The 72,089-nt window shown below is 35.7% G+C and overlaps 1 protein-coding gene and 1 long non-coding RNA gene across 4 annotated transcripts; one reads left to right on the top strand and one right to left on the bottom strand.

The window, feature by feature from the left end:
* Positions 1–24,373: 24,373 nt before the first annotated feature.
* LOC18429495 (uncharacterized) lies at positions 24,374–27,203 on the top strand. Its single transcript, XM_006838781.4, has one exon. The coding sequence runs from the start codon at positions 26,380–26,382 to the stop codon at positions 26,980–26,982; it is 603 nt and encodes a 200-aa protein (XP_006838844.1). The 5' UTR covers positions 24,374–26,379; the 3' UTR covers positions 26,983–27,203.
* Positions 27,204–38,647: 11,444 nt separating this feature from the next.
* On the bottom strand, positions 38,648–68,941 carry LOC148782985 (uncharacterized). 3 transcript variants are annotated; one of them, XR_016051824.1, is made up of 3 exons: positions 68,593–68,941; positions 67,944–68,074; positions 38,648–43,032 (listed from the first exon to the last, which is right to left on the bottom strand). It is a non-coding gene; the product is annotated as an uncharacterized LOC148782985 (long non-coding RNA). The 3 variants fall into 3 exon arrangements; XR_016051825.1 differs by lacking the exon at positions 67,944–68,074; XR_016051823.1 differs by lacking the exon at positions 68,593–68,941 and having other exon boundaries at positions 67,944–68,079.
* Positions 68,942–72,089: the final 3,148 nt, after the last annotated feature.

Below are 72,089 nucleotides of genomic sequence, written 5' to 3'. Positions count from 1 at the left end.
TGACAATGTTATCTGTTAGAGCAAAATAGCGGACTGGGATTCGTGTAGCCAACCCCAATTAGTTGGGAAAAGATTCTGATGATGATGAATCTAAGAAATGGAATAGTTATATGGTGTAATGCTTTAATGCATGCAATTATCCTTCCCTCGGAAGATCTTTTGGGGTTTTTGATGTTAAAAGGGAACTGTGGAGGGTAGGAGACTGTACAGTTGGAGGCAATTTAGAGGTTGCAAGTCATATTTGTGGCTGTGCTTTTGACAGTTACTAGTGATGATGCATGTGTCTCTTTGGAACCAGGGGTGATTTTTTTTGGGTAAGTAACCAGAGGTGATTTGGTTAGTTCTTAATGCAAAAGAGCACAGTGGATAGTCAAGTGGCGGTCCTCCTTAAGCAGGTGTGCCAGTGTTTTCCCTTGATGCTGATTCTTGTGGTTTGGCTGGTCAAGTTAATGATGTTAAGTTGGAAATATAATTGGATGGATTTTATGGAAACCTTGTTTTGATATGCTCCTTAAGATTTGTTTAGGTTGAAATACAAAACACATAAAGAGTCTGTTTGGAATGTGTTCTGCTAGGTCGTTACGGCTGTATTTTTTCTTTCTTGAAGGGATTGATGGAACTCACTCTATACCTGGAATGACCATTAATGTTAGATAGAATTAGTATTTAAAAAAATGGATCAGTGGTGCGGATTGTCTACCCCAAATCCAGATCATTCGGATCTCCAATCTAGTAAATTTCTTTCAAGAAAAATAAAACCAAAACAGTAATGCAGTAACTTTACCAGCACATTGTGATGTTGTACCCATTCCAATCCCATAGGTGAAGTCTTTTGGACATCATGAGAAAGGTTTTCTTAAAATTTTACATTTTGAACCTCTCAAAACATGAGTTTTATAAAAAAAATTTGTGTTGGGCAGGCTCCGAACCACCAACGTCTTACTCCTTCTCTGTCCCCACTACCACGGAAGCCTTTCCAGTAGTTTAAAATAGAAAAGATCCATTATATTCTATATCTTATAAAAATCACGCAATTCCTACGAAGAACCGGAACAGCTGAGGATGATTCTCGATCGGGATTGGCGATTTTTTAACAATTGGATAGAAGTGATTATCAACCCTTAGATTTGCTTGTGTAGGATTTAATATTAATGTCTAAACTTTGTTGGAGAAGATACACTCATTGTTATTTGATATAATAGGATTTGGATATTAGAATTAAATAAGTTTTAATACGACAGTGTAGTTCATTTGTGAAGGTTAGATCATGTTTTGGACAATATTTTGGGAAGGTCTGTTTCAGATGCTAATGACCATGGATTTGGGAGATATGGTATGTTAGTCTTGGAGTGTGAAAGCAGAGTTTGCGAGAGAAATAGACTGTATATTTTCCCTTAATGTTAGGTCTGAACTTTAAAACACTTAATCTTCTTATTTTGTTTCTGGTAGAAAAGCAATGAAATGCTGAAATTCTCTTCACATGCAAGAATAACAATAAAGGATATATCCTCATGAGTTAGAGTGGTGAATATGATGTCCATCCTAACATATTGCTTAAACATTCAGACTACCCTCAAATTGCTGTATGTATGGATATTTGTCAAAAACATGCTTGTGAAAAAGTTCCTTGAACTTTTCCAAGGCATTTGGTGAGCATTATGTCCCAAATTGGATGTTGTGTATTGTGTAAGGTTCTTTGATCTCTCCCCTACCACCTTTCACTTTGTTAAAATGATGGCTCAAAAAGGGCAAAGGGTAGGCCTAAAGGGGCATGGCATGGTTGGAAGTAGTGAAAAAAGATATGGAGACTTATGGCCTCATTAATGGTGTGGCCCTTGATAGGGTAGAATGACGGATTATGATTCATATAGCCGACCCTAAATAGCTGAAAAAAGGCTATGATGATGATAATGATGATGACGACGATAATGATAACTTGTTGGCTCTGTACATGGTTCGCATGGCTGTTAAAAAAGAGAGATTCCCCAGGGTACAGAGTCTACAGACCATAGAGTATCTTGGGCACATTAGTTTGTAATCTGTGGTCCCCTTTGCCCTCTTATTGGCTTTTCTAGATGATCTTCTCACCGCACTCTCTTTCTCACTCTCATAGGCTATTATCCTGTGTGCTCATTTTTTATCTCTCGTGCTGACACATGAAAATCACTGCAAGGTTATAAAGGAGTCCTCCCAAGAGTGGACTAGGCCACCAGTTTCATCTGAAACTTGTCATTTGGCGGTTATGAAAGCATGAATTACATCATTTACCCGAAAGAAAGAAAGCACGCATTGCATGCATCTGCTGTGCATGCTTAAAATGCATGGGATATAAGAGCAGAATTCAAGGTAATCTGACTTCTTCACTAAGTTCCTGGAATTTTCTTGGAAGAATTTTCCCTTTTTTCTATTGTTGCAGTTGTGTGGTGCATCCTAGGCCTATAGAACATCCTAGGCCTATAGAAAGCTTTCCTACAGATGATGCTCGGTGATTTTGTTCAATATATTTCCTAGTTTATGTCACATTATCTAAGAATGGATTAGGTAATGCTTTATGATGAGATGTCCCCTTGAGGTGAGCAGGTAACCTGATGGGATCCTTGTTATATGTAGCTTTTGTTGCAACGTAATAACGGATCTGAATTAAGGATGCAATGACTTCCTAGATAAGTTGCCCATTCATTGAATACACACTTTATATTCTTGTGTTAATGTGTTTTCCTTTGTAGTGACTTTTCCATTGGTCACTTGGTGAAATTGGAAAAAGACTGCCCATGCTGTTTCTTTCGTAGATGAGTAATATATCTATGGCCTTGAAATGTCATGAACTCATGCTCCATACATCACTGTCCACATGGCTTTTAGCATATTTAGTATTAGGAAGAAAAGCTTCGATGTTTGAGATAATTGATACTGGTGACATATATCATCTTTTATTGCATTAAAGAACATGCTAGTATTGCTTTAGAAAGGATGACTAGCTTCAAGCTGGTGATAATCTATTCTTCTACTCTATAAAACCAGAAATTAAAGTGGTTCATCCAAACTCCTATGTACAAACGCTTGACAGTCTCTTGGCTCGCACAGTTTGGGGCAGTGCTTCCACTATCTATTGGAGACTTCGCGACTAAAACCTATCAATCATTTGCAAACATTGTGATAAATGCAGACTATATGTTGTTCTCATAACCAATATATTTATATAAATATTTGTTGATTTTCAAGAATACCAACCTGATGACATCTTTTTTACATACGTAATTTTTTTTCTTCCCTTTTTTTATCTCTTGTTTGTTGATATGAATTTTGTTGAATATCACCATGTTAGATTACATTTAATTTGGCCAATGCCTGTTAACATGTTGGTTATGCAATTTCTAGAAATGGCCATTATCATAGGTCTGTGTATATGATTAAGAGCCGCCTTGGCTGTGGTATTCCCTGTCATGTTTTCTGTGCGATATTTAGAAGGAAAAACACCTTGGACTCTATAGTTGTGACCCTTTGGCCCCTGCTACTGGTTCCAAAGATTATGAAAACTAGTATATCCATCGGACATATACTTATTTCTTAAGTGCCTTCTCTATTGATAGCATGTCTTCCTTTTGCTCACTGCTGAGTTTTGTTGGCTACTTGGCTATGCTTGTTGCATTACCATAAATTCCTCAAAACTGATTACAGTTAGTTCCCTATACTTATTGAACTTGGTGGTCATCTCATAATGCCCAGTGACTGAATGTGTTGATCTCTTGTGAAGGACTGGGGCCAAAATACCTCAATAGCTGATGACAATTATGAAATACTTTGTAAAATCATGTTTCTCTCTTATTGCCTCGTCAAAAAATAAACGAAAAAGGTTTTACTTTGATGTACGCCGCACCAGTCTTCAAATAGTTCAATTACTCTTTTGTTGTTGGTTGTCTTGAACAAAAACATGATGACGACCTGGTGACAAGACTGAACTTGTAAGGACCCACTTGCACAACATGATCATAGTACCAGAGACAATAGCAAGCATAATCAATGTCTACAATGGAGATACCTTCAACCAAGTTGAAACTAAGCTGAGATGATTGGCCATTACTTGGCTTTCTCTGTCTCCTACAAGTCAGTCAAGTATGGAAAGCCTGTGGTTGGTGCCACACATTCGTCAGGGTGGGTTCATTTCACTCAAGCATACCAAGTTACCAACCTTACCATAGGACAAGTTCAACTAAGCTTAATAAAAAATTTGACAGAAGAAAGCTTCTTTGCTGCCTTTTTGCTCTTTTCTGGTTGTCCATTGTTTTGCAAGGAAATTCCATTGTTATAGAAGGAAATTCCATTTTTTTCTTAGGAAAATAACCTTTTGGATTCTATATTATTAAGAGAGTTGCCAATGATTGAAAGGATTGATAGATTATTTTATGACTACTAAAAGAAGTTTTGAGCTTGTTGGGATCATGGAGGATGCTTTTCTTTTTCCGCTTTGGGGTTGGTAGGTAAGTAATTTAGAGACTGATCAAATTTTTTTCTTGAGTTTATTTATTTATTTGTCTCTGCAAAATCATGATGTTGTGCGATGGAAAAACTGCATGCATGTATGTGTAGTCTTACACATCTAAAGATTGGTCTCATTCTTCATGTCATCAAATTTCAACCATGTCGACATTGCATGATTTTTGGACTTGAATTGCTAGGGGTCAGACTACGAGTCACTGGGTCAGATTGAGGAGTAGTTAACTTACATATTAAATGAATAAAACATCAAGATATCAGCTGATTCCCAGGTTCCTTGAATGGGAACTGCACACCTCCCATTCCTCAACCGACATGGATGAGTAGTGTTGCCGATTTTTAAGTCATTGCTATAAAGATAAATACTTTTTTTTCTATATTGTCACGACTTTTAAATTGATGGAAAGTGTGTATGAGAGATTTTTTCTTAGATGAGTACAATGAATATGAGAAAATGCATAATGATCCAAATGGCCATAGAAAAGAAATTCTCATAAATGTGGGGATCATTTCCTGAGTGGATGGATACCGATGGCGAGATATTGGACCCATTCATTAATTTTGATGATGGAATTTAGGGCTAGATCCTGTGATCCTTTTCCTTGTAACAATATACTATTGTTTAGTCAGCAGAGGTTAATGATATTGTAATAGTGTAGGAGTACAACGTGCATTTGCTCTCCCTGCGGCTAACAGTATTTATAGGAACCCAAAATTTGGGGTTGTACCCTACTCAACCTAACAACCAATTAGTAAAGGGAAAAGTTTATATAGAGCCGAGGCTCTAAAATCTTAAATTGGAGCCTACCACAAAAATGTCACTAGAAGAGGTTGTTTTGATGCCCAAATATCTTCAAATTGATCATCTTGACGTCAAGATGTATAGACATGAGAAAAAAATGGATTTCAAGTCTTAGAAAAAGTGTATTTTGTAATGTATTCTTGGACCCTCAATTTTCAAGATTTTTAAGTTTTCATAGATCTGTTGATCTACATTATTTTTTAAGCTTTAAACTTTACAAATAAAGATGAAAATATATTTTAAGGCTATAAGAAAGATTTCCAGTATTCAAACCACATTTCTCGATACTATTTGAAGGTAGGCTCTAATTTGATTGATTAGAGCATAAGCTCTATACAAACTGCACCCATCAGTAAAAAGGGAGTGTCTTATTCTTGCAACCATGGTCTGGCAATTTTTTTGCTGAGTTAGCGAGGGTTGAGTTTTGAATTGGGAATCATCATCATCCTAGCTTTATCCGAACTATTTGGGGTAGGTTGGTTTGAGTTGCGATTTAATTGTGAAAAATGTATAAGAGGCAATAATTACAATGAAATGCAGGTTCTTGCTAACCCTTGTGTACATATTATCCTCATTACATAAACTCGATGTGGAGTTGGCAGGTCTCATGTCTTATAGATGATACACCTCTATTCATTCGGAGGGTATCAATGCATCTACATACTAATTTTAATCTTCCAAGTTATATATCCCTTAGAGCCATTTGAAAGGATCACTTGCAGTTTTCTTTGGCAACCCTATTTCTTTATTGCCAAGTTACCCAAATTATGATGGAGGAGAGAGATTTTTCAGATATTTTTTAGGTACTTGTAGATACTTGTTTGTACATTTCATTTTTAACCTAGGAGAAGTTTGGTATGAGGCTTTATGTACTTCAATAACCATTTTGTTACGAGGTTTGTAAAATTCTCATAGAACCTTAGTTTACGAATGTCCGAAAAGAACTTTATTATAATAGTATATAATATTGTATTAATAATATTATTACAATCCATTATTGTTAATACAATTCAAACAACAAACACCTATATTCTAAAGATGTCAATTTTTGGAGAGGCATCTCCTCAAGACCATTTCCAGAGAACTGGAAAGAGCCTAAAGGAGCTCTTCCATCTCCACATTCCTCTTGTTCATAGATCTTGGGTATATGAATTGCTTCTATTGTCATGATATGGAATTCTTTGTTTTTATATCGTAGCAACAAAACTAAAAAAACTTTTGTGGTTGGCGTCGGTTGATGATCAGATTGGAAGTATTAAAAGTTGCAATATTTATGTTTTCTTTTTTCCTCTTTTTTTTTTTTTCCCTCCCTTTTGTCCTCTGCCTTTTAAATGTGCATTGATGTCTAGGTTTTGGGATTTTTTAAGATGTATTTCCTTGGGGTCTAGCCTTTATGATTTTTCCTATCTTTTAAGGAATATGTTATGTAATGAGACTATTTACTTTTTATATAAAGAAGCTACAATCATTATTGACCATTGGATATGAAATCGGGTGGTTGAGGATGTATCATTGATTAAGCACTGTCTAAAATAAAATTTCTCTAGTGTTGTGACACACGTCATTTTATTAGATTTCACATAGTTCGGAGTGAATGACCTCCTTGTACCAAAAGTAATCGGTTTCACAGTTCAAAATTGCAATACTTTTTATCATAATTTTTTTTTTTTTTTTCTTTTTTTTCTCTCACTTTTCTATTTTATAGATGATGGGGATGGCTAAATATAATTTAGGATGAGTTAAATACGCACGGAGTGGAATGATGCTTGAATGCCCTGAACTGTTAGATGTGATCCCAATTTCTATTGGAAAACCGTTATATGTGGTGGTGTTAGGTCCGATTCAAGTACAGGGTGGGAATGGTTGAAGTCATAATATCACATTCAATATTACTCTAATTATAATTTTTTTTAGGAATCATTTTGGCATGAAATTTAAAAAATACTCACTTCTTGATATGTAGGCCACTGTAGAACTATGATGGGCCTTATTATAGATCACATGGACGATGCTTATACTCCCCCAAACATTTATATAGGACCCGTTTTGGTGAGTTAGCCAACTCACGAAAACATATGCATCCTCTTAACGCCCATCTTAGAGATGGACATAAAAAATATGTACCTCCAATACAAGTTAAATTGGATGGTAGAAAAAGAAAATATAAAAAAACTATTTATTTTTCATAAAAAAAAAAAAATTAAAATCATTATCATCATCATAGTTGAGATTAACAAACCCAAAGGTTTGGATCTAAAATCCATCTTAAAGATGGATTTTATTTGACAAGATATATTATGTTTTGATATGAGGACCATAATGTACATTTTGCTCTCTTGGGCAAAATACCTATTTAGGAGGAACCTTTTTGTTGAAATTTTGGGATCTGTTTTTAAATCAATAGATGAGTGTCTTCAAAGACATTGATCCGACTGCATAAAATTTGAATAATAATCTATTTAGTGTTAAGACTATAATCGTTAGACATCTATGCAATGCCCACGAATTTCTTTTTGAAATTAAGGGCTAAATCTCATTCTCAATGAGTTTGGTATCTCTCTAGACTGTACTTGAGCTCTTCATCTTCTCTAAATCTAATAATATATCCAAACAAAAAGTGAGCACTATTATGAGAAGGGAGCACGCTCAAAAGTACATGTCTAAAATAATTTATATAAAAAAAATAGAATTTATGAGCCGTCTGATCAAGATGAGATACTCAAATGCTGATTTCTTACATTTGAATGAAGTTATCCGGCTGTCAAGTTTGATTGGACTATTAAGTATAACAGTCACATATATTTTATATGTGGACGACACCACATGTAAAACTTTCCATGTTATAAAACTATTTGTTTTATTGTACAAGGTCACATCTATCCCTAATTGTTAGAGGAAAACTTACCATTTGCATGTAAAGAATATGCGGTCTCACTTCTCAACTCTCCGATCTGAATGGATGGTTAAGTTTGTTATTGACATGATGTCACGTCAAAATATTCATTAATTTTTACTTTTTTTATGAAACATTTTTTTAGACAAATCACCTTATTGCATCGCACGTACCAAAGAAAAAAAATATTATGATAAAAATAAATGAAACCAAAATCTTCTACAAGTTTTAAGGGTATTGTGGTAATTTTTTCTTTACAATTTTTATCAATGCTGCCCCTTCTAGATGTGTGCAAGGTCCTAAATTCAGTCAACTTGATACATAAAATAGAAGATAAAAACCATGTACTGAATCATGGTTCTTTACGCAAGAACTATTGCAACGTTGTGACTGACGTGATCTCAACCGTCATTTTAAAATAGCTCACAACATAGGTCACAATTCATATGGGCGGCTCCCGGTGTAAAATTTTCCTGATTGTTAAAGGTGAAAGTTAGCGGCCACATGCGTCTCACGAGTTCATCAGATTCTGAGTGATGTCAATAATACGCCCTCAGCCACGAATTTCGCGTCTGATAGCTAAAATAGCAACCTTCTATAATAAAAGATACGCGGCCTCATTGCATTATTTCTCCTTTTCCCATTACCGGTTGCTTTCTCACGCGCCCACACCAAACGCGTGGCCGCATTTTAAGAGCACGCCGAGTCCCATCCAAAGCGAACCTCGAGTAAACGCACAAATGACAAGAGTCTCCTAACATTACACAGGGGGTGGGGCCGCATAGAATTGGGGATTACGTTTTTATAGTTTTTTAATAAGGAAAAGCAGTAAGTGTGGCTGAAAAAGTGCGGCACCTTTATTTTCTTGGTGTTTGGACGGTTGGGGAGGAAAATTTTAGGGTTTCACCCCTTTCATCTCACGAGTAAGATTTTGATAGAAAAGGACTGGCAGCTTCAAATGTTTAACTTTTGTTCTTAAAGTCTAGGTCAATCAAATTTGCAATATTCTAAAATTTCAAATTTTATTTTTCTCATAGCGAAAACAAACACAGGTTTATAGTAATTAGATGAATTTATTAGAACATCGATAAGCGATGAAATTTTTCTTTTCTAAAAGTGGTATTTGGGCCAACTTTTTTATGAGAATGGAGTTAAAAGATCTCATCATGAGACAAGGCAATACTACCGCCAAAGCCCCGAGTCATTCTCCCCGTAAGAGATGAATTGCTCAACATCTCATGCATTTGCAACTATTCTTACTCATGATCATTAGATTTTGATAGGTATTTTAAAATTAAATAAAAAAAATGAACTAATATGAAATAATTTATCTCTCAATTTAAACAAGTTCTCCCTATAATTACTAAAATCTCAATCCATGAGAAAGGCATATTGGAAGGTTCCTGCAACCTCTATCCGAAGTCCATATCTAACTTTTAGCAATTCTAACTATTTTACGGGTTTACAAAATGAAAATTAGATTTATTTTAATATTTGCTACTTCCACCAAGATCTACTCTGGCAATTGTTTCACCCCGGTCTGCCTCCCAAGTTTTGCAGTTATTGCCACAAAAGTTGGGGGCATGGCAATAGGAGTGGGGGCATGGCAATCACTCTTATTGCCACAAAAGTTGGGGGCATGGCAATCACTCCTATTGTCAGGAGTGAAAAATAAATTCCTACACTACCAGTTTTTTACGGGGTTCCTAAGTGGTAAATGTTCATAATGAAATAGGGATTTTGCTATTTCAGCCACACCTCAAAGTCAACAATGGTGAGATTGGAGGACGGGACACAATATTGAGGCATCAGCCGCCCCAACGACCAAACCCCGACCCACATTTCATCCATATAAACTCTTTCTTTTGTTTTAAACACTTGAATGTGCCAAAAATATACATCTCAAAGAAAGTAGCCAAGATTAAGTTTTCATCCAACAACTCTTATCTTATAGGAAAAGGGTTTGGGTTTGTGGCGGTAGCATCCCTATATCTTAGTTGCACAACACACTCTCCAATCCTACTGACAACTTCAAAAACCTAATTATTTTAAAAAAAAAATGGAATACAATGAGACCATTTACCTTTAGTCTAGGGTGGTCACAATGAAATATACTTCTTAAAATAATGGGTAAGGGCCTGCATTCCTCTCTTAATTATACAAAAAAAAAACTTACTTGGTCAGCCCAAGCCAAGGCCATATCCCATTTATAGAGCCCTCGAATTGGCCTTCGCCTAAGTTCATGATTCCTTCCATCAGGTTTTTTCATTTACAAGAAAGGAAGGAGGAAAATATTTTTTATGTAGGTTATGAAAGTTGCTAAGGCCACTTTTGGTGGTGGTGGTAGGTTATTGAGGGTATACTAGTTTATACAAAATTTTGGCTGAGGGACTGAAATTGGTACTCTTTTTGGTTGTCTCAGGCCCTCAATAAGCATTCATCCAAGATAGGTTAATCACCAACAATGCGTTGATAGCACATCATTGCATTCACTCAAGGTTGTTAAGCCAAAACTCTGGTGTGATAATTAAATTAGACATGGAGAAAGCATATGACAGAGTTGAATATAGTATTCTCCTAGAAGTTATGAGAAAGATGGGTTTTGGAAAAAGTGGAGAAATTAGATTTTTTGTTGTCATTCTTCGGCTCACTTCACCATTCTTTTTAAGGGTAGTCCAACAGGCTTCTTTAGAGCATCTAGGGGTTAAGACAAGGCGACCCCTTATCATCTTTTCTATTTACTCTATATGCTAAATACTTTAGCCTGATGATTAAAAATATTGAGGGGAAGAGGTCATTTTAATGGCTTCAATACCGGGGGACACTGGGGTACAAGTTTCTCATTTGCAATATGCAGATGATACTTGTACAAGTTTCTCATTTGCAATATGCTGATGATACCTGTACAAGTTTCTCATTTGCAATATGCAGATGTTACCTTGCTTTTCTGCGATGTAGATGTTTTGTAGGTACAAAATATTACAACATTCTTTAATATTTGTGAGGTAACTATTGGGTTGAAGGTAAACTTTAATAAAACTACCCTGATTGGAATCAATTGTGAGGAGGGTGTGGTACAAGGTCTTGCGGGTGTTTTGGGTTGTAGAGTGGACCACTTCCCCATTACTTATTTGGGGCTGCCAATCTCGGATAAAATGCTATCTATCTTTGCATGTGATACAGTCTTTCACAGGATCCAAACCAAGTTGGATCTTTGGAAGTCCAAATATGACTCATTAGGAGGTGGGACTACTTTGTTGCAGTCTTGCTTGGCTAATTTGCCCATCTATCAAATGTATCTCCCTCAAATGCCTACAGCTACTTGTAAGAAAATAGAGAGGATGATGCGTGACTTCTTGTGGGGATCATATGGAGATGATAAAAAATACCATCTATTGAGGTGGGACAAAGTATGTAACCCAAAAAGTGAAGGAGGTCTAGGGATTCGTATAATTAAACTTGTTAATCAAGTTCTCTTATGCAAATGGCGGTGGCAAAGTCTTCCGTGTAAAGATCAGTTATAGTTTAAAGTATTGGCCACTAAATATGGGGTTGATAGACATGGTATATGGTTGGGATCTGACAGGGGAGGGTTTGTGTCTACTTTCTGGAGACCTATTGCCCTTTGTAAACTTTTTATTGAGAGAAGTATCAGATGGATAGTTGGTAACGGTGATCATGTATTCTTTTGACATCATAAATGGGTTGGGGACTGCTCTTTGAAACTCATATATCCTGACTTCTTTGAGAAGGTTACCAATACAAACGCTAAGGTTGCTGAAATCTATGAAGGAAGGGGAAATGTGTTTTGGAATGTGAGCTTGCCATATAACAGGTTGAGTGATGATCTAATTGACCAATTCAGTAGTTTATTAGATCTGTTAAAAGGGGCTTATATCCTACAGAACTGATGAGGTCATTTGGGAAGAGGGAAGAAATGGAATTTTTTCAGTCAAATCCTGTTATAGGTTCCTCTTTCATAACCGATGGAGGTGGGCATTATCGAAATGGCTAATACCTCACAAAGTTCAGATTTTCATTTGATTAGCGGTCCAAGATAAGATCCTAACCATTGATAACCTGATCAAAAGAGTTAAAGTTCTTCCAAACATATATTGGATGTGCAAGAAAGATGTTGAATCTGGGGACTCACCTCTTCGTTCACTACCATTTTGTTGCTAGGATCTAGCATTGGTGTTTTGCAGTGTTGGGTATTTTTATGCCTTTGCCTCAAGATGTGTTAGGTGTTGCAACAAATCTTTTCATTCCAAGCTTGCCGAAGATTGGGAGAGTCATATAGAAGATTGCCTGAGGTGTTATCATGTGGGAAATTTGGTTGGAGCTAAATAGGCGTATCTTTGAAGGGGATAGCCTCCCCTTTGAAAGGGTCCTATCCAAAATTAAGCATTCCTTGGGGTGTTGGTTGGTTGCTAAGAAGGCTGGATGGGGCATATCTGAGGTTGATGTTATGATTCACCTTCATAACTTAATCTTGTGAGGCCTTGTTTGGATCAAGCCAAGGTGTGTTTAGTGTCCACTTCCTTGTGACGTGCTTAAGTTAAATTTTGATGGGAGTTTACAGGGAATCCTGCCTTAGCTGGTATTAGGGGTGTGATTCGAGACTCCAATGGCCTCGTTCTTCTCTCATATGCAGGTCCAATTGGTGAAGCCTCTCCTAACTTTATTGAAATAACAACTCTCTTACAAGGTTTTAAACTTCTTGTAGCCTATTTTTGGGGCAGACCGTGCATTATTAAAGGAGATTCACAAAATGCTATAAAGTTGTGTAAAAAGGAGATAAGGGTTATCTGGGAACTTAAATATCTATAGCTTCAAATCCTGGGCTTGATGATAGGTTCTGCTGCTACTTTTCAGCATGTTTTTAGGGAAGTTACTCTCTAGCTGACTCCCTTGTTAAAGGGGGCACATCTCTACCCTATAATCTCGTTTGGGTAGTCCGTTCTATCAATAAAAAGTTATGATATTTGTCAAAAAGAAAATACCATGTATCTTTATTATATGGAGGTCACAATCATTTCTAGCCTTTAGATGTTAAAATTTGAATAGCTTGGGGTGTGTCACATTGTTTAAGATTTTTTTAAAAAACTTTGAGTCTAATCAATGACACACTACAACTACCTAATTTAAAATCTGACAGACAAGCGTGATTATGACTTCTTTGTACCAAAAGGTAGTGATATATTTCTATAATTTTCCGTTATCAAAATCTTGGCTGTTTCAAAATTGCAAATCCTTATAAGGGTATTTAGATATCTTTAAATAAAATCTTTTGGAGGTATTTTGGTGAAAAAATCTATATAAAGCAACCATCTGTCAATAGATCGGTTAATTTGACCATGACATTGTTGTGGTATTTTGAACATTTTAATGTTATTTTTCTTTTATAAAAGGGTTAATATCAAAGGGGGCCATGCCCATTATATATAGGTTAATTTTTATCAAGTGGCGAGAGGCATGAGTGATACACATTTCTATTAGGAAAAAAAAGTTAATAATCAAACAAAGTAAAAAGAAAAGAAAAGAAAAGAAAATCATCAAAATAATAGTTACAGGAGATTCTATTGTCAAAAGCAATATATAGTGTTGCAATTTTGATTGAATTACTAAAAAAACATTTATTTATTGTATGGAGAGAGATAATAATCTAATTTCTCTCTTTCCTTGAGATCTACGTACTAGGGTGCCACGTGTCCCTTCCCTCAATTGTTGCAAAGTATATTAAGATAGGATAGACCATTTATTTTTTATACAAGAAAATTACAATTTTTTTCAATCATTAGATGTAAAATCCAACGATTAAAATATGTCACAACATTCAAAAAAAATTATTTTAGGCTTTGTGGCTAATCAATGACACATCCACAATCACCTGATTTTATATCTAATGGTCAATAATGTTTGTGGCCTCTGTGTATTAAAAGTAAACAGTCATATTGTATACATTTTCTATTTGAATTAGATAGAATATATAAAATAATATTAAAAAATAAGTAAATATAGCAATAATGACTTGTTTTGAAAATTTCAAAAACTATTATGTTGTAAAAACTCCATTTCATTGAAAATAAAAAGGGGATTATCAAAATAAAACCTTTTCAACAATTTAACTGCTTACCTTTTTTTAACTATTCAAACTCACGATCATGTGTATTTTGATGAGTATTCCAAAATTAAATAAAGAGATATGAGTATAATGTTAAATAGTTGATCTTTTAAGTATATTTTGATAAATTCCTTAAAATAAAATAATAAATTTTTTTAAAAAAAATATACCAAGATACCACTAACATTTAGTACAAAAAAGTCACAATCACTTTTATCCATCGGATTTTAAACTAGGTAGTTGTAAGTGAGTCATTTACTGGACTCAAAGTTAAAAAAAAAAAAAATCTCAAACTTTGTGACACATTCCAAGTCATCTATTGTTATATCTGATAGCTAGTAGTGATTATGACCTCCTTGAAACAATAGTAAATCTCCTCATAACATACGATCCCTCATTATTGCAATATAGAAAAAAATTAGCCACAATATGTTTTGGTACATCCGTTATTTGAATCTCGCTTTCACACCATGAGTGTTTATCAGGTATCTTCAACTCCGTTTGAAGTGTTAGCTTACTGGTTTTTATAGCTTACCCACAAAATTCATGTGTGTTGCATGTGTATTGTAGAAGCAAATTATGTATATTTATAAATTATATTAATTAAATTATGTAATTTAAGAGGAAAAGCCCAATTTATTTTACTTTTATTCCAAAAATTTTGAAATAAAATCCTAGTTCCATGCTATGTAAAATCTAATTTTAGAGGGAAAAATAGTCTAGAATTTTTTAAAAAATCTAAATTCTAGCTATTTCATATTTAAATCTGAAATTTCGAAGTGAAATCCGAGTTGCATGCTATGTAAAACCTTATTTCAAAAGAAAAAAATAATTAAAAAAATAATAAAAAATTAGATTGAGTGAAGATGAAGATTAATTAACCTTACAGTAAATCACTTTCCCTTTCTCGCTGGAGCTTATTCTTCAACTATTTTGTACGCCTATTTTGTCACATGGAGAGCTCTATGTGAGTTTGTCTCTTATATTTGCTTTTTGTTTGCCTTTTTCTTGTTGGGTATTTATCTTGAAAGACGTAATATCTCTCTCTCTGATGCACTTAAAAAATATGTAATCTTTCTCGTAAATGCATTTAAGAGACGCATTTTTTTTCTCTCTCTCTCAGCTATTTATTATGTTTTTAGAAAATGTGATCTCTCTTTCTCTCATATTGATGCATTTAAAATACCTGAAATCTCTCTCTCACTCACGCACGTATTTGCATGTTAAGAAACCGCAATCCCCCACGTACATACATTTAAGAAACCGTAGTCTCTCTCTCTTTCTTGATTTGATGCATCGAAAATACATGTAATCTCTCTCTACCTCTCTTTCTCGTGTAAATGCATTTAAAGAGACAAAGTCTCTCTCTCTCTCTTGTGGAATCTCTTTTCTCTCACTTCTTCATATATTTAAAAGAGACAATATCTATTTTGGTGTATCATTTCCTCGTACACCTAAAGTTTTTAAAAACTTTTCTTCCGGCATAGGCTTTTTAAAAAGGGTGTGGTTTGTATAGAGCCGAGGCTATAAACAATCCAAGTAAAATGAACTTTCAAATAATGTTGAGAAATATAGTTTCAATATTGAAAATATCTAATGGATATGAAAACTTGAAAATCGTGAAAATTGACAGTCCAGAAATGCGTTACAAAATGTACTATTTTCAAAACTTGAAATCCATTTTTTTCTTATATCCATACACCTTGATGTCGAGATGATCAATTTGATGGTATTTGGACATCAAAAACAACCTTTTGTAGTGAGAAATTTTTGAGGTGAACGCTCTAATTTGATTGTTTAGAACCTCGGTTTTATCTAAACTTTTTCTTTTACAAAATGTATCTTCTAACCTAAGACCTAATTTACCCATTTTGACTACTCATTTTTTGCTCAAACAAAAGTGAAAAAAACACGTCTATCTGTCTACTAAATATCTATCTCTCTCTCTCTCCCCATAAAAAAGACAACGTAATAGACAGAGATGTTCTCTTTGACAGGGAATAGAGAGACAAATAAAGATGTTTACAGAGAGAGCCTTAGGAGACAATAGAGCTGCCTTTTTAGTTTCTGTTAGAAAAAAAAAGATCCATCAAAAGGATAAATTGTCAAACACACAAAGAGGTAGAGGAAAAACTCGTATATTTCATTATTATTAATATGTATATATAATATAACTAGGGATAACTCGCACCGCAAGTTAACTTACACAACAAGATAAACTACAATAAGTAATATTCTTATAGCATAAACAGTTTTTATATATAACAAAATATATAAGATCTCCACTTCTATGGTCTCTACACTTCCCGTCAACTGAAGTTGGTTGAATAACATTAATTTGTCAATGAGATAGTCGTGACGATCATGAATCATTGCATTGATAAAAATATCTGCAAGCTGTTGTTGTGAGGCAATATGTGGGAGTGTAACTTTTCCAACCAGGAATTTTTCACGAATAAAATGACAATCAACTTCTATATGCTTTGTGCGGTCACGGAACACTAGATTGAAGACAATGTGTATGGTGCTCATATTATCAGCATACAATGACTTAAGAGATCGAGGAAAAATATTGAAGTCATGTAAAAGACCTCTCAACCAAGTTATGTCACTACAAGCTGAGGACATTGCTTGGTATTCAGTTGCTGCATAAGATTTCGACATAGTTTGTTGTTTTTTATATTTCCATGATAAGAGAGAGTATCCAATAAAGATACACCATCCAATGGTCGAGCGTTGAGTATCAGGGAAACCTGCCTAATCCGCATCAGGCTCATAATTTGAGAAAAAAGTTAGAGGAGAAGAATAGGCTTTTATGACATATACCCTATAGATAACAAATGATACGCTGGACAGCTGAGAGGTGGATGCGACGGGGATTTGCAATAAATTGGCTGACGATCTATACTGCATGAGATATATTAGGATGAGTCATAGTGAAATATAATAAACTGCCAACGGGTTGTCTATAAAGAGCGAGATCTAAAAATCTGTCCCTATCTTCCTTTCGATATTTAACATTCACCTCCATTGTTATATCTACCCATTTATCATTGGATAAGTTAGATGGTTTGATTAAATCTTTAGTGTACTTCTTTTGATTAATTATATACTCATTAGGAAAATAATGAATATCTAGGCCAATAAAGTAAGTCAACGGACCTAAATCTTTTATTTTGAATGTGATTGAAAAGCTCTTTCAAGTATTGATATTTTTTAGAAAGCTTATGCACTAGAAAGTTCTTAAAACCCTAGGTCTATGGGGTATATATTATATTTTCAGCTTCTGAGCTAGGTTTTTACTTTGAAAGTTTTCAAAGAACTTAACTTTCCTTATTTGTTGGAAGTTTATTTTAGGAAATCCATAAGGGAAGGAAAAAATATAAAAACGCCAAAATCTGGAAATTTCAATGTAAAATAATTTATCATTCCATTTTGTGGAGAACGAAAATAAACTTGCCCAAATTATGCTATTGTCATATTAGTGTACCCAATCATATTCTGCATTATTTTTTTAAAAAAAATCATTTAAAATTGATGCAAATTATTTATTAAAATGTTTAAAAAGGAAACTTATGTAATTTGAGAATTTATCTTTATCCTATAAATAAAAATAAACTTATTTATTAACAATATATTGTATAAGTTATTTTGAATTTTATAATTGTAAATTAAAAATAAAATAATAGAAACCTTTAATTGAAAATCAAAGTAAATTAAGAAGTTTATTTCTCAATTTCTCTAATTAAAAACTATAAAAATTTTGAAAATACAAAATTATCCAATCCCATATATGTAAGGAGATAGTAGCATATATAGCAAAGTCCGAATATATATAAAAAGTATCTCATATCCCCTGGTGAAATTTCGTCCTGAAGCCCATACTTTGGGGTTAGGTTAGGGTATTCATATCTATGAGTATTTTTTAAATATACTCAATTTTTTTGGACATTTATATACCTTTTCTTTGTAATACAATTTTTTTAGTAAAAGAATTTTTCGTCATTAGATGGAGTGGAATAAATATTTTTATAAAAAATTAGTGGTTAAAAAACAATTACGATGGTGTAATCCTCCACTATAGTTAATAAATATTATTCTTTCTATCAATAGTTTCAATTTTACCCCTACCTAAAATATTCCAAATGAATGAGGACTCTAATTAACCCTTTAATTCTAGCAACTTTCCTTAATTTATTAAGATATGGAAAGATACGGAAGAAAATCTTATTCATTTACACTCTTACTTGTGAGGCACCCTCTGGCTTTTTATTGAGAAAGCAAAATATCTGCAATTCTTAATAACCACGTGCTTACGTTTAAATTTTTTTTTTATTAATATATAAGTCTTAAGAGATTTAATATTAAAATTTTCAAAGTAATTTTACCAAATAATTTATACATTAAAAGTGCAGGAAAAGATATATCTCATTAAAAAATGTTTTTTTATTATATCTACTTATATTTTGTCATTCATATTTAATATAGGGTGTGTGGTTTGTAAAAGGCGTAAACCTTGGACAAAATAAGTCGGACCTGCAAAACTTGTTAAAACGTGCAACTCAGTATTCAAAACTTTTACGACTTAAAAATTTATTTTTATCTATAATTATAAATTTAAAGAAGATCCAATATTTTATAAGTACCTAATAATTTTAAAAAATGTTATGTTAGGATACTCACATTACAAAGTGTTTTATAATTATACTCAACAAATTTTAGACACTTATATATTCTTGTTTTGTATATGGAGCATTTTTTTAGTAATGATACTTTTGATTATTAAATTAGTCCTGACATCATATACATAGGACGTGACATCACCCATTTGGAGCAAGAATAATAAATGTATAAAATTTATTGAGTACAATTATAAAATGTTCCATAATGTGAGCACCCTATCATAACCTTAAATTAAATTCCCACTATTTTTGGATTTGAAACTTTTTTAATATTCATAAGTTAAGATGATCACTTGTAAAAAGTCTCGTCATTAGATCAAATATGGTGGACTTCTTAAGTGCACCTTATTTATTCTCAGTACAAGTTTAACACCTTATATAATTTTTTCCTTTCAAGTGTAGTTTGTATAAGGGGTCAATCTTAAACAATTCAAGTAAGGTGAACTTCCAAAGCGCATCAAATTTGGTGTTAAAAATTTTAGAGATGACCTGAAAAAACTACAAATCTTATTATGAAATTTAAAACTAAAAAAGGTACAGATCAAGAAGATCTTCAAATACATGAAAATCATGAAAATAAACGATCTAATGTACTACAAGGTGTGTCATTTTTAGAGCTTTAAAATCTTTTTTTTTTTTATTTATCATAATCATAGATATTGAGAGAGATTGAGATAAATGTCACACATAGAATTAGAGTTGGGTGGGCAAGTGGAGATGTGCAACCAGAATTTTATGTGATCGCCGCATATACCAACGAAGCTGAAGGGGAAGTTCTATAGGATAGCTGCGATACTAGTTTTGCTGTATTGGGCGGAATGTTGGGCAGTCAAAAAACAATGACTATCGAAAGAGTGTAGTGGAGATGATGATGTTGAGATTGATGAGTGGCAAGAAAAGAAGAGATGGAAATCGAAATGAATACATTCGAAAAAATATTAGTGTGACACCAATAAGTGATAAGATGAGATAGAGTAGATTAGATGGGTTGGCTATGTGCGACGTTGACCCAGTACGACATTTATTAGGAGATGCAAGTTAGCTCAAGTAGAAGGCTAGAAAAGGTATAAGGTAGGCCTAAAATGACATAGTTGGAAGTAGTGAGAAATTATATAGAGACTTATAGCCTCACTAAGGTATGATCTTTAATATAGCAGAATAACAAACTAGGATTATGTAGCTGACCCTAATTAATTAGAAATTTTTTTTGACAAGGATGAGGATAATCCACATTTTCATTTAAAAGGGTTTTTCATTATCAAACAGACCCTTTTCAATAGTTTTTCCATTACAAGGCTGCAACCTTATAAGCTATAAAAAAATTGCAATATTATATGTATGTTTTCCATTGCTTAATGGAAAAAGTGTATGTAAGGTGTCCATTTTATACTATATGAGTAAGATACACCTAAAAAACACACTAGAGAAGGTTATTCTCATGCTAGAAAACCCTCAAATCGATAATCTCGACCTCGAGATTCATAACCCTGGAATAAAAGGGATTTATGATCCTAAAAATTGTTTGTTTTCTAACATATTACCTGAACCGTTCATTTTCATACAGATCTGCTTGACCATAACTATTTTTGGAACTTGAAATTTCATAATTGGGGACATCAGTAGATTTTCATATCATCGCAAGGCATTTCGGCACCAAAACTGCATCTTCAGTATAGTTTTGAGTTACACCTTACTTCATTGGTGTAAGGTTTCTCACCCTTTCTTAATTAGGTAGATTAAGTTGTTATTTTGCACTAGTGGTTTCCATAAGGTCGCAACTTTAAACAATCCAATTAAGGTGTACCTCCAAATTTTATTATAACATATAATATTGGCATAAAAAATTCATAGGAATATCCAAAATTTTATTTATTTTATCTAATGATAAAAATTTAAACTCCAAAAATAGTTTTTTTTATATATAGATACATCTCATTGGAAAGATGATAATTAGAGAGTCTTTCAACATTAAAACATTGTTTTCGGATGAATTTTTTAGGTGTATATATAATTCTACATTTTTAAAGTTGCAATCTTATATAAACTTTTTATTTATTTTGCTAGTTATCGCGGCAACCCATGTATGTAATATACTTTGCCGTAGGTTATGGGCTCACGAGGCTCCCAGTGTTTTAGCTGCAACAAAAATAATGTCTTTTTGAAAAAAAAATTATTTGGACCTTTCTTTTTGTCGTGTTTATTAGGTAAAGAGCCGCCACACGTGGGTCCCTAATAAAAATGAGGACGGCGTAGGGCTATCCAGATATGGACACGTGTCTACATGGATAACCGTGCCGCCAATTTGCAGTATCATGACGTGTGGCAGCCCGTTGCCCCACCTCACCCGCTCTCTTTTTTCTTTTGCCTTTACCTTTTTCAAATATTTTTCCAATTGGGATAGCGATGTCTGGATTTTTTTTAGTTCCTTTAATTTGAGAAGACCGACCCCTAACAAATGCCTACACCGTCCTCAATAATGAGAGTTTGGGGGGGAAGGCGGTGAAGTTACTATTGTCCTAACACCTTCAAAATTAAATTAAGTAAAAAAAAAATAGAACAAAATATATTAATGACTGGCCGCTTTTGTTGGCCACTCCGTTGGTTTTATAAAAATGTAATTCTTAAATATTTTTTATATTATTTTAATATTTTAAATTTTTAATTAAATATATAAAATTAAAATCAATTTGTTTTTTTTAATGCATTAGACCTCTCATTGATTCAATTGATCCTTCCAATCTTGAAAGCACCAGTTCTTACGGAGCATCAACCTTAAATAATTGAGATAAACTTAGAAAAGTATTATCTTTGAGTTCTTTTAAAAGATTTTTTTTTTTTTTGACAAATGTTATAATTTTTATTGATGAAGAAAAAATATATTAAACTTACGTCATTCAAAATTAAAATGGAGGGTAAGGTTACTCCTCTCTTAGCTAATGAGTCTCCTAAAGAGTTTTTTTAGTACTAAACAGCTCTTGTAGTGACTCGAGTACATATTTAAATTTATATCCCAACTTTATAAATTGAAGTTTTGAAAATGATGTAGATAGAATATCTAAAAAAATTTAAATGATATATTTTATGGTGCATTATTATTTGAAAAACTTGAATAATTCAATTGGAATAAAGATTTTTCGGTGCCGGAACAGATTTTTTCGATGATTTTTTATGTGCACCTTATCCTTACTTTTTTATATTATAAAGTTGGAGACTTGTAAACTTTTTCAGAACCAAAACGGTCTCGGTGGCGTGCTTTCGCTCTCTGTCTATTTTTCGGTGGGGAAAAGAGTGATGATTTTCACTTTTAGGCCTTTGTTTGCGTAGAAGTAATTGGGACGGTGGCTTGTCTTTGAGCTGCCCATTGTCTTTTTTATTCGTAGTAGGAAAACGAAATATCTTTTTTATGCCTATGAATTGTGTACCACGATGCATGTAGTTTACAAATAGAAAACTACTTAGACATCACAAACATCGGTTGTCCACAAGATGAACGTCCATTTCCAACAATAGACGGCTGAAATTACTGTGCTTTGCTCATTGTTTGTAACTTGCATGGTATAAAACTAAAGAATTTACCTTTTATACAAAAAGGTCGCAATCTTATTTCAGGATGTATAGTTGTAAAAACTCTATTGAATATACATAAATTTTCAATAAAGAAACGACGGGTCTAAGTGTTTCAAAACTCTATTTGTAGGGTAAATTGTTCACCTACTTATTTGTTGTCAAAAGCTAAAACCGTGATTTAGGTATGGATCGGTCTAAATCAATGTCCAAAATAATATAAAAAATTAAAATAAATAAAAAATTAAAATAAAGATTTATAGAGGAAGAGATTTTGAATAGAGTTAATAATACTAGATAAGCTTTTATATATATATGTATAATATAAAAAAAGTTTTAAAGAGGAGTCGGCCCAGACCCATACGTTCCTGGTTGAATCCCGATTGTTTCCCATCCAAGTCGACGACCCGGGCTGAAAATCACCATGTTAACAGGTCTTGTCTCTATCTCCTGCGCCGCGCCCGTCTTTCCCTCTCTCTCGTCCCTCCAAAGGTCCTACTTCATTCTCTCTCTTTCACTCTCATTCTTCTTCTCTCTCTTCCCTGCTCCTGGATTCCCTGCACAACACGTCTGTGAAGCCCGATTAGGGGCCGGTTCCCCCGCCGCCCATCCATTCAATGTGAACTTCAAATCTTTAACCGCCGTTAGTTTCTGAAACCCTAAACTTCTACCGAGAAAAACGCATATTTTTTAAAGCATAAAAACCGTCACTTACCCCACTAAAACGGTGGATTTTCGCTTCAATACTAGTGTGGTTTTTATGTGGTTGCAACCTTTAAACAATTTAAATAAGACACACTTTTAAATTTCATTTAAATATGTAATTCAGATATAAAAAATTATCAAAATTATTTTAAATTTTATTTTAATAATTAATAATTAATAATAAAAATTTAATTTTTTTAAAAAAATTAAACTCAAATAGATCTATAAATATATTAAAATATTATAAATAAACGATCTAGATAATGGGTTCCAAGATACATTATTCATAGACTCAATTTTTCTTTTTCTTTCATATTCATGTTAAAAAAAATTTAAACATTAAAACAACATTTTACATGGATTTTTGAGATGCATATGTAATTTTACATTTTAAAACAGCAACTTTATATAAATAAAATAAATAATTAATTAAAAAAAAACTGCCTCCCCGCACACGTGTGCTCTGGATATCACGTGGGATCCTTCTGCGACTATCTCCACGTGTCTCACCGTGCATCCGTGACAGGCCGTCCTCAATACTCGGGCCCACCCTCCACCCCTGACCGACACAGGAGATAGAGAGAGAAAGAAAAAACAGAATGGATAGAGAGAGAAAGAGTGAGAGCGTGGAACACAACGAAGGGAGAGAGAAGACCGCGCATCGCCGTCGCCTCGTTGCACGCGCTGCGAGCCGAGCCGAAGAATCAGCGTCCTCGATGGTCGGTACTCAACACGTGGCGGACAGTGCGCGAAGATCGCGGGACCACGGGCCCCACAGGCGGCGCTCACCCACCCGCCGCTCTTCGATACCATAGTACGGCTCTGGCCCACAAGGCCCAGCCGCCGTCCGCCACGTGTCGAGCCGGCCTCGGGCGGCTGCCGCGTAACGTCCCCCACCCTGCCCCTTCCTCCCCCAACATTTACGCACAAAGTTAGAGGGAGAAAGACCGAAGAGAAAGAGAAAGGAGCGTTAATACATAGAGTCAGTCGCCGCCGTTTCCGTTACGGCCACATTAACGGATCGTGAACCGCACGGCTAACTGCCCACAGCTGGCAGATTTAGAACCATTTTCACCCAGCATTGCCCTTGTCTTTTATTCAAACAACAGTGTAAATTGCACACGGAATATCGACCTCGAGTTTCCCGAAATTTCTCAGAAACAAAATCTCCGGGGCCAACAATTACCGGCAGTGAACGTGTTTCTAAGGTAGAAACGGTAAGAAGTAAGGAGCCTCTCAGTTTTTTTTTTTTTTTTGAACGGAGCTTTACCGTTAAAAATTCGACATTATAATAGAAAAATTTTCATCCTCCAACTTGGTGTCTAAAAAGCAGCCATCCAGATTGGGAATCTCGGATTGTTAGGGCATGGTTTTATAGGAAAAAAATAAAATAAAGCGTCACATCAAAAATTACAATTTTAGTATAGAAATGTTTTCCTTTAGGGTGATGCTTCTTTGCCTTCGCTTATCTCTAATGATATAATTTTTTTTTTTTTTTTTGTAGTTATCGATAAAAGTAAGAACATTTGTCAAAAAAAAAAACAAAAAACCTGAAATTCTATTTGATACACTTAAATCATTATGATTATGAAAAAAGTTAGCATTTCAAGCCCTAAAAATAACATATATTGTAACAGATTATCTATACTTTCTATTTTCGAGTGTTCATTGATTTATAAGATCGGTGCTTTTTTCTGTTTTGACAAAAAGATATGTATCATTTTTTTAGCTATAAATTTCATGATAAGTTGTGGAAATTGGTTTTAGAACCATCTTAGGGATTTCTCGTAACCAAAATGTTTCTTGGACAAAATTTTTGAGGTGAAGCCGTACTTTTTTTAATGTAAGATTTAGGCCTCATAGACATTGGCATCAAAACTCATTAGAAGTTACAGTTTTTGGTTCATCGATAATTACAATTTTAGCACGAGAAACCTCCATATCTCTTATACAAACCCGGATCACATATAAATATATCCCTCTAAATCCCCCGCTGTAAACCTCTACTTAATTTTATATTTTCTTGAACTATAAGCACACAAATCAATAACCTAACAATCTAATATAGTTTTGTAAGATGGATGATTATTCACACCAATTCAGGTTTTAAAACACTAATCCAACCATACATGGGAGGGCGATGGGAAGAGAGCACGACCAAACTAACACGAAAAAAACCAACCGAAAAATTCTTTTTCTGTCGGGCAAAAACCGAAACGAACAGACATCCGAGAAAACCATGTGTTTGATCTTTTGAGGGCGAACTGGACTTTACGGCATCAATAGGGGCATGCTGCTATTTTCCAGAAAAAGTGGCTCCGTCAAGGAGTCTTAACGGCGCCGTTCGAGTTGCTTTCATGCTATGGCCCACAACACCATTATGACAATGCATGGCATCATCGACCTCTCGCATGCGGATAAACCGCCGCCGCTTTATACCGATTCGTCCTCTATTCCCGATACTTGATTAAGGACAAAATTTTATACTTAAATTAATTTAAATTAAAAGGAATCGGTGCCCTTTTAAGTGTGAAATAATGCTCTCACAAAAATTAAGTGTATAAAGTGGTCAAAGATAATGGTCCACGGGAACCGGCTACGGGAACGGCACCGATCGGATTGAATGGCTATGTCATGTTGGCATGCATGCATACCGGCGGTGAAATAGAGAGAGAAAATGTAGACAGGGCATGAGAGAGAGAGAGAGAGGGATAGAGAGAGAGAAAAGGGCGAGAAAAGGTGGGGTTAAGATGGGCTGTCGGGTGAACAGAAAACCGGGGTTCTCGCTATAAATACGTCGCCTTGGCCGCCCCATTCCCCTAGCTTTGCTTTACTCCAACACTTTCTCTCTCTATTTCATCTCTCTAGCTCTGAATTCCTTCTCTGCCACCTATTTTTTCGGCGCCTTTCTCACCAAGACAGAGAGGCTCTCTGCCTTATCCTGCACGCTCTCTCAGTTTTTTGGCTTTGAAAACCCTAGCTTTCTCTCTCCATTTAACCCGAGGCTTTTCTCCTTTCTTTCTTGTGTTCTTTCTTTGTTGAATCGGAGCTTTTCCGGGCTGTTATCTCTTTAAACTGAGGATTTTCCGGCTTTTTACTCTTGTCTGCAACTTTCATGGCGGTTGAAGCTCTTCAGATGGTGAGCCGCTCCATGAACGACGGCTTAGGAAGAAATAGTGAGGAGACCTCAGCTCCTCCTAAAGAAACTCACTTCAGAGGAGTGAGGAAGAGGCCATGGGGTCGTTTCGCTGCTGAGATAAGAGATCCGTGGAAGAAGACCAGGAAATGGCTTGGAACCTTTGACACGGCCGAAGAAGCGGCTCGCGCCTATGATGCAGCGGCTCGTAACCTCAGAGGCCCAAAGGCCAAGACGAACTTCACCATAGCTGACGATCTCAGATCTGACACCATTCAGGCCACCGATCTGACACACTTCAGGCCGTGGACCTCCTCTTTCTATGCCGCTCCTTCTAATACCACCTCCTCCTCCTCTTCTGAAACCACTGATTTTGGTGGCTTCTCGAAAGGCGGTTTTCCTGCAACCGAGAAAGCAGCAGGTTTCTCCAAAGTTTTTCCGGCGGCTGAGAAAGGCGGTTTCCCGGTGACTGCTGAGAAGAAAACCGATTTTTCTGCTAACTGTGACCTGACTCTGACACAAAGCAAGAGGCAGGAGCCGCAGTTTTTGTTCGATCTTAACCAGCCGGCGCCGTTATTTTGAGGTTTATATTTCCATATAACGATATTCTCCGATGAGTTTTTGGACGGGAAATTCGACGGCGGTGACGCTTTTTTATTTCCTTCGTTTTTGCTTTATCCATTCCGGGATTAAATCGGCGATGTATTTTCTTTCTTTTCGTCTTTGTACAGTTTTCTTCTCATCTGAATCTCCGATTATCGGCGAAATTCGAAATTCTTTCCTCTTTGGAAATTTGCGTGAAACCGGCGGAAAACTTTTTAATTCTTAGAGATCAGTTTTTAGTGATTGGAGGTTTTCGCCAAAATAATAGATAATAAAAAAAATTGGATGAGAAAAATAATCGCCGTGCACATGAAGGGAAGCACATAGTTAATGGGGCTGCGCGCCACGCGCCGTAAGCGTAGGAGAGTGAGAAATGACGTGATTGTCCTTGCGTTGCTTTTCCCTGGAGACTCTTTTAAGGGTAGAATGGCCCTCTTGCTTGCATATTCCGAAATTCCGCATCTGTCCCTGTGTTCTTGTTTTTTTTACTCGATTTCGAGAAGGAGCTAGTGGTGTTCTAGACCCTTCTTTGCGGCTACGTGTCTCCACAGCATCCATGGCTAGTATTTATCAAAATTTAAGCCGAAATTTCATTTTAAGCCGAAATTTCATTTAAGCCGAAATTTTATCCCATCTAGGTTAAATGGCTTCAACGTTTGTGGCCAACTTGATTGATTTTCAACCCAAGTCTGTGTTTTGCTTTTCATGAGTGCCCATCTATAGAAAGCTTCATATAGAATCTCGGGCCATCGTTGTGAAATTTGCTTAAAAAAAAAAAATGCAAATTGAGAAAACTATACGATGATCTTTGGTCCATTAAATCTTCACTATTAGATGATCTTTGGTCAGTTAATCTTCACTATCAAATGTGAAATTGGATGGTTGTATTATAGGATGTGAAATTGGATGGTTGTATTATAGGATGTGAAATTAGATCTTTGTATTTATATAATTGATTTAGCTCAAACTTTAAAATTAACTATTTTTAAAACTTTTGCAGCATGTAAGCTATAGACTTCACATTATATTAAGTAGTGATTGTTTCTTTGTATCATACATAAACAGTCTCTCTCCTTGTATCAAAGATGAACATTCTGTATACAATCCCAATAAAAAAAGTATGTTCGCATCAAAATCTTGATAAGATCATGTCCAAAAAGATGATAAATTCCAACCAAGCTCATAAATTTTGTAACAAAACTCTATTCCACAAATTTGATGAAATAGTAGTTTGCATATATATATATATATATATATGCCATAAGAACATTCGTTTATAGGAGGAGGCCGCAATATTTTGGAATTTGGTTTGTGTGCATTATTTGTGGACCAGTCGCTTATAATTTCAGAAAGAGTTTCAGGGTTTATGGTGGTCCCGTCATTTCGATAAAAACCATGGGTAGTTTCGTACTTTGTCTGCACTATCTTTGATCCTTCGACAGCAAGCGGTCCCACGTGGCCTACACTCACGTGACGGCAACGGCCGTCAGAGCCGGCAATTGCTGACGTGTCGAGCCGCCATCTACGCTTCGCCTGCATTTTCTCTCTCCTTTCTTACTCTTTCTCTCTCTATCCTCATTTGTTCTCTCCTCGTTTGTTGCGGGGCGGTCAAACCTTCCTACTCTGACCTAGCACGGGCGAATACTCCACACGTGCTATGCCCTATGGGGTATTGTGTAGCACGACGCGCCGGCAACCACGCGCAACCATTCATGCATGGCCATGGCAATGGCAATGGCAATGGGAATGGCATAGGCATATGCTGTTTGTCATGTACACGTCATGTATGGGTGCGCATGTCGTGTAGGCATGGAACTGACCCGCAGCTACCCACGTGTGGGATGAGGTATCGAGGAATGACACGTTTGATTTGATGAGTTTTCTTTATTGACGATTTACGAAAAAAATGGTGCACCGCCGACCTCTTTTGGATATTTAATGATTCAATTTAAAGCTAAAATAATTGTGTATACGCCGACCCGTCTGTCAGCGTGCGTCCCCTCTTCAAAGAGACTTTTGGATTCGAAGTTTCTAGATTTGTTAATGGGGACTAAAATTATGCATTTCGAAAGCATTTTATGGGGTGGGATCTGATTTGATTGTTTGGAGTCTCAATTCTAAATAAATTGTTTTTTAGTTTTTTATTTTTATGAATGGGTGTGTTAGCATAAGGTTGCAATCCTAAACAATCTAATGTGCAACTACAAACTGTGTCAATTTTGGAGTCAAAATTCTTAGGAAAGTTTTAGAATCTATTTTATTTTTAATTATAAAATTTTTAATTTCAAAATTGATTAAAGTCAAGCACATTTATAAAAGCATTAAAATTTTAAAATAGGCATTCTATAGATAATGTGTTGCAAGATGTATCATTTTTAAAACTTGAAATCTCATATTTTCTCCATATCTATCGAGGTGATCAATTAGACGTTTCTTCAACATCAAAACAATATTTTTAGAAGAATTTTAGAAATGCGCCATAATTCTAGATTTTAAGATGTCAATTTTATGTAAACTTTTTTTTTTTAATATTTATTTTTCACCGTCTATTTTGGCATGTAGCGAAAGCACCTTCGAGCCTATCTCTAAGATGGACGTTTGATGCACGTAAATGTTTTGGTGAGTTAGTTAACGCACTAAATTCTAGCCAAGGGTGTGATTTGTATAAGACAACAAACAATCAAAATAAGGTGCGTTTCTAAATCTCTCTAAAAGGTGCATTTTTGGTATTGAAAACCCTTATGATCTAAAAATTTAATTTTATTTTCTTTCATGAACCTTAAATATTTAAAAATAGTGTGGATCGAGTAGATCTCCAATCAATTGAAAATTTTGAATATGGATGGTTTGAATGAGGCATTATAATATATGTTATTTTTAAGACTTCAGATAATCTTTTAATGATATCCCTACATATCGACGATGATCAAATATAAAGTTTTTCAAAATCAAAACAACCTTCTCAAAGTGCGTTTTTAATATGCACCATACTTACACAATATAAATTTGACACCTTATATAAACCTTTTTTGAGAAACCGGACAGCTACTTGGGTTCTAGAGAGTGGGTTCTAGAGAGAGACGACATTTTGTTCAAGGAAAGGGAAACCAAAGTAATACTTATGTTAATGTTAAAAAAATAAAACGAAATAAAAGAGAAAGAAAAAGAAAAAGAAAGAAAGATAGAAAGAGGGAAACCAAAGTGGTAGATGGATTTGCTTTTTCCTGTTACTTGAAATGGAAAAACACCTAGATTTGTGACAACCCAGATTTTGCTTTTTCCTTGTATTTGAAATGGAAAATGCCTTGTTTTGTGGCAACCCAGATTTGCCTTTTGCTGCTAGTTGAAGTGGAAAATGCCTAGTTTTGTGGCAACCCAACCCTGCTGAGCATGGTGATTGGTCAGTCCCTATTCAAATGCATCTGCCTTCAAAAATCTTTATTGAGTTGGTCTTGGTCTAAATTTTAACATGTGGACTTCACAATCATGAATATCTAAAAAATAATTTTAAAATTTTAAAATGGCAATTTTTTACAGAAGTTTATCCGCTACTCACTTTAGTTCTCGGCATATTTTTTTTTCTTTTTGAAAGAGGTCTTCTACTCATGGTTAGCAAGTCTCTTTTTAAAAACATAACTTTTTTGAAAAACTCTCTGATTTTTTCAAAAAATTCCAAATTTTTTAAATCCATATAGAACTTCGAGTTTTTAAAAAAATCGTGCTTTTTTAATGGAACCTATAAAAATCGATATTTTATCTTTTTTTCAAAAAAATTTATTCCCTGTAATTTTATGTCTTCATTAACTTAGTTATTTTTGTTTAAAAATAACTATATTGACAGTAAATTCAGGATCCAATGCAAAAATAGCTGTAGTGATTTAGGAAGGTTCTCAAATTTGAAATGCACGGGAAAATTAGGGTAGATCATGGAATAAAGTTTCCTTTATATTAAAGCTATGGATTTCTAGTTTGGTTGGGGAGGAGGGGGGAGCAGTGGACCGAATGGCCGAATGGCCTGGTTTGGCCCAAAAAAACTAGGGCATGTGCCACAAAATGTTGCTTGAGGGCCAAGCCAAGAAAGGCATGGCCTAGCTCGGCAGGATTGAGCTTGGGTTGGCCCTCAAGGGAATAGGGTTGAGCTAGGTGTGGAGAGTCTCAGGTTTATCTTAAAAGACTTGGTGTTTTTTAATGTACAAACTTGCTTTTTATAGATAAATTATAAATGAGAAAAAAAAAAAAAATACATATACCCAAACTTACTATAAAATACAAGATATTGTACCTACCTTTCCCATATCTATTAATTACAATATACAACTTCCATATTGGCTTGATAAACAATATATATTTTCCTTTCACACTCCCCCTCAAACTTAAATGCAATGAGAGAGAGCAACTTGTGGAAACGAGCAGTTGGATCTTTAGGTGTATGCTCCGTTTGCTTGATCAAAAAGCATGGAGAAACAGTAAAACATGGCATGCTCAAGCAATGACAGATCAATAAGCCCCAGAAACAGAAAGCTCTCAGGTGCATACTCATATTGCTTGATCAACAACCACATAGGAACAACAAAACATGACAAGCTCAAGCAATGACATATCAATAAGCCTTAGAGGGAGAATGCTCAAATAGAGCATGATTGAATAAAAAACGAAAGTTTCATATCTTCTCCGAGACAGAATGACAATCAAGATTAGCTAAAAAAACATAATGGCACTTGGAGGAGCTAAAAGAACTCGGTGCATATCTATTATCGATTCAACAGCTTGTAAACAGACAGACATGTTCAAGTAACAGATTAACAAACTCGATCATACAAAAAAGAACACCATTGAGTAAGAGATTCAATCTTACAGGAATGGACACATCTAAGATGAATCTGGCTCTGATACCATATGAAGAGTCTCAAGTTTCTATAAAGAGCCTCAGTGTCCATTAGTAGTATGAATGTACAGAGTTGCCGTTTATAGATAAATTATAGATGAGAAAAAAAATAGAAATAAGTCACATATTCGTATACTATACTCAAACTTACCATAAAATACAAGATATTAAACGTACCCTTCTCATATATACTGATTAAAATATATACTTTCCATATTAACCTGATAGACAATATATAATTTTCTTTCAGGCCAAGGTTGGCCTGGACCGATGCCAACCCTAGTCAGGGTTTTAAGTGTGTCACACCTATTATAGTGAGTCCAACTTTTCAGCCTTGCGAAATCTAATTTATGTTTGGACTTGGGTTCCAAAGTTTACAGGTCTATCACCTATTGAATAGCACGATCATTAATTTGTAAAAAAAAAAAAAAAAACTTTAAGCATTAGGAGTGTCTATCTTTTGGACCGTTTTAACATTAATTTTTGGAAAAATTACATACATATTCGTTATATTTTGTATTATTACAGATGTATCAAATAGTTTTCGTTATTACATGTCTATCCGTTTTTTACCTTTTATAACGTAATTTTTTTTAAAAAAGATGACTTTACCCTTTTTCGGGTGTTGAACAACTGAAGTGAATGGTGTTTCAAATGTTCAACATCCGAAAATAGCCTGAAAGTTTAACGTTCACATTCACATTTTTGGATGTTCAACATCCGAAAATGTGACTGCGAAATTCCATAAGGTTTCGAGTTATTTTCGGACAACCGAAAATGAGATTGTGAACGTTAAACTTTCGAGCTATTTTCAGATGTTGAACATCCGAAAAACCCTTCAATTCGGTTGTTCAACACCTGAAAAAGGGTAAAGTCATCTTTTTTTAAAAAATTTGCGTCATGAAAGGTAAAAAATGAACAGACATATAATAATAAAAACTATTCGGTACATCCGTAATAACACAAAATATAATAGATATATATGTAATTTTCCCTTAATTTTTAAAAGATCCTGTAATTTGCTCTGATTTTGGAGCTCGAAATTCACAGATACGAGGGGAAAATATATCTATAACATTATAGAACATGTTTGAAGTCTTAAATCTCAAGCGCATGAATTGACCTATCAAGGTAATAGTTTTGTTGGGACCTATACTAATCGGCAGCGCTCTTGCAATAATGCGGATTACACAACACAATATAAAGTATAAAGTGCGCATGTGTGTATGAGTGGGGGACAATACACAAACAAAAGAAAAGCACGATGAATAAAGGTTTAACGTGATTAACTTTATGGGTTACTTCCACGGGATAGAGCCAAACAATCCACCATATAAATTGAAATTATAAGGTTTTAATGTAGCAAATACCTTCTTTCAACAAGCCTCCTCTTTCTAAATCACAAGACTATCTTTAAAAGCTTATGGTTCTCTTTAAGATTTTTTCTTTCTGTGCTTTCTTTCTTTCTTTCTTTCTCCCTTGCATTTCTCTTGCTTCTCTCTATTTAGATTTAACAGGCTTCGGCCCAAAAGTTAAAAATTGGACTTGATCATCTGACTTTTTTTTTTTTTTTTTTTGTCTTCCAAAGAGATGTCAAATGATTCTTATTTATAGACTTCCCAAAGACGAGTCATTTGGTCTCCAAGTCAATTGGGTACTATACCCCCACTAACTGGGGGTTATGACCAAATATATCCCCCCGCATTTCATGAAAATACCATGGGGGTCCCTGCTCTGCATGGGATGGGATACTTCAAACAATAGTTTCATGAGGAGGGGCCATATTGACTTGGTGGGGTGCTGCATTCCGACCATATGTATATTGAGATATCTGGCATCATACACACAATAATTTACATCACACTTCCTTTAACCGATGCATAAGGAACTTATTTCATTTCTTCCTCCTTCTCACTTGAAGGGTTTTGCCCTACACTTAGCTTTGAAGTGACTATCAAGTGGGAATTACTACAGGAGAAAATATATCATTAAAGTAGATGTCGTTTTCATCTAAAAACCTTTCGTAACCTAGCACACCCACCTAGTGCTTTGCTTGTGAACCCTTCTCTTCAGTCTTCAATCTGAATATCCACTTGTTATTGAGTATCTTCTTTCTGTTTTTGGCAACTCTATCAAGTCATAAGTGTTGCCCTTATGCGTAGCTTTAACCAACTCCTCTTTATGCTCATTAGCATGAGCTTTCTGATTTATCATTTACCCCCACCGATTACCATGATAGATTCCAATGAGGAGTACCTTCTTGAGGGTTTAAGTTCCTTGGAGGACCTTCAAAGCTCAATCACAAGTGGCACTCCCAACGCATGTTGCTCCCCTACTCCATATCACCTTGCATGACATGTCACTCTCATGGGATTCTTCTTCTTGCATGTCTCCCTTGTTTTCATCGTGTACCATGGTGGGAGGAACTGTAACAAGACCAAGCATACTACAACTTCCTCGATGCTTTAATGGTTTGTGTTCTTGAAAGATCATTGCGATACTCATCATTGTTATAAGGATATCATTGGCTTGTTGCCGAAATCTTATCCAACTGCTCTAAAAGAGTGCTACTCATTTAGCAGGCTACTTATGAGTCACTTTTTTTTGAAGTATATTGAGACCCTCCTCCGAACACAAAATTTTTTACTTACAGCTCAAAATATAGAGTTACATAGAATGCATTAGCTACCTTAGAAACACTTGAAAATACTAATACATGACTCCAAATTGACCCCAGGACAATTCCACTCAAATCGACACCCTGGAGATTGAGAAAAATACTACAAAATGCCTATAGAATACAATTTCATCGAAACATGAATTAATACAAACGCTTAAAATATAAGATTCACATAAACCCAATCTCCATGTACATAAGCAAGAACCAAGTATGTGTATTTAACTTAAAAGACGTGAAGCTTATGTTGCTCAATTTAACCAAACTTCCTCCTAAGATTTAATCAGGGGAAATGTTTCTACGTGACCTCAACAACATATAAGTTATATGCGATCCTACTTCTTAGTCGTTCGATCCGAATCGAATGGTTAGGATTGTTCATACCACATTGTTATGTCAAATATTATTTTATTTTTCATATGTTTTCTACAAAATATTTTTTGATGAAATTTTAGGCCTCCCATCAGAAAATTAGGGAAAACTTGCAAGAAAAAAAAGAAAAAAAGAAAAAAAGAAAAAAAAAAAAAAAAAAAAAAAAAAAAAGGTCAGAATAGATGACCAAAATGCCACTGCAATTTTTAGGGGTATTATGGTCATTTTTCATCACTGTTAATATTTTTTAATATTTTTATCATGTGCACCCTGGTTAGATCTATGCATGTCCTAACTTTTGCTTCAAAATTATTGTAGAATAAAAATAACAAATAAAACACTATAAGCCGTCTAATCAAGATCCAATGGGATCCAATGGCTAAGTGCTAGCTTGTGACATTGTGACTCAAGCCATCTCAACCATCTACTCAAATCTGATGGCTGAGACAAAAAGTCACATAAACTACATATGTGGGTAGGGTCGCATAGAAAAAGCCCTCCCTTTAACTATACCCTTTACTATACGCACTACTGATATTGCAAGATCATGGATCAAAATCAATCACATATAGAAAGTATACATCGAGAAGCTTATAGCCACACAATAGGTTTTCTAGAACATGAATTTCTCAAGTATAGAGTGCTATGAAGATCATGTGTGGGATGGAGCGAGATATGGTGCATGTGATGATCAAATGAGAGGCCAATGGATGGAGCAATTTTGGCATAGTAAGGGCTAGTTAAAATTAGTTTCTAAAGATGATAAGGAACACTTATTATTCTATGATGATAAATCTCAGAAAATTTCAGTGAAGCAAAACTCAGAAACGATGAATATAAGCCACATGAAAGTGAGATATAGTAAACTAGGCATGTAGGCAAAGCTTTAAGGCATGAAAAAGATTGAGATAAATGAACTTAGGAGAGCATGAGGGGAATTACTTTGATGTTGGGTTGAATTTATAGCAAGAGAAGGATGACAAAATGATGAAGAAAGGATGCCTTTGACTTGATCTCAAGCTTGGGCTCCAATGGCATCCATGGTAAGGGGGGCTTGCCTCTTCTCTCTCCTTTTCTCTCTTAGAAATTTCCTTACTCTCAAGGAGAGGGGAGTATCTCTCTTGGAGTTTTGATATTCTCCTTTTGTGTTATGATAAAGCTAGGATTAAGAAGATTATGTAGGAGTTTAATTTGGGGCATTTATGAGATAGATTTTGAGCCATGGATTAAGGACATGCAAGGGATGAGAGGGAGCTCATTTTCGTAGCTATGCAACTCACACAATGACTTATCATAGGTGCAGTTGTGAATTGTTACAATTTTATTCTCTTTAACCCATATTTCATCTCCAAATTTCCTTCATTAAGTGTGCATTTGAATTTGAACTTTGAATTCTCATGATTAATATCCAAGAAGAAAAGAGGGAAAATGGAGTGACCCACCTTCTTACTCTGCCTCATTCCCTCTCTTACTTAAACTTTATGTAAATTCATAGTTGATACTCTAATTTTCTTACAGTATGTTGCGAGCCCTCGCACACTTCGTGTCATGGAACACTCTTTGTTCTTACCGCCAACCAAATATCTTGTTCCAGATGCTTGGTTCTCCTTCATCAAGAGGCTCTCAATCTCCCTTGGTTGTTTTTTTTCCAGGATGGTATGTTTCTCAAGATGATCTCTACTCTCTTAGATCACAAGTCTTTCTCTCTCTTTATATGCAGAGGCTCTTGGTTCTCTCTAGGATATTGTCTTCAGGGGATCTCTCTTCTACTTTGAGTTTCTCTCTCCCTCCCTATCTCAAGGTTTTAAAGGCTTCAAGGGAAAAGTCACAAGCTGGCTTGAACTCTTCCAAATTTATTCCAAAGAGGTGTCAAATGACTTATAGGCTTTTCTTATAAACTTCCCAATGATTTCTCCCACAAGTCATTGGTGTGATTTGCTCTTCTGGTTCTTGCTCTCCAAGTTATTTGATCCACTCTCTTTAATATGGTCCCTCCACTTAGAATTCATGCCCAAAGAGTTATCCTTTTTATTGAAATACCATCACCTTTAGGGTCCCTCGTTTGTTAAAATTACTAGGCCGTTCCCCCCTCCTAACAAGTTTCCCCTGTAGTTTCAATGTAGATTAATTTGTTTCTTTATTCAATTCTCTCCCCCATGTCTCAAAACTTCTCCATGGGGCAAGAGACACGCAGAAAGAAATTTCATTTGAAACTCTGGTATACATCTTACAAATTCACAACTTCTATAAATAAATAAATAAAAAGCAAATTTGCCTTTCTAAGCTAGATTTGACATTATAGTCTCTAATTTGTTCTAAAATGTTATTTTTTCATTAAAATTTCTAGGCTAACTGATTTTTTTCTTTATTATTATTAGATTTTTCATTATTATTAGATTAAAATAAGACTAAGATAATGATGATTACTAGATTGCTCGTTAGGTTGAGAAGGTTATAAACCCAAAATTTTAACTCTTAAAACTAATTAGGGTCTTACTTTAGCAAATACACAGATTTGTCCACGAGAGAACAAAATTTGTTCAGTTGTCCTTTTATTCTATCTGCTTTCTAAACTCTATTTTTTAATTTCTTTAAGCACATTTGGTTCGCGGTAAATTGTCCTCTCTTAGCAAATCAGGTTCCCTTGAACTAAAGTTCATGGAAATAAGTTTCTCGAGTTCGTTTTTCATATATTTGTAACATATCTGAAATTCCCTATGGAATCATTTTTTTTTGTTTGGTAAACTTGGGGAAATATCCTTTTAAAATCTTGTAAGTAACCTGTTTTGAACCGTTCATTCCTCGATTGTACATTGATACATATAGATTTAAGGAGATTTTTGAAAATAAAATAATCATCCACGGTAGGACTAAAAAATGGACAACTCAGATCATTTATTGATTTATTATTATTGGTAGGACTACCGAAATAGCCCTCCCTTATATACATCCCGTAGTACATCGCTGTTATTTTTTTCTTTTTTTAACTATAACATTAACTATGCACTAATGTTTGGCAATATACAAAATTGACCTATAACACCTGTTCGGATGGATGATTTGATTCAAGTGGAAAGCTATAAAAAGACAAGATTTAAAAAAACAAAAAAATGACTTAAAAGAACAATTGAAAATAGTGAGAAGAAATATGATAAAATATAATGACAGAAGATATTGCCCTTGATAGAGTGAAATGTCATACCAAGACTTGTAGCTAACCCCATTAGTTAGGATGAAGCTTGAAAAATGATGAAAAGCTAGTTATACACTAATATAACTAGCAATGATACCCAGACCTAGCAATTAAGAAGTGAGGGATAAAAATATTATACATATATCACACCCACACAATGAATGCTATTTTCAGCCATCAAATCCAAATGAACAGCTAGAATAACTTCAATCTTAATATCACAAGTTAAAACTATTTTATAAATCATTTTGGTGTGAAATTTAGAGCAATTGCTCACTTCCCATCTGGGCACACCCAATATGAACAAAAAAAAAGAATAATAGTAATAATAATAATGACCAAACTATCCCATACTTGCATTATTGATTTAGTCATTTTTTTAAAAAAAAATGTTTCCATTTGTTTTTTGTTAAGTGCATCCTGTGCACCCCTACAAAGAATTGACACGCCTAAATTTAATATCAAGATCCTTTATTAAAAAAAACTTAACAATACAACAGTGTAGATGTGACATTATGATAAAAGTTATCCCAGTTGTCCATTTACATCGGATGGCAAGCAATAGCAATCGCATATGTTTTATACAGGTGATCTCAAATATAAAAATTTCCCAAATCAAAGGGTTTATCATACAATTCAAAGAGGCAATTTACAATTCACAATAAACTATCATCATGAACAACAGTTTACAAGGATTTCTCGTATATAAGGATCAGCAATTTACCTTTCACTTGGTAATCTAGAAAACATTTTATTTTATTTTTGAGCACGTAAGATCTCTATTCACGCATCAAAATAAGGAACTTGACCAAGTAAAATATAAATGCATGGCTCCTCTCAATTCAAAAACACCACTCTGAATGAACTGATTATCAGTCAACTCATATTTCATCTATGATTGGCTAGCTTTGGTTTTTCGTGCTCCCTTGCTTCAATATATATATATATTTGAGGAGGATGCTATATGGGCATTGGGCTCTATGCCAGCCTTTGAGCATTTCATTGAAGTTGCCTCCACATTTCTCTATATGAGACCGCTATGCTTCGTGCATTTATGCTGGCATTCAACGTTATCTGATCCTGAAGTCTTCCATCAAGTTAGGGCTTATATTTGGACAATACACAAATCTAGAAACCTCGAAAAGGAGCAACCCCAACGTCCAATAGGATAATAGTTCAATGGGCTGGCTGTTTGATGATCCGCTGTTCTCTGGAACATACTAATCAACTGTTCTTGCTACAAACAAAAAAGTCGACATCCAAATTCTGTCCCCAAGGGCCATGTTATTGAACTTGTTAAGTTGCAAACTTGCAACTACTATCCATGAAACTAAATGCCGACATAATTGTTTGTCAAAATATTATTTTAAGACTTCTTAGCTCTTAACATCAGATACTACTCACTTTTCAAATAAAAATAAAATAAAATCAGATACTACTCTATCAAATACCAAAAGCCAACGTACTATTCAATATGGCAGATCTCACATTCTCAAAGTACAAGCATACACCCATAAGAAACCTAGGATATCACACCATATTCCCTTTTGAAAGTGGGTTTTATTCATGTCTAGTGTAAACCATCAAAAGCTTCCAAATTTTTTAAAATCTGCCAAAAAAATAAGAAAAGAAAGAAAAGCACTGATATGAATGAAATAGCACCCAACCCAATGACCACCAAACATACAAATCATAGCCATAAATGCAGTTATAGATCACAGTAAACATTTATTCCCAAACTTAAACTACACGAAACAATAGAAATCCATACACACAGAATACGAACAACATTCAAAATCAAAAAATCATTAGCAAGCATGTTCGTCAAAGTTCTGAGTTTTCTTTAGCTATAGAGTCCATAAGTTCAATAAAACAGTGGCTTACAACTATAATTTTAATAACACAGCAATCAAACATCCCAAACTCATGCAGGTTCCTCAAGAAATCCATAACAAAAGCACTATTTCAGAAAAGCTACATCTTTGGATGAATTCATCCAAACCGAGCTACGTGTAAAAGAAAATAAAATAAAGTGAACATATCTCCATATCCCCTGTTTTTAGGTTTCATTTCCCAATAAACCTAAAGTTTCAAAACATATCGTAGGACATGGTTATCACGTATATTATATCTTCTAACCACCTAGACCAAATTTACTCACTTTGACCCTATTGTTTTTAGCCCAAACAAATCTTAAAAAGACATACCCTTTGTAAACCTCTCTCTTCACATGATTCTCCTAAAACTTCTCTCTCTCCCATGATTTCCCCCCAACTCTCTCTCTCTCCTCATGTCTCTCGCTCTCTCTCCACAACAATAGTTTGCTACTGGGGATTGGGGTGAGAGAATAATTTGTATAGGGAGATACTCCTCTAGAGAGAGAAAGCCCTATACTCCTCTTGGGCATTTGTTTAAGGAAACACTCCTCTATAGAGAGAGATTTCTATGCAATTGGGAATTTGGGGTGAGAGAAAAATCTGGTCTACAAGGTCTTAAAGAGAGAGAGAGAGAGAGGGAGCTCTAACATCTTGGGCATTTACAGACATTTGTGTTTTTAGAGAGAGGGGGGGGGGAGAGCGAGAGAGATGAAGATCCTCAAGAGAGCAACTGATGCCATGAAGGACAAGCAAAGCATCTACACGGCAAGGGTGGCAAGAAGGCTAGCCTTCACCCACCTTGACCTCGAGGCCGCCATTATGAAAGCCACAAGCCACAACTCTCTCGACTACAAAAACTCACACAGTTTTTACATGGGCTCGAACTTCCCGTCTCTCCTCTCCTCTCTCTCTCTAAAAGGTTGCAAGAAGTTGGGTTGTGGCTCGGTTTATTGCTCATTCATGGCGTCTTTTGCTCAAAATCTCCCTATCTCAGCAGGATCAGATGGCTCCTCTCTCCTCTTTCCATGACACATGCATCATGTCTTCTCTCTCATGGGGCCTCAGCGCTTTTGTTGGTGCCTACTTTTCTTCCTCAATGAGAAATCCTACTTCCTCAATGAGTTTTCATTAGAGAGAGCAAGTAGGTTTTTGGTTTAGATGGAGAAAGTGGGTGCTCTAGTTTAAAGAGAGACAAAGGCTGCGAAAAGCCCCAAGAGAGAGAGAGAATCACTCCAGAATTTGAAACACATCCATGAGATCCATCCCCATCATAACGAACTTTCAAAACATCAAACAAACTAAGAATGTAAAGCATCAGAAAATTCAGTATCTCATACTATCAAACAAGAATGTAAAGCATCAGGAAAATTGTTCATGAAATGATATTAAATTGTTCAAATGTAAGAAACCACATTACGATGTTAAATTGTTCCATTAAAAAATCATTAACAAAAAGCATTCACCTATACAACCGGGATTTTTAATATTGTATTCTTGTAAATTATTCCGAGTTTTTCAAAAAACATCAAATCAAGCCACTTAACCATACAGATTACATTTCAAAAATAATGTACTGAACAAGTTCTCTTACTATGGCTACTTTGTGATGAGTAGCATGTTGATAAACAGCTGTGCATAAAACTAAAACATACCTATCCAATAGCCAATACGATCTTCGTGCAAATTTGGGATTATCCAAGCCATGTGCATAATATACATGGATACTCTCAACATTACCAACCTGAACCGAGTACCATTTAATGCAGTGGGCACCAGTATTCAAGTAGTTCTAGTGTTGAAAGATATTCACCCAACATACAGACACATGCATAGAGAGCAAGTGAGAAAAAAACAGCAAACACAAAAAGCTCTTCTTTTCTTTTGGAATGTTACCTGATGAGAATAGAACTCTAGACATCACATTGTGGCACCCCCCCACCTTGACCATCTATACCTAGAGCCCATACTCAACTGAAAACATATAAACTTAGTTAGCCAAATGCTGCCACTGAATCCGAATAGGGATTTGATATCTTGCCAAAACAGAACTTCACCTTCACAATCCTCGTAGCAGTTTAACTGCCCACATTACATATCCTAATTTCTAAAAGAAATTCCATTTAACTCTAACATCTAAACTTCCCACCTTAAATAAATCACAATGCTAAACCACAACAATCTCCAATGCCTTTGAAACTGGCAACTGTATAACTTAGAATAGAAATTAGAAGAACTTACATCCTATCCACGCTCGTAATGCATGCTCAGAAGAAAAAATTATTAAGGAACCTATCAAATGAAATGTTGGGAATCAATAAAGAAAATATACATGGTGATGGATAAAGAGTGGAACCGATGAGCAAAATATGCACGAAATGGTGGATTGCAGTCTCTCCATTGCCATCCATTTTGAAGGATGGAGGGTACTCATTGGATATGGTTTTAAAAGTTCATTGAACTATTGCAGACCATTGAATAAAGAAAGTGCAGTACTGTAGTTGCTGGAAAAAGATTTGTCCCACACAAAAATAAACCATAGGGATTTTTAATATTGGGTGCAGTTTGTATAGAGCCTAGGATCTAGACAATCAAATTAGAGCCTACCTTCAAATAGTGTTGTGAAATGTGATTTCAATACTGAAAATCTTTGTGATAGCCTTAAAATATATTTACATATTTATTTATAAATTTTAAAGCTTCAAAAATAGTGTAGATCAACAGATCTATGAAAACTTGAAAATCAATGGTCCAAAAAATGCGTTACAAAATACACACTGTCTAAAACTTGAAGTCCATTTTTTTCTCATGCCCATGCATCTTGATGTTGAGATGATCAATTTGAGGATATTTGGGCATCAAAACAACCTTTTCTAGTGAAATTTTTGAGGTAGGCTCTAATTTGATTGTTTAGAGCCTCGGCTCTATATAAACTTTTCCCTTTAATATTTCATGAGCTTCTTGAACTGTCTTCCCATCTAGCTGCTTCTTCCAAACATGGCCATCTTTGGGAAAGTTCCTCGGCAACCTACAGTCAAACAAGACACTTGTATTGCCCAAGTAACATTACATGTAAAAAGGCTAATCATAATAGACTTTTCAACGCTATTTCAGAATGATCCACACAATTTTTAGTAGGGAAAATAATATATACCCCCCAAAATCAACTTTCTACACATCCTACCCTCCAATACTTTTCATATTGTACCCTAAACTCTGACGCTATTTTCCTTGTATTTACCCCCATGTCAAATAGTCAATAAATTTAAGGACAAAATTTCCTTTTTTCTCTTTCTTCTCTTTCTTATTCTCTCGATCTTTCACTCTCTGTCTACCTGCCCTCTCTCCTCTCTCCTTTTTCTCTCTCTATCCCACAAAGGGGTTTAACGAATCAAATGGCCCTCTAATGTTTGGGACCCACCAGAAAACAAAAGGGGTGGCCTGATGGTGGCAACCGGAAGAACAAAATTTGAGAAAACCTCCATGGCCGAAGGCCATGATTGCCGCAAAAACCCATGAAGGCCGAAGAACAGCCATTGCCAAAACATTTCCAGGGCAAAGAAAAGGCCATGAGCCTAACTTCGTAAGGGAATAAAACCCAAATCCCTTTGATTTTCGTGAAGAGAGAGAGAGAGAGAAAGAGAGAGAGAGAGATCTGTAAACATCGCAAAGAGAGCTTTTGCTTGTTGTGGGTTGTTCTATTAAAACACTGTTGTAGCCCTCAATTTGCAAAGAGCGGCCTCATATTGAATTGCCTTGGGTAGTGGTGTTACTGCAATTACCATTTGGGACTAGCCATGAGGCATACATTTTCATTTGTTACATCGACTTTTTTTCTTGTCAAAAGAGAGAGAGAGAGAGAGAGTAGGAAAAAATGGGGGGAGGAAGAAAAGCAAATAGAGAGGTGGGTAGAGAGAGAAAGAGTGACAATGGGTAGAGAGAGAAAGAGAGATAGTCAAAGGGCGGGTAGAGAAAGAAAGAGAGGGTGGGTGAAGGGGGTAGAGAGAGGGAGGGTAGAGAGAGAAACGGGTAGAGAGAAAGAGAGAGGACGGGTGGAGAGAGGTAGAGAGAAAGTAAGAGAGGGCGAGTCGAGAGACCACGTGTATCACATGACTAAAATGAAAAAGAGAAAAAAGGGGAAGAGAGAAGTGTATTTTGGTCTCAATTTCATTGACTTTTTTACTAGGGGGTAAATACAACAAAAAATAGTGTTGGGGTTAAGGTATAATACAAAAAGTATTGAGGGGTAGTATGTGTAGAAAGTTGATTTTGGGGAGGTATCTATAACTTTCCCTTTTTAATATGACGTTCTTGAAATTAGCTACCATACACCATCAAAATTAGGCTTGGATGGCATCCGCAGCTTGAGGATACACAATATCGCTCTACTTGGCAAGTGGTGGTGGTGACTAGCTACCCAAGATAACCAGCTTTGGATACAGGTTCTTCGACACAAAATTGCCTTGATCCCTCCATGTGGGTGCCCAACTGTAGGGCCAACAGCAGGTCTCACTCCTTTCCTCCCTTAGCCTCTTCAAAGTTAACATTTGCTTCCATACTGAGAGGGTCAACAAATCAGATTCTGGTCAGATCTCTACATTGGCCATGCCCCGCTTCAAGACTTATTCCCCTCCCTTTTCCTCCTCGCCCACAACCGTCTAGCTATTGAGGTTGACCACTTTGTAACATCGGGATCCTCCAAAGTTTGGAATCCCATCTTTAGGAGACCCCTCTCGGACCTTCAGATAGCTGAATTCCTCAACTTCTCTTCCCTTCTCCATTCCACCTTTCTCCCTCCCCTTGGGATGGACAAGATTACAAGGTGCCCATCTCCATCAGAAGCATTTTCAGTTCGTCTTCTACCACAGGCTTATACAAACCCCCATCTTTCCCTTTTCTCCGACCTCCATCATTGCCAAGGCATGGTCCTCCATGGCGCCCCCCAAGATCCAAGTGTTCAACTAGGTAACTCTCTTAAAAAGAGCTTTAACGGTGGATCAGCTTCAAAGAAGAGGGCAACCTATACCCAACATGTGTGATGTGCACCAACAACGAAGACTGCAATTGCCACCTCTTCATTCATTGCCCTTTGGCCTAGGAACTCTGGGGATCCCCCCTACAACTGTTCAATTGGCAATGGGTTACCCCTAAATCGAACCCTCTCTTTTTCAGTTCACTCCATCCCTTCCCCTAGCCCAAACCTAATATCCTTTTGTGGAAGGCGCCTGTAGTAGCAACTCTTTGGATCATTTGGACTGAGAGAAACAATAGAATCTTCCGAGGCAAATGGTCCACATCTGAGCCGTTGTTTGAAAAGAATTAGAACCTAAGTTGCCTTTTGGGCAACCAACCACAAATGCTTCAAGGGCTTCCCTCACTCCGCGTTCCATTAAAACGGGCAAGCGTTGTTGTACTCATGGCAGCCCCACATTCCCTGTGCCTCTTGTGGAGACCGTTTGAACCAGGCCAAACCAAATTGAACTTCGATGGTTGGTCTCTCGGCAACCCTGGCCCCACAGGCATTGTGGGTCAAATCAGAAACCACTAGGGTCATACCCCACTATCTTTCTCTTAACACATTGGGCATGCTGAGTCCCAATGAGCCAAGGCCCTTGCACTTCTCAAAGGCCTCAGAAGTTTCAACTCCTCTTGAAGCCCAATTCTAATCGTAGAGGGGGAGAGAACATTATTTTATGGGCCTCAGGCTCCTCACCTTGCCCCTGGACACTTACACACATCTTTGATTTAATCTCTACGTGTGCAGGCATATGGTCGTCTCTTGAAGCCACATTTGGGAGGAGGGCAACATAGAGGCCAACGCTCTGGCTAAAGGAGTCGCCAGCAACACAGTCTGAACTACATCTTTTAGGTCACACTATAGGAGTGTCGTTTCCTTTGGTCTAATTGTGCATAGCCCACCATCTCGGTGGTTTTTCCTATAGAGGTCTTGACATGTGGGAAGCTTATTTGTTTGTATAGAGCTCCCAGTCGGTAGGATGCCCATCTTTTGTATAGAGCTCCCGGTATTAGGGTAACCCATTTTCTGGTAATCTGTAAACTTCTTACTTAATAGAAATGTTAACTTCATAAAAAAAAAGAGTCGATATTAATTAAAACCTAGGGACATATATAATATACCCATAAAATCAATATGTGAGCCAAATATGATAAGATAGAAGATTCACGTAATTCCAGTTACAATCACCAATCATGAATGATCTAGCATGTGAGGACCGTCTACATTTCAAGATTGAGCTTTGTAATAACTAAGCTCAAGACCTAGTTATTTCAACTGGCCCTTAATTGAAGTCAAATTGATGTATAGCATAAAATGACATAAACATGATTTTGCGCTGCGACTAGCTTCATCTTCATCTCCATCTCCTTTATCCTTAAAGCCATATTCTCTAGGGGTGCAGGTGAAAAAGCATCTATTGGAGCACAAAGGAAATGCATTTTGAATAGCATATTTTTTCGCAAGGTAAAATGTCAAGAGCATGCAGAACTTAACACTTACTAACAAGAAAAATTGAAAAAAAAAAAAAAAAAAAAACCTTAATGATTTAATCACCTATCAAAAGTAAAAGTTTTTACTATTGTGATGTACCCTTCAAGTTGTGTCCAAAAATTTAAGTACATGCATGCAAGTTGCATCCGGAAAGCATATTTTATCTTTTATTAGGTAAGCAGGTTTATTTAGCCTAACAACATGTAGGGATACTGTTGAATATTTCAACCTTGGGCATGTTAAAACAGCATTTGGGGAATTTTATGGTTTTAAAGCACTTTGCTGATCTCTAGGGAGTATGATCCAAAATTGTGCTCTAGGGGTGTATTAGATTATTGTGGTCCCTATAGATTGTTCTATGGTTCCTTTAGATATAATTATCCAAGTTTAGGGATTTAAATTGGACTAAGGTTAGCTTTAAGGGTTAAGGACCTAGGAATAAAACAATTTAAAATCTTGTCTACGGTTGCCCCTCTTTGGCTCTCCATGTGTGAGTTGCAAAGAAGTAGATATTGTAACAATGGAAACTTAGAATCTTAAAATACGATAGTTAGACGGCTGCCCACCAGGTATGTCGGCATGTCCACCACCACCTTACTTAGTCACCTAGGATAAGTTTTGAGACTTGTCAATGTGAATTCAGACTTGAGTTGTTGAGCATTTTACAGTAGTTGTGTCACACCCCAAGTTTTATACTAAAATTCCTTAGATGTGACGATCTATTCTTAAGGAACAAAACAAATTCGAAATTTTTACTAAATGTGATGACCCTAATTTTTCTGAAACTGAAAAGTAATAATATAAAATTAAAACAAAATACATACATAAAGTGATGGTTCATTGTGTTGTTAATGCCCCATGGGACCACTCTTTGTACTACACCTTTCATTTCCATAGATTTTTTAAGAGAAATATTTAATTAAAATATAAGGGTATAATGTGGCATCATGAGATAATGATATAAGGTGAGGTGGCATTATAAGATAATAAGAGAAGATGATGTGGCATTATAAAATGATTAACAAAAAAATAAAACTAAAAAGGGAGGACACATGCCTTGACATGTGTCAAGTTGGGGAGTGTCCTCCCTCACTTTAAAAACATTCCCTCCCCCTCCTCATGAGCAAATGATGAAGCTCATCAAAGTTCCATATCTCTTTGCGTAAGTCTCTTTCTCTTTCTTATTATAATTATTTTTTTATTCATTTTATTTTTTTATTATTTCTTTTCTCTCTCTCCCTCATAATATTTTCATCACTTTCTCATAATAATATTATTACTTTAATAATATTCTCATAGAGTATTATCTCATAATGATATTATGATTTTAATAATACATAAAATAATTTATAAAAGAACAAAAAATAATTATAGTAAGAGAGAGAAAGAGACTTACGTAGAGAGAGAGATGGAACTTTGATGAGCTTCATCATTTCGTCATGAGGGGGAGGGAATGTTTTTAAAGTGAGGGAGGACACTCCCCAACTTGACACATGTCAAAGCATGTGTCCTCCCTTCTTATTTTTATTTTTTTGTAAATTATTTTATAATCACATCACCTCCTCTTATTCTCTTATATTGCTACCTGACCTTATATCATTATCTCATAATGCCACATTATACCCTAAATATTTCTCTTAAACAAGAAATCGGTGGAAATGAAAGGTGTAGTAAAAGAGTGGTCCCATGGTGCATTAACAACACATTGAACCATCACTCAAAATCATTTCTTTATGTAATATTTTGTTTTAATTTTATATTATTATTATTATTATTCAGTTTCAGAAAAATTAGGGTCATCACAAGTTGTAGCCTATAGATGTGTTGGTCTTTTGCATGTCCCCCGTCATGCCTTTGATCTTAGGTTTTCAAATTCAGATATAAGCACATAAATAAATTTTGGCTTTATTCCAAGTATCCTTATCTCTTGGGTTTCATGGTTCCTCAGTATTATGATGGTTGTGTTTGAACATATTCTAAATATGTTGAGGATTCTCCAACTTGCTTTTCCAAAGTTTTCTAGCGTGCTATTCCCAAGTTCAGGTCAAGCTTGTGATCGTACCACGTCATCATGTGTGGGTTGTTGATACGCTCCTCGTTTTCGAAAATTATTTCAAGAAAATTTTGAAGTCAAGGAGAAGTTTTAGAACTGATGCTGGTGTAGAGCCCTTTTAACCAAAGAAACTAAGGTTTTCACAATGCCTAAACACGGAAATTCGAAATCATCAAAGGCTAGGTTGCCCCTGGATAGGACTTTGAAAAATGAAAATTTAAGCAATTTATAAATGAAAAAAAAACAATTAAGTACTAGAAATAAAGAACAAGTTTGAAGAATCGGAGACTTCTGAAAACAATTTACCAAACAGTTTAACACAATGTAGCGCAGTTTAACATCATGCTAAGGATGTGATTACGCGGTTTAATGTCATGTTGAGGTTCTGATCACACAATTTAATGTGTTGAGGACGTGATCGCGCAGTTCAACATCATGCTGAGGATGTGACCATACAGTTTAACATCATGCAGAGGATGTGACCACACAGTTTAACGTCATGTTGAAGACGTTACTACGCAGTTCTACATCATGCTAAGGACGTGATCATGCAGTTTAATGTCATGTTGAGGATGTGATCACGCAATTTAACATCATGCTGAGAACATTTGCGTCACTAGTCGTTAATTGCACGAAGTATTATGCGTCACTACCTTCAACTACCTACTTGTTTCAGTAAGTCTTTCCGCAGACCATGATGATCTTCAAGATCTCTTGCAACTCTCTCGAAGTCAGTGTTTCAGGATCGAATTCCCTCAGAGATCTTCTTAGTCTCAAACTCTTATTTCTTGGCTTCTCCTGAGCAAGCCAAAACTTCATAGCAACCAAAACCATTCTTGAGGATGTCAAAGTCAAGGAGGTGGCAATCAAAGTTAAAGAGGGGGCAAGGGATGGGTATTCCCCCAATATTTAGGGTGAAAAGTTTGATAGGTTGCAAGCTCCTTCATCCCATGGTAGATCTTCTGGTTATGGTTGTTGCAGCTGGCTCGTCAACCCTAACATCGAGGCGCAGGTCTAGGAGATAGTGGACCTTTCTGATACCATGATTATTGGTCTTACTAAAATCATTGACAGTTTCTTGGAGAAAGCTAGCATCAACGTGGACCTCGAGGATCAAGTCAGCGAGAAGAATTTCCTCCTTGTTTAGAAGAATCCGGAGATTCATGGCAAGGATGAGAAGATTATGCAATTCCAAAAAGATCCCACACCACTCACATGGGTGCAAAGAGATTTCCGAGTGCTCTTGATTTTTTAGATAGGGTTATGCTTTTTTTGCCTTTTGTCTTTTTTCATCATGTCCTGCACAGCTTGGTCTACCATTTCGAATAAAGTTTAGTTCGGTGAATAAGCTTTAGATTTGCTTAAACCCCATTTCAATGGAGGAAAAAATTCATTTTCTTAATTAGTCGGACTCTCTTTTTGTGCTAGTTTGGATTCTTATTTGATGTCTTTTTTCTTCCTTTCTATCTCAGCTTAACCTTCTCAATCATCCTTAATTTGCCCCCAAAGGCAACTTGCAATTTCAGGCCCTAACGAAAGAATGACACATTATGCCTTATCTAGTCTATGCGATGCATAACGCGTCACATTATCAGTCCTCTTTTAAACGAGATGACTTTCCCTTAATGTCAATGCTTCTCGGGTCTTCTTCTTCTGAAGTAACATGATATTCATCATTGTCTCTAACCAATCTTTAGACTTGATGACTCTCTCCTTTGCAAAGCTTATCATCCTTCCCTTGATAAGGCCTCCTCTTTTTGTGCGAAGCAATACGCATCGGGGATTGTAAATACCTTTGCATCTCATAACCTTCTTGCAATGGCTATGTTTATCCTTTCTTATGCATCGGGCATAGTCATCAATCCACCACACTTTAAGAATCACGACCTCTTAACTATCTTTATTTTTTTTATATGTTTCACTATGAATCGTGAATCATCCGAAAACCTCCCTTGGGCTTGTATAAAGAGGGGTCTTGGATCGATTCTCTTTATCTGTGAACCTCCTTTCATGTTTCCTTCTTTTGTCTGACATCTCTCCTAAGGCTTCAAGGAAACAACCAAACTCCTCGAAAGACAAGGTTAAGGGGTCAGCCCCTCCCTCTTTTCCTCAAATGAGGCCTTTTTTGAGGACCTGCCCCAACATATTTCTCAAGGCCTCCTTGGAAGAGAATCTCCTCGTTAGGTTCAGGCGTATCCACTCATCTCTTCCTGGTTCAACTCCGTTATCATGCTGCAAGGGATTGGACAGAGCTGACAACTTTTCCAGCTACCCATTCAATGACTGGAACCTTCAAAATAGCTAGCTTCTATGTGAATTTTAATTTGATCGAGGCCTTGGCCAAGCACTTCAATACCATACTAACACGTTCATGCTCCCGACCTGGGAGGCAACTCTTACTTAAGGGGAGGTGACCCGGATTTCTAGGTTGAACTCTTCGAGATTGCCCTACCATCATACAAATACTGACGATTTTACTTCTTTGGTCCAGCATTTCCTTGACCCAGCCTATTCGCCTAAAGCATGATGGGTAGTTATGGAAGAACTTGTTTGTAATTGGGACAAAGACAGGTTGAAAGGCGGAATCCGAATTTTTGTTTTTTGCATTCTTGGTCTATTGCTTTTCCTGACTGGTAGGAGAACAATTCAATATTCCATCCATGATACACTTGACATTCCGTTTTGGCAACGGTCTGGAGTGAACATCATTCCAGCATGAGGTTGAATGAGTGATTCCTCTCTAAGTGATGAGTGATTCCCACATGAGGTTGAGTGATCCTCAGAGTTTCTTCCTTTCTTATAAAAAAAGTTATATTACATCTTTTTATTGAAATAAAGAGTGAAGTTTCATTTTATTGTGCCCTATTTCTCAGTCCTATTGCCTTAGATTACATCACCATGCCTATCCTCACAACACCATGCCTATCCTCGCAACACCAAGCATTACCATCGCCTTTTTGATGAGCTGGAAGAATTTGAATGGATGATGCATGGATTGGAGAATGTGATTCTTATGCTCCCATGCTTTGGTTAAGCAAACATCTTGTTGGCGTGTCATTATTTTGTCAAGGGGTATTACCCTCAACACGTATTGAGGCGATTCAGACTTCATCAGATCTATATGGCCAGCGAGCCCATTGATCGCGTTATCTGGTCCATCCCTTGTGGCCCCATTCCTCTCAGTTGCTCAGGACAATTACTCTTTCATGGAAAGGGACGTCTGACTCAAAGGAGAAGTTGGAGAAGTTGGTTGAGCCATCCTACACTTCGAAATACTCTGCCTGGAGGGACCGGTCCCACATCACTTGTTTCGTAATATAAAATCTACCAAGGATAAGTCATTGTTAGCAGCCAGTTCTTGGGCCAAGGGGTCGACCAGGAAGGGAAACTTCTCATCGACCGAGGACTCCGAGGGAAAGAAAGTGAGGCTTCTAGACCATTGGTTGAGCTTATACTAGAGGAGGCTGAGAGGAAGATTACCGTGCTAATGGAGTGGAACAAAGCACAGAGGGCCAAACAGCAAGACTCTTAAGTCCTAGGATGAGTGAATCTTGTCTTTCTTTGTTTCTCGGAATAAGGTCTTAAGACCAGTTTCAAGCTTTGTAATATGTCCATTGAGGTGCTTTCCTCTTTGATAAATGAATAAAATTATTTTCTATTGTTTGCAAAGTGATATTATTTGCTTAGTCTTTGTCGGTTGAAGTTCTTCCAATTGCGTTTCTTTTTGGCCCGTGAACTAAAAAAGTCCATGGGTTTGTGGATTTCATGACGCGATATACGTTATGGACTTGAAACGCTCAAGGACGCATAATGCGCCGTTGACAGCTGGCCTTCAATTTAAACAGGAAGCTGCCAGCCGTATTTTCCTCGACCTGGTCTCACTCTCTCTTCCTCCTCTCTCTCTAATTGACCACATCACTGAGGGCTTTCACCCTCATTTTCTCTTTCTAAAAAGTTTCAATCTCTCTCTCTTACATACTTCTTTCTCTAACCCTCACCCTTGAGGGTTTCCCTCTTTCTAACTGCCACTCCCTTTCTCTCCCACCATGATTCTCTCTCTAAATTTTACTTGGTAAAGTTTTTCATGTGGGTTTGGGCAAGATGGTCGGAGAGGAGCAATGGTGGCTTGGATCCAGGCACATCTCGAAGGGGAAAGGATGAGAACAGATAAGGGGCCCAAAACCCCAATTTCCCTTTGGTTTCTTCATCTCTTTGTATTAGAACTTCAAATTTTGGGCTTATTTCCTCCATTGTAGCCCTTGATTTATTCAATATTTCGAGACCCCATGCTCCATACCCAAATTCTTGGCAAAATTCTCTCTTTTGAGAGGCACCCACAATATGTTTAATTGTATGATCAGAGTAGCATGTTTTTTTTTTTTGATGAAAATAGAGTAGCATGTTATTGAGTGTTGACTATTGAAACATGTCTAGATTGACAATACTATGATTATTATGGGCCTCGCATCACATGAGAAAATTATGCATATGACTTGTTTTTGTGAATTAATTAATGCATGTGAATTGTTTATATATACATCTCCTAATGAAAATTTCTCTTTGCCTTGTAGTTTATTTTGCTAAGATGGATGATGCTACATACTTATGTGGCTTGATAAATGAGCTTGTAGAGTTCATTGAAGAGAAAAATGTGGTACAAATTGTCACTGAAAATGGTGCCAATTATCCTGCAACTACGCATTTTTTGACTTTGAAGAGGACGCATAAGTTTTGGACTCCTTGTGCAGCTCATTGTGTTAATCTCATGCTTAAGGAAATGGGCAACATCTTTATTTAGTGGGGTGATTTCAAAAGCTATGCTTGTTGTTGGATTTATTTATTATCACACCATAGTCCTTAGCATGATGAGGACTTTTACAAATAAAAGAAAATTAGTGAGACCAGGTATCACTAGATTTGCCACATCATTTCTCACTCTTCAAAGCCTAGGCATGCAAAAAAAATGCCTTGAGGAACATGTTCGCTTCAGAGCAATGGAGTCAAAGTAAATAGTCAAAGCATTGGGATGGGAGAAAGATTGAACAAATTATTCTGAATAAATCTTTTTAGAATCAAATATTTCTTGCATTGGAGGTGGCTGGCCCTTTAGTGGAGTGCTTCGACTAATTGATGGTGATGTGAAGCCAGCCATGGGCTACATCCATGAGGAAATGACTAAGACAAGAGCAAAGATAAAAAATGTTTTAAAGGAAGATGAAAATAAATGCAAGACTATACTTGAAATTTTTGATAGGAGATATACTTGGAATTATTGATAGGAGATGGGATACCCAATTTCACAGGCACCTCCATTCAACCGGTTACTTTATAAATCCATCTCTTCACTATAAGCACCTAACCATTAAGTCAAATCGTATAATAAATGGTGGGTTCTTAGATGTGCTTGAGAGGTTGGTGCCTGACAAAGATATCCAAGATGAGATCTAGAGCTATGAATTGATTAAGTTCAAATTATCCTTGAGAAACTTTGGGGGAGAGAATGCTACTCGAAACAAGGACACTATAGATCCAAGTAAAGTCCAAAAGTACCCTTACTTGTTGAGGACTTTATATATAGTTCCATTTATACAAATAATAAAATATCTATGATTTATCTAAGATCTAAATTATAAAATAATATACAGCTGCCTGGTGGACATTATATGGAAGCAAGACACCAAATGTACAACATCTCGATATTCGAGTGTTGAATCTTACAAGCTCATCTGGTTGTGAAAGCAATTGGAGTGCATTTGAGTATGTAAGTACTTAGTCTTTATTTCTTGGATTTCAATTTCCATTTTCAATTTTCTATAGTCTAATTTATCTAATTTCAATTTTCTACCACAACTCCATACCAAAAAAAGAAATAGGTTGGAGCAAAAGAAGTTGAATGATTTTGTTTATGTGCAGTATAATGAGCAGCTTAGGGAGAGGTATCAAAAGAGCATGGAGCTCAACCCTATTCAATTGTATGAAGCTAATGGTGATTGCACAAGTGAGTGGACTACGAAACCGCGACTAGAGCGTGTGTTTGAGAGTGAGGATCTTACATGGCTTGATGTCGAGCTAACCACCGGGACTAATGAAGAAGAATAGCCTAACACTAAAGCACAAAGGAGTAGAGTTGGGTCTAGTCCTACATCAGCTCCAGAGCTTAAGGAAGAGACTGACTCAGAGGAGACCGAGGAAGAAGAATACATGGAAGACTCCAAGGATGATATTGATGATGATGCACATGGAGACTCTCAAGATGACTTCTCTTATTAGTATTTGAAAATTTGAAATTTAGAATCTCTCTCAAGACTTGATAAATGATGATATGATTGCATTGAGTCTTCTTGAGCTTGACTTTTAAACTCTTTAATCTTCATAGACTTTTAGTTCGTAGTATTTTGTAACTTTAAAGTTTGTGGTTGCAAATTTGTGCTTATGGTAGTTGATTGTTGAATGTTTAATGAAACTAGTTTCAAGTTTCTAGTTTCTATCAGGGGATATTGGATACAAAATCTCCGACAGCTGATATTTTTAGAGATAATGAATAAACTAAATACGTACTACCACATATATTAGCTACATATTTTTTCTATGCATTAACCTATTTTTTTAGATTTTTTTTTAAAAAATTATATTTATTGACCGCATAGTGGCGATGTACCCCCCATCTGGACCGCATCGAGCAACGCCGCCCAGCCCCCCCCCAACGCTTTTGGCCGCATCCTGCATTTTAAAACATAGAGATGGACATTGAATGGATTACTAAGGAAACGTCCAGGGCAGGCAATGAGTTGTGGTCCCTAGAGCCAAAACACAGTGCATTGTGTGTTGCTAGTGCTACGGATCCAACAGCACAAAATGTGTTGTTGTGACATGACAACCGGGGTCCACTCCCGACATGTTTTGTGCAACAGGCGCCTTGACTTAGCAGTGCAAGCGTGTCATTGTGGCCATGCCTTCTTAAATCTTTTTTCAGTTGTATGACTTTTTTTTATGGTTTACTCATCCCCGAGTACTTTGTGTTTCAAACCCTCACCCTTTTTAGAGGAAGCACCCTTCATGGGTGATAGGTGCCAAACCTAATTACTCCTTGGGTTGCCACCATTGGGCATTTGCCTTTGGGAGAGATTTGTCGCTAGTTATTGACATTCAACTCACACATGTTCACTGCCCTAAGACAATCTTCATGGGCAGACAATATTTGGAACCTGGCACCCTCGCTGTGTGTGTCCCTAATAACCCCTAAGTAATTCTTGGGGTGGTGACTTTATTTTAGAGATTTATGGTCCCTCTCTTGTGCAGGGTTATTCAGTTAAGTCTAGGTGCCACCTGTATACCATCCAGCATTGGCCGAGCTTTTGACCCCAAGCAAGTTCAGAGATTAGTGAGGATAGGTTTGTGGGAGGTTTGTACAATCAAACAGTTTAACTGAAGGGAACACTTTTAACTCCCAGGAAAGCCCTCAAGGAGAATCTGACAACACGTTTCAACTTGATAGGGAGAATTCAACAACACGATTCAACTTAACAGAACCCATAGTGGTGAAAATCCGAAGGGAACACTTTTAAGGTCTCTTCTCGATTTCACAATGAAAAACAGATAAAATATCAAGAAGAAATTGGGGTCCCATCAAATTATGATCTACAGGTGCGTTGGTCTCAGAGGAGAGACTAACCCCTCCATAGATCACTAGCTGCGTTAATTGACCACGTATGCCAGGAAAAGAATAACAATGTAGAAAACTAAGAATAAAATAGTATGATCTTAAGAAATAAATTTAAGAAGGAAAGAAAAATCTTAAGAAATAACTTAAAGAAGGAAAGAAAATCTCTTACTCGAAGTCAGGCCTACCGGTCCGGCACGGGGAGTCGGAACTCGGATCAAACTGTTTGAATGTGATCATCTTCTCCTTCTTGAGGAAGTTGGCCGGAAAATGTCGCCTTCAACTTAGGTGTAATGAGAATGGCACCCGAAGGCTGCATGCTTATTGGCCTTAAGCTCTATGTTCCCTCCGATTTTATTTAATTTTCGTGGCTGAAGTAGGTTTGGTTACATGAAAGGTTCAAGAAGTCAATGTCTAGGCTAAGGTCTCAGGACGGTCTATGGCTTCTATCTCAATAGGGTTGAATGGGCTCAAAAGATCCATCCTCAAGTCATTCTCAAGTGGGTTTTTTATAGACAAATGGATTATAGGAGAGTTACCTAGGCACGTGGGAAATCTAGGCCATCAATACCATAGCGACACAATATGCGCTTCAACACTTTGAGCCCAACACTCATACCGTGCCGCTACAACTGTCACATGCTACTTCGCGGCCGACTATTTCCTCACGTCTTTGGTTAACTTACCGCATGATTTTGAAGTTGAGTTTGGTCTTGCGGTTGAACCTCCCTCCTAAGTGTCCATTTGTGCCAAATTTGGGGAATTTTATGGTTTTTAAGCACTTTGGTGCTCTATAGGGAGTATGGTCCAAAACTTTGATCCAGTTGTGTATTAGATTATTATGGTCCTTATAGGTTGTGCTAAGGTTTACGGATTTAAATAGACTAAGGCTAATATTAAGGGTTAGGGACTGACGAAGAAAACAATTTAAAATCTGGTGTCTACAGATAGCCAGAACAAACAAGTCAGCATTTAGATAAAATTGATGGTAAAACAAATATTCAACACCTAACAACGTCGGTAGGCCGAAACTTCAATACATGTTTAAGATGATTTTTATTTATTATATCATAATCTATAACAAGACAAGGATAAGCCCCTCATAAGTTTCATGGAATATCCAAAAACCACAATCCCAGATTTACATAAAATATGTTCATCTTAAGTATATCATTATATGATTTAACTGTCCTATGAACCTTAAGTAGACACCGAAATTCTTCGATTGCATGGGTGTATCTAAATACTATATGACTCAATTTCACAAAATCTAAGATTATGAATTTCATCCATTAACTAACCAGATTATTTCAAATGGTCACTGCAAAAACTTTTCATGCGCTTCTACAATCCATTAGTTAAAAAGGATATTTTCAAGATCAATTCAAATACAATGAGAAATATTACAATAAGATGGCAACAAAAAACACAGAACAGTAAGATATTTTTAAAGCAAGAAACTATAATACATATTTATTAGATCTAGCTAGTGTAGTGAACAAAACCATATTGCAAATCATGGAAGGCCCTTTCTAAGCAAATCCACAAGTAAATATATGATTCATAAAGAAGTAAAGGAAACGAAAAACATACTTTCTAAAGAGTCCCAATGGTTTGACATTGACATTAGATATTTGTAATCAGACGAAATTGCATGGATCTCATTAGGCCTCTATCCACTCGTTATGGCCTCAATGAGTATCTTCCCACTATGCACATATACGTTGCCTAAAGATATTTACCAAATACTTATGAAAAAAGCACACAGTTACAAAAGTAGAAAGCATTAAGAATCTGAAAATAACATGGGGAGAAACCACTTAAAAGCATATCAGGAACCTATGAGTGAAACCTCTCAGTTTATTATTATTTTTATTTTTAGAGGTAGCACTCTAATTCAGATAGCACAAACCTTGACAGCCTCAAGTATAAGGAAACTAATATAGGTTAGCAAATGCATTATAATAACATATACAAAATTAAGGATAGCCACCATAATACAAAATCTCCGCGTCATGTTTGCTAAAGTCATTACTGGGACATAATTTGAATAGTTGGCCAAAGCGAAAGTTTGTTGTGAGGGATTTCAGGGAATTTCAACCCCTTGCCCTTGGAAACTTGAGCTCTTCATGTATCTTCTTGAATCTCTTTATTCTTTCGCTTTTCTGGCCCTATTTTCATCTTTACATGGCCATTTACTTTCCATGTAGTCCTCGAGAATTGAATGGGTATCAATTTGCCTCAAATTTGGATAAAAAACTCCAAAAATTGAAGCCATCATGATCATTTTATTGCCCCATTGTCAAAATTCAGCAGCTTTCTTTTGAGCACTTTCAAGCTTCGATTTGACCCCCAATCTCGCCGTGAACCCATCAAACAAATTACATTGATGTTTCAGGGCTAAGTGAGGATCATATGGGTTAAATTTCAGCTCAATAAACCCCATGATTTGTTAGAAATTGATCAAAAAGTGGATCTAAATCATGCAACCTGCAACTCATCAGTACCTTTTTTATCCTCATCAATTTGCCTCAAATTTGGATCAAAAACTCCAAAAATTAAAGCAATCATGATCATTTTGCTGTCCCATTGTCAAAATTTGGTAGCTTTCTTTTGGGCACTTTCAAGCTTCGATTTGATCCCCAATCTTGCCGTGAACCCATCAACAATTTACATTGATGTTTCAGGGCTAAGTGAGGATCATATCAGCAAAATTTCAGCTCAATAAACCCCATGGTTTGTTAGAAATTAATCAAAAAGTGGATCTAAATCATTCAACCTGCAACTCATGAGTACCTCTTTTATCCTCTGTTTTTCAATTCAAACTGGTATTGATCCATAAAAAGGAACCCCTTAATATATATATATATATATATGAAAAACTCTTAAAAACGCCTATAGGCGAAATTGAATAGTATTTCACCCCGCCATGGACATGCTATGTCCGTTGCGGTTTTGCCTTAAAAACCGCCACAAATCTACAGGAGCCATGGCGATTTCCTATATTTTTTTGGGTGAAAAAAAAACCGGCCACGGACATGCTATGTCCGTTGCGGTCTTTATATAGGAAGCCACTACACAACACCTATGGGCGAAAATGAACCGTGTTTTCACCCATAGGCTTGGCACCATCCGATTTTTTTGGACGGCATGGATTAAAAGATCGCAACAGACATAGCACGTTTGTGGCGGGGTTTTTTTTCACTCAAAAGAACAGAGGAAACCGCCACGGTTCCCGTAGATCCGTGACGGTTTTTAAGGCAAAACCGCAACGGACATAGCATGTCCGTGGCGGGGTGAAACACAATTCAATTTCGCCTACAGGCGTTTCTAAGAGTTTTCCATATGTATATATATATATAGGGAGAATCTTAGGTTAGCCCACTAGTTGACAATTACAGTGTAAGCCTAATGGCCCAGATTGAATTTGGGATCCAATGGTTAGGATTGTGTTTCGCATTTTAATTTTAATTTTTTTATACAAATCCAAATTACTTGAAATTTTGAGCATATATTCTTCAAAAATAGGAGAATATAATAAAAATATCAAAAAAATAATTCACAAAAAATAAATTGACCAAAATACCCCTAAAACTTTTAAGGGTATTTTGGTCAATTTATTTTTTGCATATTATTTTTTAAATATTTTTATTAGGTGCACCTTGAGGAGAAGAATGAACGCCTTAAATATCATGTGATTTGGATTTATAAAAAAATATTAAAATTATATTATGAAATGAGATTGTGACTATCAGATCGGCCCATGGGATATATATATTATGAAATGAGGTTGGGCTTACACCATTCCATTAGCCCATGGGATATATATATATATATATATATGGATGGATGCATGGAAATCATATCAAAAATTCAAATCGTTTGGCCATGGGGTTCGAGAGAAATGATCAAAAACTTGCTCAAGGGTCACCCAACCATGTTGTTGATTTTTTGGTTGCCCGCTGTTGGACCACAGTCACAGTATGGTCCATGTGTTTTAAACCCTCAAAGAGCTCTTACAAATGGTCCTTCCGAGTGTCATAATTAGCCTAAATTCTTCACACACGCGTTTTAGAGGAGTGCCCACCTTCACACAAATTTTAGGTCCTTTGGGTGCCAATTTCTAGGGGCTCCTTTGTAATTTTGACCTCTTTTTGGGCCTGAACTATGCTCTCTCAGTTATCATCAACTTTGAGAGCTCATATATCAATCATCTAATATCAAAATGACCTGAATTTTGGAGGACACATTTGGGGCACCATAGATTCAAAATTAGGATCCCTGGATGATTGTTTGGAGCACATTTCCTCAAGATTTGACCTAGCTCCATTTCAGGTTATCCGTTTGCCAATTTGACGTTGGACGGCTTCTAAACCTCTTCATCTCCACCCATAGAATCCCATATCCCATTTACGAGGATCCCCATTGTCTAAGCGTGGTTTGCGGCTATTTTGGTCATTTTTTATGAGTTCCGACATTATCAACAGATATGGTGCTGTACCAGTCAACTCTACACATTGCGAGTGATGAGTTGCCATTTTCACCATCACCACATTCTCCATCTTTATGGAGAAATACGAAGGCTTTTGAATGTCAGGACTCCTAGGTTTTAAACCCATTTGATCGGGGTGGGGACCATAGTCTAATTCGATATTCCATACCTACGAAAATTAAACCATGTGCCATAGTGGATGATTTTCTTGGTAAAAAGGTACAAGCTAACAAGACTTTTCCACATTGTTATAAAAACCAACTACGGAAAAGTGAAATAATTTTCCCCATTGTTATTAAAACCATGGTCATATAGCAACTCTTTCAGTACCCAAACCGACAAGGAATGAAAATTTTACAAAATTATAAATATAATCAATACCTCCAAACTTAACTATGAATTGCCTAAAGAATAATCCATGGTTCACCTCATTACACAATTAAGATCTACTAGAAGTTCATCATCTTGCAATTGATGTAACACTTCAACCAAACAATAATTGTGAAAGAGAAAAAAATTGAAAAAGTAGAAGAAATACCAAGCATCACATAAAAATACTTAACTTCCATTCAAATCACAAGAATAGTACGAGATGCACTTTAGAGACACACATAGCAAGTCTAGTTTGTAAGCTATACAACAAAAACCACATTCTTGGTAAATTAAAATATGACATTGTAGAATTCAAAGAGAAGCTCATATTTAAGAATTCAAATATTAGTATGAACACAAATAGGGTGTATATAACTCTCGTCCCAAAACACATGCTAATCTACCATTAATCATATAGAACACTGAACAAATATATGAAGCATTACACAAATGATTTTATGAGCATGCCATCCATTTGCTCCCTCAGATAAAACCTAAGATAGGCGTATTTTTAGGCCCCTAATTTTGGGAATGTAACTTCTTGAACCCAATGACTACCCTCAAAGAAGAAAATTTTCAAATAAAATGTGTACGTGCCCTAAAAAAATTTCATGAGATATAATAGATACCGTTCAATTTGTCAACGGTCAGATCTAAGCATCCAGAACTTAGAATTTAATTTTTATTTCTTTTAAATAACCATGCAGTGATTCTTAGGTGGATGCCACAATTTCAGATGAAAGAAATTCTTTGAAATACCTCTTTTGACTGAGGGAGTTAGTGTACAATATGGTCCCGAGGAAGTATGTTATAAACAATAAATTAGAAACCCCAGCAACCTTCATTAGAAACTCATACGGAAGTCAGAAAGAAGTGAAACATGTTTATTGAAATTGTTCAATAACATAAGGAAGAATACATAACTATTATGTTATGAATTAAAATTTGAAACAAATAGAATAACCTTTTCCCGTCTTTCTGAATGCATAACAAGACGCAACATATCCATAGAATGAGTGGTTGAGATGAGGTTGTTGAGATGGATAAATGGCAAGACAAGAAAAGATAGAATTCAGAATGGGTACATCCAATGGAACTTAAAGGTAGCTCCAATAGGCGATAAGACAAGGGAAAGTAGAGTTAGGTCATTTGGCCACATGCAACGTCAACCTAGATCAGCACCATTAGAAGGAGTAATTTTGTTCAAGTGGAAAGCTCTAAAAGGGCAAGGAAAGGCCCAAAAGAACATGCATAGAAGTAGTGAGAAGTGATATGGTGAGTTATATTTTGAATAGGAGTATGACCCTTGATAGAGCAAGAATGGCGAACAAGATCCATATAGCTGACCCCAAATGGTTGAGATAAATGATGACAGTAACAAGCCTCACAAATATGCCACTAATTAAGCTTGTAGTGGCCAGACATCCATAAATCGTGATATTTCGACAAGACACTTGATTTAAATCAATGCAGTCATTTAATTCTCTAGGGATGAAGATGCTTGCTATTGTATCTTTAGCAAAAAGCACCTCATCATTCTTATTTGCTATAGCTTCATTCCTATGATACTTGGGTGAATGAAACTCGAGATTTATGTTGTTGTCGTGACTCTTGAACATTATCTTGAGTGAAGCTCTTCAATTGTGCACATAATTGCAGGTAGCTCCAAAAATTCTTCTTTCAAAAAGGAGGAAGTCTATAGGAAACCAAAAAGCAAGCATCCTTGGCAAGTAACATAAGTAGCTCCTCATCATAGACCTTTGTGTTGGACGAAACCAAGAATGCATCTCTAAAGAACGTAGCTCCCATGATAAAATTCATATGTTTTGAAATTGAGCTGCAATCTGGAGCTCCTTCGAACCTAATGTGCAATACAATTTACAACCTCTAGAGAAAGGTCATGCACTCTCTCGAGCAAGGTGTTTTTCATTTTAGTAGACATGGATGCGGTGATTATTAGAAGATGAAAAAACAGAGATTGGGTGAGGCAATAGCAAATGATGCCATCTAAAAAATAACTTAAGAAGAAAGAAATAATTCATCTAACATGAACAAGTGGATCATATATTTTAATGGTCCAATCTAGAGAGAACCACATATAAAACCAAGATTTATAAAAACGGATGGACGACCTGGATCGTCCACCCCAAAAACTATGCCAGATCGATGGATCGTCTTGTTGGATCGGAGAATTAGTCGAATCGACAAGTTTCATCCCAAAAAATTTCAAAAAATCACTATAAATCTCTAAAAATAGTGTTCTTTGAGTTTCTAAAAGAAATTAAGAATGGTACATTATGTACTTTCATTATTTTGTAAAAATAGGTGAATACTGAGATGTTGTTTTCTTGTATGGATGTCTGTATAATTATTAATTATATAGTATATAATATTGCATCAAAATAATTTTTAAAAAATTAGAAAACACACTGTATTATAAGATTAAAAATTAGTTTCCCATATAAAGTGAAAGTAGAATCACATCAAATATTTATTAATTCTCTATACTCATCCAAAATTATCACAACCTAATTAACTATAATAATATACATTGAAATTGGAATTATTAGTTTATATTTTATAACCATTTTACTATACAAATAAGAATAAATTTAAAATTTGTCTAATAATATCATCTAATTTAAAATTCTAATTTACAATTATAACAAAAAATAATACATTATATAATTTATAATGTAAATAAATTAAGAAATAAAATATAAGATTTGGTTATCAATGTAATTAATATAATTATTAATTATAACATTATAATAAACGTGATTCAAAAACAAGGGTATGACCCTCACAAATAAATAAATCTTGTGTAATAATTAATGAGGACAAAAATATAGAATTTAGAAACTAAATATGCAATCATATTTTAATAAAATTAGAAAATAAATAAATAAATTCATACTTGCAATGTGGGATAATTGATAAAGCAACTTAAAAATAGATTCTAAAGTGATATGAGCTAGTGTTATTTTTTTCTCTTAAAATATCCCATAAACTTAGTAATTTTTTTTAATGGTCAATAAACTAATATTAGTATTATTTTTTGCTTTTTTAATATCCTATGAGCTAATACTATTTTTGTTTTTAATCTCAATTAGCCAATAGCCTAATATAAATCATATAATCCCATGAGCTAATAGCCTAATAGTATTAGATGGAGTTTATTAACTCCATCACATTCTTCATGTGAGATAATGGACAATGAAGATTTGTCCCATATCAAAGAGATGTGGAAGGAAACTGTCATATAAAAGAGTTGAACCAACTTTAAGGAGTGTCACGTGATGGGATGCAAGGCCACATACAGCTTTCACTTTAGACCCACGTGATTGGAGATGCAAAGCTCACGTATGAGAAAAAGAGAGATGACGTCAAGGGTCATTAGGTGGGCCACCACACGAATTTTTTAATAGAAAAGGTTAAAAAAAAGGTGGAACCGGTTGGGGCATCCGGTTCTCTCTGACGTACTCGATACGACCACTTGAACCGGTCCGGTTCAGAAAGGGATGCAACTGGATACCGATATATTACAAAATCCAGAATGGCATGATTCTCAATCTAGATCGGGCGATTCCAATCCACATCGCCAAATTTTCAAACCTCCCAATTCAGATCAAGAATCGTCAACACCGTTCTGGGATCCTATAATACATCGAGATCTGGCCGGGTCCCCTCCTGAACCGGTTTGGTTCAGGTGGTCCGTACTGGTTATGTCAGAGAGAACTGGACACCCCAACCAGTTCCACTTTTTTTTAACATTTTCTTGACATACTCGATACGACCACCTGAACCAGTCTGGTTCAGGAGGGGATGCAGTTGGACCGATATATTACAAAATCTAGAATGGCGTGATTCCCAATCCAGATTGGGCAATTTCGATCCACATCGCCAAATTTTCAAACCTCCCAATCCGGATCGGGAATCGTCAACACCATTCTGGGATCCTGTAATACATCGGGATCTAGCCTGGTCCCCTCCTAAACCGGTTTGGTTCAGGCGGTCCGTACTGGTTCTGTCAGAGAGAACTGGACACCCCAACCAGTTCCACCTTTTTTTTAACCTTTTCTATTAAAAAATTGGCGTGGGGGCCCACCTAATGACCACTAAGGTCATCTCTGTTTTGCTCATACGTGAGCCTTGCATCCCCATCACGTGGGTCTAATGTGAAAGTGGTACGTGGCCCTGCATCCCATCATAAGGCACTCCTTAAAGGAGGTTCAACTCTTTTAAATGGCATTTTCCTCCTACATCACTTCGATGTGGAACAAATCTTCATTGTCCATTATCTCACTCGAAGATGTGATGGCGCTAATAAACTCCATCTAATACTATCAGGCCATTAGCTCATGCTATTATATGATTAATATTAGGCTATAGCTAATTGGTTTAAAAAGAGAAAAGTAGTACTAGCTAATATGATATTGAAAAAACCAAAAATAATATTAATATGTATTAACGATTAAAAAAAATTACTAGTTTATGGGATATCCTTAAATAAAAAAATAACACTTGGTTCATACCACTTTAGAATCTATTTTCAAGTTGCTTTATCAATTATCCCAAATTGCAATGATGAATTTATTCATTTATTTTCCTAATTTTATTAAAATATGATTGCAAATTTATCTCTAAATTCTATATGTTTGTCCACACTAATTATTACACATTAAATTTATTTATTTGTGATGGTCATACCCTCTTTTGAATCATGTTTATTATAATATTATAAATAATATTTATTCTAATTACATCGATATCTAAATATTATATTTTATTTATTAATTTATTTATATTATTAATCATATAATGTATTATTATTTGTTATAATTGTAAATTAAATTTTTTAAATTCGATGATATCATAAGACAAAATTTCTAAGTTAGTCTTATTTGTGTAGTAAATTATTATAAAATATAAACTAATAATTCCAATTTCAATGTACAATATTATAGTTAGTTAGGATATGATAAGTTTGGACAAGTAAAGATAACTAATAAATGTTTTATGCAATACTAATTTTACTTTATATGAGAAATTATTTTTTTAATCTTATAATATGGAATTGTTTTCTAATTTTTTAAATTATTTTGATGCAATATTATAATATTATATTATTTATAATTATACATACATCCAAACAAGAAATAACATCTTAGTATTCACCTATTTTTACAAAATAATAAAAGTACATAATGCACCACTCTTAATTTTTTTTAGAAACCCAAAGAACACTATTTTTAGAGATTTATAGCATTATTTGAAAATAAATTGGGATGAAACTCGCCGATTTGGCCAATTCTCCGATCCGACACACCAATTCGACACGATTTTTGGAGTGGACGATTCGGGTTGCTGATCCATTTTTTTAAACCTTGTATAAAACAAATGCAATTCACCGTATGTTTGCAGCTAGCATAATCCAATTCCCAAGTCTAATCTAAATTTGATAGTCTAAGGTATTAAAAATAACAAACAATAAAGAAAACAAGGAAAAAAGGAAAAAGAACAATAAGAGTCCAAGTAACACTAGAAACAATCAAGCATTGCACAAACAATTTGGCATTGTCTGTCTGGCATCAAGTAATAAAATCAGCTCAGCCAAGCCCAAGTTTCCTGAATCGGGCTCAACTCCCTGGTGAGTCCCAACCCAAGTCCTTGTTTTAAACCACTATTCAATCCTACCATAAAACACTAACAAGGCCACATTAAAAGTTGTTTTTTGCAAGTTCACTAAACATTAGTCAACAAACCCCACCACTATAAGCAATCAACACCACCCATGTGCATAATCAACAATGAAAATAACTTCTCAAAATATGAAACAAATAAATTGGACAGTCCAAAGCAAGGAGGAATGCCTTTCCTATCTCTGGAAACTTATCCAATGCTTTTACCAGCATTTCCTTGATCAATTTTGAGCCCTTCACAGACATCAGAAGTTAAGTGGGCCTCCTTTTGCGATCTTGATAAGAACTCTACAAGGAATAAAAAATAAGCATATTTCTAAAACTAAGAATGAAACGACAAAGGGTGATGAAGAGGAAATGCAAATAAATCCCAACAAAATTTTAAACATGTGGTAGTAGTAGACCCAACATAAACTCTTTACACACCCCTGAACTCTATCTCTTTCTATTACCATGTAGAAACATCAAATGAATATGAACATATGGATGGCTCCAGAACCATTTGATAATAGAATAATATGAGTCATCAGGCCAATAATAACAAAAGGATAACGTAAATCTTATAAAAAAACTGTATATAAAAATAAAAAACAAAGACTTGAGATTGCTCATAAATAAATATAATCTTAAGAAAAAGGCTATATTAATCAGCCGACATTTAATCATTGACGAAGCTTAATGCCTGATGCTTTCGACGGCATAACATATCTTCCTCGAGATCCAAGAAAACAAAAACACAAAAGCATAAAAGCCACAAGTAACTTATGGACACAAACTTCAAATACTAAATCCATGGAAAGCAAAGCCAAAGCAGTAAATCGAACATACTCACAATGAATATTAGATATTCCCAATAAATTCATACATTCCATTCATGTCACTTTGTATTCAGTGACTCACACATGACTATGTTAACAAACCCTAATATGTAGATAATTTGAAAGAAATTGAACTTAAATCTATCATGCAAAACAAAGTGATCTCTCGATGGTAAAACACACGCTATCACCAAAATAAAAAAAATGGTTGACTGTCTTGAACCCTAGAAACCGATCTATATGCGTGTGTGCATGTGAAAATGGTTATATGAGCCGAAAGACATCCGGACAAACAAGATTGAAGGAGAAAGAGATGAACAGGCCAGATTTGCACCTTCGGAAGCTTAGGATTTTGATAGAACAAGAAGCGACCAACAAAAAATTATCAAAATCTTCCATCAGACGTCTCCCAAACCCCCAACACTTCCAAGTAGCATTGGTTCAATCCATATTGAAAAGTAGAATCTATAGGGTTCCATAACAGAGGAAATAATTCCATAATCAGATAAGAGAGAGAAAAACCCAGAATTGAAATGTTGCAGTTATCTATCAGAAAATAAATAAAATGTACAAGATTACATATTCTGGCATATAAACAGAAAGTCAAATTTTAAATGTATATGATTCCATAATCAGACAAAGAGAGAATGTATATGATTCCATAATCAGACAGAGAGAAAAAACCCAAAATAGAAATGCATATCATTCCATAATCAAATGAAGAGAGAGAAAACCGATATTTAGTATATATAGAATGCTATGATCAGATATAGAGAGATCAAATGACGAGAGAAAACCGATATTTAATATATATAGAAAGCCATGATCAGATATAGAGAGATCAAATGACGAGAGAAAACCGATATTTAATATATATATATATAGAAGGCCATGATCATAGATAGAAAGATCATGAAGCTAAATTGAAAAAAAAAAGACAAAACAAAACAAAACAAAAATAAACTAAAAGACCAGGAGCTTACAGGGCATAAACGCCAAATGTGGGGAAAGAAGGAACATCGTCATGGCTTCTTCAAATTTTTATCTCCTTTCTCTCCTCTGCTTGCGATGAAACCCTTGAAACCAACAAACTGGATAACTGGATTTTGAGAGAAGAACTACGTATATAATGTACAAGAGTTTAAACCTGTATAAACAAGCAGAGAGACTGAGCGAGAGGTCTCTCAAGGCTCGGTGAGAGACAGGGGGGGAGGGGAGCTGGTTAGGGCTCAGCGAGAGCGAGAGGGAGAGGGAGAGGGAGAGGGGTCGGAATTTTACTCTTGCTTTCGGGCAAGAAACGGCAGCCAATGTGACGCCCTCTTTGAGAAACTGATTTATGGAGGAGGTACGTTTTTAATTTTTTCAAGAATAATTTTATCAAAATACAAGCATCATCTACTAAATAATTTAGTTATATTTTTTTCTTTAATTTTAAAATACTCGTCTGATTTTGATACCTTTTCTTTAGAAGGTTATGTTTATTTTGATACCTTTTAGTTGTTTAATAAGCAAAATGTATAAAGAGCATGTATAGTATGCTCCCTCACGAGCAAACCATACACTCCAATAGGCAAAACACAAACTTGGGAGATATTTTTTTATTTAAAGTTTCGGGATCTATCTAATTTTAACTAGATGATTTTTAAATGAAAAATTTGGATTTTGGGTTCATAAACATCTAAATCATTCCCTCCAATTGGACGGTTTTCGTAAAATTTTGGGATGACATTCTTTTCAGGCACAAAGAGAGTGAGCGTTGAATTCTTTTTTCTTTGAGATCATTTGCCAGATTCCAGAGATCATATCCCCACAAATTGAGATAGTATACTCTTGTGGGAGTACAAAATCTTTTGGTATGTATAAAATATGTATTTTTTTTGTAAAAATAATTTCCATGGGACTTTTTTCCTACAAAATTATTTATATTCGAAAATGTGCACAAAAAACGCAATCCCCATATTGGTTTCAGGTACAAACTTGTCAAATGAAATCGATAAATAAAGGGTCCAAACCTACAGAAAAAACTTCTAATTGCACAAAGCGAAACTAATAATTAGAAGGAAAACTTGTAAATGCCATTAATAAAATTAAAATACCAAAGAAAAATGATACCTTTGATTGGGCCCCTAGGCTCAGCGCCCAGAGTCGGTACCGATTTAGAGCTAAGATTTGCGCGATGGTTACCAATATCTCGGGTTTTTCGATAGGGCAACTAAATATAGGTGGAACAGGGTCTGAAATGTCTGATTATCTGGACTGCCTTCGATTTAAACTGAGTAGGATAAGATTCCTAAGGCTAGAGACATGGAGTTAGGGTTTGGTTCTAGAGGTTGGATAGGCTTGGGTCTGGTTTGATAGAGCTTACGCATGACGATCATAAATTTTCCGACCCATGGCTCAAAGGGAACCCTCTATTTATAGAGCAAACAATTCCATGATCACCGTTGGGCTTTTTTAATGCAATATGGTTCCTTCAAATTTGGTCACTGCTTGCACTAACTTTGGCGCCTACTGAGCATTAATTACCAGTAAATATGGTTAACAAAATTAAATGCTCCACGATCACATGACTCTGGCCCGGGTATAGCTTTGCGAGCAGAGTGTCAGAGGCCCAACGCCATTGGTAGTGGCATTGGCGCTATTCAGAGTAGCTTTCTAACAAAATTTGCCATGTGTTATATTTTGGGAGTTCATCCATACGACCAGTTGACCAATCAGAATATGTCACCATTCCGATTGTCTTTGACGACATTCTAAGTGTCAACGGTATTAACCGACTATTATGGTGATATTGTATGATCTGCGGCTGATGGGACATCCCGTTCGACAAATTTGATGGTTGCATGTCCTTCCGTAATTACATCTAACACGTTAGTCATTTTCAACACATGTCAATTCGTACTGACACACGACACATGTTTGTACATCCAAGTTGTCTTCACTTTTGGCTGTCAGGGGCCTAGAGCTGGTCTCAGTGGCGTTGGCGCTACTAGCAATGGCGTCGGGCCCTTTTCCTTCTCTCATAGTTGTCGGTGTCTGACTGGGCAATTATTTTCGACTCTGAGAGTGGCACCATAACCTTATTACCTCGGGATTGCCTCCAGTTCGACAGTCCTAGGTTTTGATCTGCCTTCAGGGGTGTTCTTCAGTGCTTTGAGCTTTGTCGAGCGGTTTGGGCTCATAGGGCATTTTAGCGTTAAGTCTGAAGGGGTGTGAGTGGTTCGGATTTCGGGGTAGCTTGTTCAGGGTATTTTGGTGTTCCACAGCTTCCTCGGATTGGGGTGTCCACAAAAATAAAATTGCTTTTGCCCTAAAATTTAGCCCCTCTCAAGTAATTTGATTTCTCAAGGAGATCGATTTCTATTTTTCAAATGATCCACATATATGAAAATGTCAATTTTCTATGAAACTAATTTGTAGGATAATGTTTTTCCATGAAACAGAGGTAGACAATTGAATACCCAGCAATGGAAAATATTGTGTTTAGAAAACAATGTTCAGTTTAAGCTAAAATTTTGTAAATTACGAGATTTTAAAATTAGTCAATTTCAATGGTTCATTAAATTTTCGTTAATGAGAGGGCCACATTCGTTAAATGGATGAGGTATTAAAGTCACACAACTCATACATGACAGGTTTAGCGAAATGAACACTATGTCACATAAAGAGCAAAAAAAAAAAAAAAACTTTAGATAAGGTGAGATAATGTCTAATTATTTCAATTTTATTTATTTATTATGTACATCAAAATGAGCTAAAAGTTATTGTCAAATGATTGAATCAAAGCAATTACGGGAGCATATTCATTGCACATAATCCATGATGTTATCAAATAGAATATTATAATATAATAAAGTAAAAAAAAAATTAACATCAATATAGGCTTCTTCATTGCCCTAACATATATGTCATTCAATGTAATCATTACACTTTCTAGTTTGCTAAACAAACGTTTCTTCAAATTTTAATTTTTTTTAATGTTAGCCTCGTAAATTAGTTATAAATGCCCTAAACATATATGTCATCCAATGTAATAACTTTTAGTTTTTTTAATGTTGGCCTCGTAAATTAGTTGTAAATTATATACAGAAATGCCTGTACAACAAAAAAAGAGAAAAAAAATATTATCGCCACAAAAGTATGTTATTTCAAATCCTATCATATTAAAAGTGTATGATTTCAAATTAAGAGCCAAAGGCACACAAAAGATTTGACAAGTTAATATGCCTTATACACTCAAATTTAGACTATGCGTTAGTGAGTTGTCATTTACATCACATTTTACTGAAGTAAAAATCATAGGCGCAAAAAATAAAAGCAATAGTCGAAATTAACAATCCCCTACATTTATTTTGGGGTGGACAATCCATAACTATTACTACTCATGTCATTATGAAACTCATAATTTATTACCCCAACTTTAATTTCATATCCAAATTCTAATAACATGGATCATACTATCCCAGTATACCAAAGTACA

The sequence above is a fragment of the Amborella trichopoda genome, chromosome 3 (assembly GCF_054954075.1).
Source record: "Amborella trichopoda isolate Santa Cruz 75 chromosome 3, AtrichopodaSantaCruz75HAP2 v2.0, whole genome shotgun sequence".
Taxonomy (NCBI): domain Eukaryota; kingdom Viridiplantae; phylum Streptophyta; class Magnoliopsida; order Amborellales; family Amborellaceae; genus Amborella; species Amborella trichopoda.
Note: the sequence above shows the minus strand (reverse complement) of the source record. Positions and strands in the feature narration are given on the sequence as shown.

What these genes read in the sequence shown, in the direction of transcription:
- LOC18429495 (XM_006838781.4), top strand. Translation starts at nt 26,380, where the DNA reads ATGGCGGTTGAAGCTCTTCAGATGGTGAGCCGCTCCATGAACGACGGC.